The 60,948-nt window shown below is 42.8% G+C and overlaps 1 protein-coding gene, 2 long non-coding RNA genes and 1 pseudogene across 3 annotated transcripts; 2 read left to right on the top strand and 2 right to left on the bottom strand.

Annotated features, from left to right (window-relative positions):
• Positions 1–4,511: 4,511 nt before the first annotated feature.
• On the top strand, positions 4,512–5,566 carry LOC103792955 (small ubiquitin-related modifier 5). Its single transcript, XM_035298963.3, has one exon. It carries the CDS (start codon positions 4,591–4,593, stop codon positions 4,894–4,896), a length of 306 nt encoding a protein of 101 aa, XP_035154854.1. The 5' UTR covers positions 4,512–4,590; the 3' UTR covers positions 4,897–5,566.
• A 1,167-nt stretch (positions 5,567–6,733) lies between these two features.
• Positions 6,734–14,130, top strand: LOC100895230 (uncharacterized). Its single transcript, XR_001911521.5, has 4 exons — positions 6,734–6,903; positions 11,861–12,114; positions 12,474–12,567; positions 13,610–14,130. It is a non-coding gene; the product is annotated as an uncharacterized LOC100895230 (long non-coding RNA).
• LOC128932061 (uncharacterized) lies at positions 12,037–37,794 on the bottom strand. Its single transcript, XR_008481380.2, has 5 exons — positions 37,713–37,794; positions 18,656–18,748; positions 18,302–18,372; positions 15,148–18,179; positions 12,037–13,449 (listed from the first exon to the last, which is right to left on the bottom strand). It is a non-coding gene; the product is annotated as an uncharacterized LOC128932061 (long non-coding RNA).
• An 11,097-nt stretch (positions 37,795–48,891) lies between these two features.
• On the bottom strand, positions 48,892–49,961 carry LOC144582863 (large ribosomal subunit protein uL18 pseudogene; annotated as a pseudogene).
• Between the last annotated feature and the right edge of the window lie 10,987 nt (positions 49,962–60,948).

The raw sequence follows: 60,948 nt of genomic DNA, 5'->3' as shown, positions 1-60,948 counted from the left end.
CTTAAATTTTTTTTAAAAAGACATACAAAGGGCAAACAGGCATATGAAAATGTACTGAACATCTCTGATCATCAGAGAAGTAAAAATCAAAACTGCAATGAGATAGCATCTCAACCCAGTTAAGATAGCTTATATTCAAAAGACAGGCAATAAGAAATGCTGGAGAGGATGTAGAGAAAAAGGACCCCTCATACACTATTGACAAGAATGTACATTAGTACAACCACTGTGGAGAACAGTTTGGAGTTTCCTCAAAAAAAAAAAAAAAAAATAGAGCTACCATATGATCCAGCAATCCCACCACTGGGTATGTAGCCAAAAGAAGCAAATCAGAACATCAAAGAATGATCTGCACTCCTGTTTGTTGCAGCACTGTTCACAATAGCCAAGATTTAGAAGCAACCTAAGTGTCCAGCAGCAGAGGAATGGATCAAGAAAAAATGTGGTACCTATTCACAATGCAGTACGATTCAGCCATAAACAAGAATGAGATCCTGCCGTTTGCAACAATGTGATAGAATTGGAGGTCATCATGTTAACTAAAATAAGCCAGACATAGGAAGACAAACATCACACATTCTCACTTTATTTGTGAGATCTAAAAATCGAAAGAGTTGAACTCATGGAGATAGTAGAAGGATAGTTCCCAGAGGCTGGGAAGTCTGTTGTGGATGGGGGGGATGTGGTAGGGTGGAGGGATGTGGTAGGGTCAGGGGATGTGGTAGGGTGGGGGATGTGGTAGGGTGGGGGAAGGTGGGAATGTGCATATATATATATATATATATATATATATATATATATTTCAAACACACACACTAGTTCCTGGCACGTAGTAGGTTCCTAAGAAATGTGGTTGACACTGTTACATGATTTGTATCCTTGGTGATGATGGTTGGGATCCTTGTGTCACTATGAATATGTCATTCACTCTCATTATTAATGTGTACAAAAAAGTTACAAAGAATCGGTAAGACCTAGTACATGATAGCACAACAGCATGACTGTAGTCAATAATAATTTAACTGTGCATTTCAAAATAACTAGAAAAGTATAATTGGATTGTTTGTAACACAAAGGATAAATGCCTGAGGGGAGAGATGATCCATTTGTCATAATGTGATTATTACACATTGCATGCCTATATCAAAACATCTTATGTACCCCATAAGTATATACACCTACTATGGACCTACAAACATTAAAAATTTTAAATATATTTATATATGTAACAAGCCTCAGTTTACACAGCTGACAAGGTGCAGAGCAGCAGTTCAAACACAGGGGTATCAGACGTTGGAGCTCAGTCACTGTTCTCCTGACCTGCCAGAAAATTCAGTCCCTGGCATCAGATAAACTGACTTTTGGCTGTCACCCAGTTAATGATTATAATAATAACTTATTAGATCTTGCTTTTTGAATTATTCGATCTTGCTTTTCTGAGGACTGCGCCTTTTCCCAAGCCTCGGGTCCTGTATTCACAGGATAACAATACTGCCTGGTGAAGCAATAAAGTGCTTAATAAACCTTGGCTGTTATGATACTTATTCTTCCAGATTTTTTCTGAGAAGTCATGCAAAACAGGAATATAGATTGCAAAAAAGATGCTAAGCAGGAAGGCACTAAAGGAAACCTTTCTCCAAAGGGGATGTTTATTTCCGAGACGCACAGGGGGGAGCTCAACCAGCTGTTTTCCAGGAAATTGTCCATTTAACCCAGGGTTTAATGACTAGCCAGTGTCGAAGGACGGAAAAGAGAAGAAAACAAACAAGGATGATGTAAAAATCCAACCGCACACTGCATAAACTCTGTGGTCTCCAAGATTTAATTAGAATCCTGAGCATTTTCCATTCCTCCAATATGGAGGGAAAGAATCAAAACCATCACCGATATTCTACTGGTAGCTAAAAAAATGAAGTTAAATCAGAGTAAACATCAGAAACCAGAATACTGGAATCAGTAAGATGTAAATGATGGATCCATACCCAGAGGCTGAGGCCTCTGCCTCTGAAGTTTCTTCTGACTTAAATTTTCTCCCCAATCCCCACCTCTGTACCTCTTCCCTGCACCATCACAACCTTCCATCGCAGTTCAAATGTCTCCTCCTCAGAGAAGCCCTTCCAGTTCTCAAATGGAACTACACTTGAGAGTTCTTGACTTTTCCTTGCCAGCAGTACCAAATTTGTGATTAAATTCTATGATTGTTTGATCAGTGGCTTTTCCCCAAGCAGACTGCTAGATTCAGGTGGTCAGAGGTCTCGTCACCACTGTAGATCAGAGATTTCATTCACTACTGTAGATCAGGGTAGATCACATCCAGACTTACAAAAGAAACTCTATATATCTTTATTAATTGAGTGAGTTTGAAGTTTGGTAAATTTCCTTTAATTATCATTTATTCATTCACTGGATGAGGACCTAGATTCATAGTGTATGCTGTTCAACAGTGAATACCATCATTGGTTCATTCAATCAGCAAATGTCTATCAGTGCTTAATACCTGCTGGGCACCGATTTGAACAATGAGGATACCGCAGTGACAAAAAGAGACAAATCCACACCCACATGAAACTTACATTGTAGTGGGAGAAGAGCATCCACAAATAGTAAAAACGACACACATCTGAGGAGTCAGAAATGCTCTGGAGAAAAAGTAAAGGAGAGAGATGGGGAAAACCATGTGTATAAGGGAGCATTTAAAAACAAAACAAAAAAAAAACAGGGTCTTACTCTGTCACCCAGGCTGGAATGCAGTAACACTATAAAAGCTTGCTGCAGTCTCCAACTCCTGGGTTCAAGCAATCCTCCCAACTCAGCTACCAGAATAGCTGGGACCAGAGGTCCACACCACCATGCCTGGCTATGTGTTGTATTTTTTTGTGGAGACAGGGTTTCACCATGTTGCCCAGGCTGGTCTTGAACTCCTGGGCTCAAGTGATCCTTCCACCTAGGCCTCCCAAAGCCCTGGGATTTCAGGCTTGAGCCACAGCTCCTGTCTCAAGGGGGCAATTCTAAAGGGAGACGCTGTAGAGGACCTCACTGAGCAGAGACCACCAGAAGGAAGGGAGGACTGAATGTAGCATCTGGGAGAGGTCCTTCCAGAAAGAGAGTAGCAGGTTCACAGGGCCTTGGGGGCGTGCCCTTAGATACAGTGGCCAGAGTGGAGGAAGCAAGAAAAAGAATGGTGGGTGGGTGACCTGGTCAGAGAGGGCCACTTAGATAGACGTGATTAAATGGCTTTAGATTTCACTCTGAGCTGGCAGTCAGTGGAGAGCTCTGGAAAGAGATGTGACATTGGAAATGATTTTTAAATCACCTCACTCCGGATACGAGATGGAAGGAGGCCACAGGGGGATGCAGAGACAGTACGTGCATCGACCGCAAGAAGCTCCAGGGACCCCTGTAGCTCCCCAGACAGGGTGGAAGCAGGACGCTGTGGTGGTCTCAGGCTCTCTGAAGGTAAAGGCAACTGAAGGTGCGGACAGGATGAGTGGAATGTTAGGGGGAAAGGGGCGCCCCGGAAGCCCCCGATATCGAGGGTCTGAGCCACTGAAGGAATATAGTCACCGTGTGCTGAGAGGGGAAGACCAGGAGAGGATCAGGACAGGAGTGAGGCGGTGATGGTGGAAATAGAAACTTCAGGAATAGGGTTTTAGGCAAGAGACATCTGAAATTGCTTTTAGGCGGGGCGCGGTGGCTCATGCCTACAATCCCAGCACTTTGGGAGGCGAGGCGAGTGGATCATTTGAGGTTACGGTTCGAGACCAACCTGGCCAACATGGTGCAACTCCGTCTCTACTAAAAATATAAAAATTAGCCAGGTGTGGTGGCGAGCACCTGTAATCCTAGCTGCTCGGGAGGCTGAGGCAGGAGAATCACTTGAACCCAGGAGACAGAGGTTGCAGTGAGCCAAGATCACACCACTGCGCTCCAGCCTGAGTGACAGAGTGAGACTCCTCTCAAAAAATAATAAAAAACAAAATAAAATGGAAGTGGAAAATGGATTTGCTGGAGAAGGAGACAAGTGAAGCAGAGGGTAAACCAACTGGGAGTCTCCGGCAGTGGTCCAACGAAAACACCACATGGACTTCGCCAGGTCCATGAAGATGGGGTAAAGCCGGGAGATTTGAGACCTGTTATAGAGGGAGAGACAACAGGCTATCCAGACGGGGTGAGGAGATTAAAGGAGAATCAAAGACGCACTGAAGTTGTTGGAGTGGGGCTGGGAAAAAGATGGCGGGCGGCCCCTGAGAACAGAGAACCCAAGTTCTCTTTGTGTCACGTTGAGTGAAGTTGATGAGGAAGCAAGAACAAGGTATACATATTGCTACTTAAAAAATATATATATGTTAGCTCTTCTCCCTCCCTCCTCCCTTCACCTACCGGAAGTGACACGAGGAATAGCGGAATGATGCAAGGCGCAGTGGAAGTGACGCAAGGCGTAGTGGAAGTGACGCAAGGCGTAGCGGAAGTGACTGCAGCCGCGGTGTCGTGCTGTGGCGAAGGAAAACTCCATTCTAAACGCCGGAGCGAGGTTCGGCCTACCCTGAATTCGCTGCTGTTCAGAGACCGGCGGGTGAAGGCAGCATCACCATGTCTGACCGAGAGGTAAAACCTTCAACTGAGGACTTGGGGGATAAGATAAAAAATGAAGATATTAAACTCAAGGTCATTGGACAGGATAGCAGCGAAATTTACTTCAAAGTGAAAATGACGACACCTCTCGAGAAACTCAAGGAATCGTACTGTGAGAGACAGGGCGTTCCAGTGAATTCCCTCAGGTTCCTCTTTGAAGGTCAGAGAATTGCTGATAATCATACTCCAAAAGAGCTGGGAATGGAGGAAGATGATGTGATTGAAGTTTATTGGGAACAAATGGGGGGTCATTCAGCAGTTTAGACATTTTTTATTTATTGAGCGTTTTTCTTTTTGCTCAATCCTTTTTTATTTTTAAAAATAGTTTTTCTGTAACGTGGTATTCAAAACGGAATTGAAAACAGGCACTGCATCTCTTTAAAACATCTGGTAATTTGAATTCTCATTATTCATTATTGTTTGTTTTCATTATGGTGATTTCTGATAATCAAGCCTCAGTCCTCTTCAGATTGCCCACTCCTTTTATAAAAATTACGTGTGCCCAGAGAGGCCAGCTTTTTCAGAACTGTGCATTTTCAGGTGATAAGATCGACCAATGGAAGTGTTCATAATGACTTTCCAGTTGGCCCTGATGTTCAAGCACGTGGTTGCTTCACTCCTGAACTGTGACTTCTGGTGGGAAATGGAGGTTTTTTTTGGAGAACTGAGCTGTGGAAAAATGACCTTTCCTTAACAACTTGAAGGTACTTTTAAATTTTGAGGGTCTGGACCAAAAGAAAAGGAGCATCACGTTAAGTCAAGATGATGGATAAGGATGAGAGTAACGGTTAACTCCAAAGATGGCTTCCCTGAACAATAAGCATTTGAAGATTTTTTTTTTAATCTTGTCATAAGATCCCAGAAAAGTTCTATTTTTCATTAGCAATTAATAAAGCTATACATGCAGAAATGAATACAACAAAATACTGCTCTTTTTTATTTTTTGTGTACTTTTTGGCCTGGGATATTGGGTTTTAAATGGACATTGTCTGCGCCAGCTTCATTAAAATAAACAATATTTGTAAAAATTGTAAAAGAAAAAAGTAAAATATTACATAAATACAGAATAGTGCAACATCAGGAGTATCCAGCTTGATGGGTCTTCCCAAAGGGGAACCCATCGAAAGTTCCTCTGCACCCCCTTCTATCACGTCCCCACCAAGTGTAACTACTCCCCGAGTCTTAAGCAATAAACAAGGTTTACTGGCGTTTTTAAACCTATGATCCGAGGTGAGGGCATTTGCCCAGATTTTTTCAAAAAATTACCTCAGTTGGCTGGGCGCTGTGGCTCATGCCAGTAATCCCAGGCTGTGGGAGGAGCCCTTGAGGCCAGGAGTTTGAGACCAGCCTGGGCAACTTAGTGAAACCCTGTCTCTACAAAAAAATTTTAAAAATTAGCCAGCCATGCTGGTGCATGTCTGTAGTTTTGGCTACTCGGGAAGCTAAAGGGGGAGAATTGGTTGAGGCTGCAGTGAGCTAGGCGTGCATCACTGCACTCTAACTGGGCAAAAGTGAAATCCTGTCTTAAGAAAAAAAAGGTCAGGGGTGGGGAGAGTGGGAAATACCATAAGGTTTTTTGTTTTTTTGTGTGTTTTTTTTTCCTTTTAGATTGAATAAGAGGATTTTGTTTTGTTGTTTGGCCTGGAGGGGGTGCTTGTTTGTCCTTACCCTCCTGCCCATGGTGAGGCGCTGATGCAGAGTGTGTGGGGTCTCGCCTAGCCCCTTGGCTGGCAGGGAGGGAGCCTCACGTCCCACCTACTTTTTCTTGCCTCGCAGTCACAGGGGCATCACACCACAGCAACAGGTATAACTGCAAACCCTACTCCTCTTAGAAGCAAGTTCCCTCCTGCCCATCCCTTCCCTTTTGAGATTCTTTTTTCTGGTCCAATCCCAACAGAACGCTTTTCTTAAGGAATCATAGTTTCTAGTTTTTGCAGTGTTCATTTTAATGTTTTGATGCAAACACAGCCAACGTCATTCTATTCTGCAAATTCATTTCTCCTTTCTCTCTCAATCTCTCTCTCTCTCTCTCTCTCTCTCTCTCTCTCTCTCTCTCTCTCTCTCTCTCTCTCTCTCTCTCTCTCTCTCTCTCTCTCTCTCTCTCTCTCTCTCCCCTCACCCCCTTCCTCCCTCTGTCTCCCTGTTTCTGTGATTATTTTTTTTGGAAATAATTCCCTTCACTTTATGCCTCCATAAACCTCTGACTCCAGCAGATGGAACAAGGCTGCTATTCCGAGTCAGCGGAATCAATGGGCCAGCTACAAGTGGGAGGTGAGTCTTATACACTGCAGTTTCACCCTAGTAAGTGACGTTGTGGCAACACCCACAGAACAAAAGGTTCACCTTTTTCATCTATTTTTACTTCTCAGGAGGCCCTGGTCCTGCAGTCTTTTAATTAGAGAACTGTTTTCCCCTTCTTGGCTCTGCACACATGTTTTCTATATAATATTAAACAGTAACCTGTGAGTCTCCCACATCCTGGTATGCTCTGGATCACAGACCACATTTTTTAAACACACATAGACACACACATCACAGACCACAGTTTTGAAACACACACACGCGCGCGCGCGCGCGCGAGACCAAAATCTGTACTGGCTGACTACTGGCAAGGGAAAGTAAAACCGCATTAAATTTGGCTCGCTTGCTTACTTGCTTTCTCTTTTTCTTTCTTTTTTCCTTCCTTCCTTTCTTTTCTTTCTTTTTCTTTCTTTTTAACAATTTGATTGAGATATGATTTACATGTCATAATATTCATCCATTTTAAGTGTGCAATTCAGTGTTGTAAATTTTTTTACTGAGTTGTGTATTGGCTATTTCTTCTTGGAAACAGGGCCACTGGAGAAACATCTTGACCCAATCCCACTCTCCCCACTTTGAAAACGGATCAGTAAATAGCAGAGAGCAAATTCTGTTTCACCCCCAAAATAGTTATTATTCATTTCATTGTGCCATTAACAGCTTACCTCCTGTGTTTTGATTCTGAGCTGTTCCGAAGCCACATTGCTTAGTTTTTACACTATCAAGAGATTTCTTTTGTGTTACAGGTGTTTTTTATTTATTTGTTTCTTAGTGGCTTAGTTGGGAGTCTTTAGCTCTTTGCTTTATCTTCTGGGTTAATTGGAGAGATTTGAAATGAACTTTTGTGGCATGATAGACTGTACATAAATATGTGGTGTTCACAGCATTCTTACTTTTGAAACTAGTGGAAAGGAAGATACTTAGAAACATAAGTAGGGCACAGAGGCCTAGAACCTTTTCCTAGTATTAAAATCTTATTATATAATTTGGCTTTAACTCTGTGAGTCTCCATTTTCTCATCGGAAGAACAGGAATTAAAATAACCACTTCAGGAGATTAGCCTGAAGATCCAATTCATGTGAAAGCACCTAGAACAAAATCAACTTTAAAAAAAAAAACTATCAATATTCATTGAATATGAATCTTGACAAACTTTACTAGTGGTATAAGAATTGTTTGTCAGGGTGCATTAGTAAAAGCATAGTGCCTTCTCCTAAATGAGGGTGTACTAGTTTGATTATTCACTCAACAAATCGGTCATTACTTGCTGCCTGCCAGACACTAGGGAGGGAATAGAGGACAGGAAGACAGTCAGGTGGAAGCAATGCTCACAGTATGGTTGTGCACATAAATACCTGGGTGTAAATTATGCAAGGATTATAACAGAAACTTCTGGGGTGTGCGTGTGCATGTGAATCTTTAAAGTAGTTTAAGAGAATCTATTTTGTTGATAAATTTATGCCTATAGGCATAGAAAATTTTTTCTGGAACATCTCATGGGAGGCTTCATTTTTATTAAAGAAACTAGAAAAGCACATAAGGGAACATCTTCCACTTTTTATTCTGTACCTTTCTGTAAAATTTTAAGTTTCAAACTCTAAATTTTTTTTTTTTAGACAGAGTCTCACTCTGTCACCCAGGCTGGAGCGAAGTGACTTGATCTCAGCTCACTACAACCTCTGCCTCCCAGGTTCAAGCAATTCACCTGCCTCAGCTTCCGGAGTAGCTGGGATTATAGGCATGTGCCACCATGCCTGGCAAATTTTCGTATTTTCAGTAGAGACAGGGTTTCACCGTGTTGGCCAGGCTGGTCTGGAGCTCTAAGTGATCCTCCTGCCTTGGCCTCCCAAAGTCCTGGGATTACAGGCGTGCACAGCCGCGGCCTAAACTCATGTTTTTGTTATTTGTTTGTTTGGTTAAGTGTCACTGGGCTTCTCTGATCAGTAGGCTGAAAGGCCATTTTTAAATTTTTCTTCTTAATCTTTTCTCTACTGAAAACAAGACCTGTTACTTAAGATGGATAAATGATTAACTGTTTGAAATATAATTTGTCATGTTAAGCCATTTAAACATTAAACATAACATTATTATACTTAAAAAGACGAAGGTCATTTACAAGAGTGTAAGAATTCATCAGCCTACACCAAACTGTTACTAGCCTACTCTTGCCCAGGTAATACTACCTTTATTCAATAGCTATTTTCTCAGTGCCTGCAGCATACCAGGCATCCTTCTGGGTATTGGTAGATAAAACAAAGCCCTCAGCACGTCACAGCCTAGATTCTAGTTGGACAGTAAAACAAATATACAGTAAGTGCTATGAAGAGTGACCGGGGAGATGGAGGGTGCTTTTTGTTTATTATACAGAATACCTTTTGGAGTTGCATTCACTACAAATGGAACAGTCAGAAGGCCTGTCTGAAGAGACGCCATCTCAGCAGAGGCTTGCATGAAGGAAGGGAAGCGTGAGCCCTGCAAAGGAAAAACGGTTCCTGGCCAGCAGGACCTGGAAAGAGCCTCAAACAGGAGAGCTCAAAACCAGTAAAGCAGAGTGCTGAGCTCAGGACTGTCTGTGATGCTGTTCTTTTCACCTGTACTATTGCTCAAGACAGCTCATAATTCAGAACTTATTTTTTAAAAAGTAAAAATGAAACACTCAGTACTATTAATACCTTTCTGATTGTAGGACTTGGAATATGTGGTTCTGGGCATTGCTTCTTTTTTTCAGATATATAAGAAAATAGTTGATATAAACTATACCTACTAAAGGAACAAAGATGTATTTACATGTCAAAAAGAACTTGTTATAGCCATATTTATTTCCAGTCGCTACAACCATTTTTAATCTATTATCCTCACAAAACCTCATAAAATATGCTCTGTAGACTATTGCAGTACATGCCTGCTTTCATTCCTTGCAAATTATGTAAATAAATGTTCAAGGTCGTAAGGAAGAATACTCAGAGACAAACAAGAAAGGACAGTGAGACACGTTGTTCTCCGCCTACTCTAAGGTGCCCGCCAGTAGGAGGAGCACTGTGGTAGGTGAGTAAAACCGCACACTCTAAAAAGCAAACACAACGCCCAGCCTCGCTTCAGTTCCCGCGGGGGCCCTCACCTGAAAATCAAGGGCTGGCTGTTCAGTGATCGCCAAGTCCCTCGACGCATTTTCTTTCCCTTTCCTTTTGTCTGTGTTCAGTTCTAACTCTATGAATTCTGACTAAAATAACTATTTTGTAACCAGTTGTTTTCATTATAACTGGCTGAGCACTAAACTAACCTCTTCTTTCCTCAAGCAGGAGTCTGTGGGCAGATGGCCGTAAAGTAGTATTTCCCAACCAGAAGCCATATATATATTCTTATATATATATTGTTATTGTTATTCTTATATATATATTGTTATTGTTATTCTTATATATATATTGTTATTCTTGTATATATATTGTTATTCTTAAAAATATATATATATTGTTGTTCTTGTTTTTTGAAACAAGGTCTCACTCTGTTGCCCAGGCTGGAGTGCAGTCATGGCTCACTGCAGCCTTGACCTCCCCAGGTTCAGGTGATCCTCCCACCTCAGCCTCCTGAGTAGCTGAGGCCACAGGCACTCACCACCACCCCCAGCTGATTTTTTTTGTAGAGGTGGGGTTTTGCCATATTGCCCAGGCTGCGTATTTACATATAATAATACACTATATAACATATAGTATATAGTATATGTTATATAATATATAGTATATAATATAAAATGTATATATACTATACTATATATTAAAATAAAATACTATATAATAAATAGTATGATATAGTATGTATTATCTATATCATATAGGATACATAATATATATGATATATTCTATGTATATGGAAATTATATTTGTATCTAAATATATATTTAAATAAGTATGTTTTTATATATATATATATATATATATTTTTTTTTTTTTTTTTTTTTTAAGAGAGAGACCGGATCTTCCTACATTACCCAGGCTTGACTAGAACTCCTGGGCTTAAAGGAACCTCCTGCCTCAGCCGTCTGAGTAGCTGGGGCTACAGGTGCACCCACTCTGCCCAGCTCTCAATTTTCACATTTTTTATTTTCATGACTATAGAGGAAACAGCCACCGTCACCAGATGCTGGTGAGCACCCTACAATGCCCGGGCCAGCCGCCAACAATAAAGAATGCTGTAGTCCAAAGTATCATTAGCACCAAGGATGAGAATCTTGGATATGGAGAAATTGGGACAAATGATGAGGGGCAGAAATGAGTGGAGGACTTGTTTACTGATGATGTCCATGGGGTATTTCCAGAGTAATAAACAGCGCACAATTTTTGCCTCAATTGATGGTGATTCTCTTCTATAGATTGCTCTTTATTTTTTCTGAAAACTTGGGTGTGTGACACAAGTAGCCCCATGGTAGTCCAGGGGCACAATGGGAGAAATGAAAAACGGAAGCAGGTTCAGGCATGCGGCACTGCAAGAGTAACCTTTCTGTTGTAAGACTTGAGAAAGTTTTCAGATCCTTGTGTACTTTATCAGCAGAATGTTCATCTGCATATGGCATTCAGAAGCAAACTAAACTTTTTTTTTTCCTCTGAGTCTTTTGTTTCTGAATCAATGGGAAACAAAGGATATCCCCGCTCCATTCAGGCAGCTTCAATGATTCTCAAATCAACCTGGGAGCAGTCGTGGGCCATTTAAAATATACAGTGATTTTTTTTTAAAGCATACTTATTAACCTTGTAAACATTCTATAAAAGTACAAGAGGAAACTTTATACAGAATAGCCAAGTGTCCTTTTTATAGAATAGCCCTTTGTACTTTGAAATGTTCATGTCTATGAAATAGAATTGGACAGACGAGACTAGGATAATGCAATTTCCATGTCTTCTAGTAATTGTTCTGTTAAAACATTATATTTCAGCGTCTTAACACTCAGAAGATTAAGTTACTTCGCCCCAAGATCAGTTCCACTTTAAAAAAGCACTTTCGACCCATATTTAACCAACCGTCAGAGAGGATTCAAAAGAGGGCTAATTGAGCACTGAGTGTTTGAAGCATTCAAATCATGGCCCAGGTTTCTTCTTGAAAACACCAACAGAGCAGCCTGGCAGGAAGCAGGGATTAGACAAGAGAATCCATTGAAACTTGCCTTCCAAACTGGAAGAAAACCTTTCGGTAAGAAAGCGTGAAGTTTGAAATCACTGCATGTTATATTATTCATCTTTCAGACTGCCTCCACCCTTATTGGATGGCATTTTCTCCTCTTACCCAGCTCTGAGCTACCACCGTAATTCACCAAGAAACGGACTTTAGCAAGAACGACCCACCCTTCAGAGCAAAGTAGCCGCCCTTAGCCTGGTTCTCTTTATCACTCGATTCTGTTCCCACTCTATCTGCACACTATCTCTTCTCTCTGAATGTTTTGTAATTCCCTCTGGTATTCCAAGGCCAATGAAATCACAGCCTCCCGTAAGAGTGCTAAAGCCGAATGCATTCACTGCTAAGCTGCATTTTTAACCCTTTTCACCCACCAGTTTCAATATTCTCAGACCTCAACAGAATCAAGTTATGGGAAGGCAAGCTGGAAAACCTCACAGGGGAGATTTCACGAAGAAGAGAGAAGCCTGGGTATTTATCATTTAGATTCTTGTCCTCATCTCCCTTACCACCCCCAACAATAGAAGCATCAGGAAACTAACAGTGATAATCAATAATCTAATAAGCTCAGCCAGCCTCAAGTTCTGTTGTTGTTTTTTCCCTTAAACAAAACAAAAACAGGCATTCTGCCCAGAGCAGAGAGAGAGAGAGAACCTCTCTCCTAAAATCCCAGAAGTTTGCTGCCAGTGATTCAGAACATACCTGACCAAAAAAAAAAAAAAAAAATGTTGCTTAACTGGTTTGGTTGTTTCAGCTGGCTACTACCAAGAGAAGTAAACAGAACCTTACCCTTTCAGTTAAGTCTGGCTTGAGCATTATTTTCAAGTAAATATTTATAATTTCAGTGCTATTCCATTGCTAGCACTTCTGTCTTTGGATTAGATTGACTGAATCATGTTCTTGGATTAGCCCGACTCCATAGCAACAGGCCAGTAGAGGTTGCACCCTCACCGCCCGTCCTTTCTGTGGCGGAAGAGGAGGTATTTGGTGACACTCGCCACCAGGACTGTGCAGCTCTCTTGCCAGATAGCAGCTGAATTGAGGAACATTTTTCCTTTGCCTTTTGGGCTCCAGTCGATCCGGATTTTTGCTGATCACTTTGCACATCTCAATGAATTTGACACACGGGCATTTTTTTCTCTCTCTCTTCATTCAGGAAGTGGAGAGCCCAGCCCAGAGATTCTCTCCGCTCCGATGATATAAACAAATTGTAGAGGAAGTCAAGTCAAACTTTCCCTTGCTGCTTTTGTTCTCCCAACTAGAAATTCAGAAAACAGAGCCAACTTTTCTTGGATGCCTTTTAAGATTGCTCTTTAACTGGAAAGGAAGAAATCCTCTTGTTTTATTTCGTATCTGTAAAAACAAAGATTCTCCTAAACATATTTTGTTTTCAAAAAAGCAGAAATGCCCTAGAAATTAAAAAAAAAAAAAAATACTGTGTTCTGAGACTTTTCAAACCAAATTGCTCCTTTGTCATTACACAGTTACCTAATTGTTTTTCTTTCTTTCACAGATCTCCAGGCTAAAATACAAACGAGAGCAATACCGATCTTTGCGTGGATAATAGCTAAACCTGAATAGAGGCTTCCAGGACCCTAACACACAGCCAAGGAAAGCTAACAGTCATGATTCAATAAAGTTGCCTGTGTAAGGCATGCGCCAGACAGAAAGGAGACACCATATCTGCAATCTACAGACACTGCTTTAAACATCACATATAATTAAGTCCTTCCCATGGTGGTGGCTACTTGAAGCTTTATCATTAACTTTTAAGATTTCATCTCTGGGTTTCACCGATGGTTCTGAGAATGAACATTTTCAAACACTAGAGGCACCTGCTAATCCAGGAGAATTCTCACCACACCTATTCTCGTCCTCTAGGTGAAAGAAGCTCTATGTTAAAGGACTGAAGGAAAACAGAAGGGGATATATAACAAAGTGTATGCAGGGGCGGCCATGGGTGGCTTCCCATGCTGAGTGTTCTATTACATTAATCCTGGTTCAAAAAATAAAAAGATGCGACAGCCCCTTGGATATCAATGTGCCTGCGTTGTTTGTCCTCCGTTGGCCCTCTCTGTACACAGGTGGGTAGCCAGACTTCAACACAGCCCTATTCTCTCATGAAACGTATCAGTTCAAATACAGGCTCAAACTGTTTGCTGAGTTTCTGTGTTCTCCTCTGTAAATGGGAAATATGGTGGTTGTGTCCTATCGGTTAGAAATAATATGGGTATAGATACAGAGATAGTTCTCATTTAATCCAGTGTGTGGCTCCTGTTAGGTTCTCGATAAAAAAAATTGTGATTATTGGCCGGGCACGGTGGCTCAAGCCTGTAATCCCAGCACTTTGGGAGGCCGAGGCAGGTGGACCACGAGGTCAACAGATCGAGACCATCCTGGTCAACATGGTGAAACCCCGTCTCTACTAAAAATACAAAAAATTAGCTGGGCATGGTGGCGCGCGCCTGTAATCCCAGCTACTCAGGAGGCTGAGGCAGGAGAATTGCCTGAACCCAGGAGGCGAAGATTGCGGTGAGCCGAGATCGCGCCATTGCACTCCAGCCTGGGTAACGAGCGAAACTCCATCTCAAAAAAAAAAAAAAATTGTGATTATTAAAATTCATAACACTCTGTGAGTTCTCCTGGGTCAGGAAAAACTGGCATTGCTAGAAGCTCAGCCTTACAGCATCTGCAGTTATTTCTGTCCGAATACTTTTCCTCAGTCATGATTTTCTCCTCCCTCTTTATCCATAAATACACATATACTGTAGATATTTATAGACTAATAGGTGTATCAAATCCTTTATGCAAGTTGTAATTGACTGTGTAATTATTGAATAAACAGTGGATGAAAAGATAATGGTAGGTTCTGAAAGCCAGCTTTAATTCACATTTTACTTTATATTCATTTATTTGCTTGTCTACATTCTCCTCTCTGTTGATTATTTTCCAGGCATGCATTTCCCTCAAGCAATGATCAGGCTGAGAAAGTTATTTCATTTACATTGCAAGAGACAGTAACAAACAGAAAACCCAGAGGCAGTGACTTACCTGGAGTGCTGCAGAGTGTGTGTCTTGGCAGTAGAAGCTGTGTGCACCTCCACACCCCAGAACTGTTTTTGAAGCTTTGATGTAGAAACACACAATACCTACAGTGACCCTAAATTTCCGTAAAACAAATATAGCATGTACTGATGCAATTGCCATATATTTATAGAATTCAACAATTGTCTTCCACCAGCTTTATCAAATATCTGCTGCGTGAGGGGTGCTAGGATAGAAACAGAAACAGGTCTGATTTGCCCCTTATGCAGACGAAGCACATGCTTCAAGGACCAGAAAAGCAGAGATAACACGGGACTCCTGCCCTACTGGCCAAATGACACAACAAGAAAATTGAGGAAAGTTCATTTAAATTTCAACATACAGATTTTTTTGTATGTTGAAATACATACAAAACCACGCCTGTAATCACAGCACTTTGGGAGGCCAAGGCGGGTGGATCATGAGGTCAGGAGTTCAAGACCAGCCTGGCCAAGATGGTGAAACCCTGTCTCTACTGAAAATACAAAATTTAGCCAGGTGTGGTGGTGGGCACCTGTATTCCCAGCTACTCGGGAGGCTGAGGCAGGAGAATTGCTCAAACCCAGAACAGGGAGATTGCAGTGAGCTGAGAGCGTGCCATTGCACTCCAGCCTGGGCAACAAGAGCGAAACTCTGTCTCAAAAAAAGAAAACATACCTTTACATGTTAGTTTTAATTTTTATTTGGGTACAGGTCTTGAGATAGTTCGGATTTGTGTTCAGGAATTTTTTACTCCTCCCCACTTTGGAGGAATATCCTTCCTTGACTTAAGGATGTTGGACTTGGTCATGTGACTGTTGGCCAGTAAGATGTTGGCAAGCATGATGCCAGCAAAACCACTGTGGATTTGCATGGTGGGCCTGGCTCTCCTGCACTTCCGACATCGCCTTGAGATGCACATGCCTGTGTCCCAGGAAGATGGAAGCCAACTGGAGCAAACTTGGACACAGCCGGTAACTTGAAGCCCAGCCCAGACCCCCTACTCTAGGTCATCCAAACACCAGCTAACTTGCAAATGTTTATGTGAGAATAAATAATTACCATTTTAAGCCACTGAGTCTTGGAGTGATTTTTTGCATTATTGTGGCATTAATGTAGGCCTCATGATATTTATAGGTTTTACTCTGGCCATGGCATACTAACACTATCCTGGGGGAGGGGGGGAATTTAATTTTTTTAAAAGTTCAAACTCTTGCATTACTGATTCAAGTTTGTTTTGTAAATCAAGGTTAATCATTGTCTTTCATGTGCTAAATGAAATTAGAGGCTCGTAATGTTTCAGTACGGCAGCATATGATTAAAGAGAAGAAAGGTGGGAGATATTTATTTATTCATCTAGATAAAACCTTCATTCCACAAATGCTTCATTCAGAAAAAATGCTGCACTGTTAAGGGATACTCATTCAGCTCTTTTGTACAAGACCTTGAAGATAAAGTTTTGAGTATTAATAACTCTTATCAAGTGCTTATGATGAGCAGGTATTGTTCTTACTGATTTGTCTGCATCAACTCATTTAACCTTCAGAACTTAATGCAGTAGTTAATGATTGCATCCATTTTACAGATGAGAAAACTGAGAAGCCAAGAGGTGAAGTGACTTACCCAAGCTTCCATGACTTATAAGTAACAGAGCCAGGATTCAAATCGAGGCCATCTGACTTCAAAGCCCACATTTTTTACCTATCGTGATAAGACATGCGTAGTTTCTATTGACAGGGAGTTTACAGAGTAAAGAGGACAAGAACTTTAAACAAGAAGACTCAATCATTACAAACCATAGGCAGGACTGTCATGGAAAAGAGCAGGAAACTATCGTGAAGAGTAACAGGGAGGGTCAGGCGCAGTGGCTTATGCCTATAATACCAGCACTTTGGGAGGCCAAGGCTGGTGGATCACTTGAGGTCAGGAGTCCAAGACCAGCCTCGTCAACATGGTAAAACCCCATCACTACCAAAAATACAAAAATTATCCCAGCATGACAATGGGTGCCTGTAATCCCAGCTACTCAGGAGGCTGAGGCAGGAGAATCACTGGAACCTGGGAGGCGGAGGTTGCAGTGAGCCAAGATCACGCCACTGCACTCCAGCCGGGGCAATAGATTCTGTCTCAAAAAATAAATAAATAACAGGGAGGACCTGTTTTAGACCGGTGTTCAGAGAAGTATTTTCCCATTAGGTGACATTGTCTGAAGAATAAACGCGATCACACAGAAAAATGGCTAGGAGAGAGAAGAATGTTCCAGGCAGAATAGCAGGGAGGTGAGTTTTGAGACAGCCTACAGGTTGGTATGTACTCAGGACTGAAAACTGGCCATTGCTTCAGTGAGGCTAAGGAGGTGTGTATGTCTTTGAATTATTGTCATAGGGTAGTTGGTCAGCAAATTTTTTGTAAAGAGCCAAATAGCAAATTCTTTAGGTTTTATAGGCCATGTAGCCTCGGTTGCAATTACTGACCTCTAGCATTGTCACACAAAACCTTCCACACAGAATGAGCATAGCTGTGTTCCAATCAAACTGTATATGCAGACCCTGAAATTCACCTTTCAGTGTTGCAGTTCCACAGACAGCAAGCATGTGTGTGACAACACACAGGATGGCCACGGTTAGTGCATTTCCAACAAATCCGGTGGCCTCTGATGATTTTTTAGTTTTGTTTTGTTTTTTTTTTTGAGATGAAGTCTCACTCTGTCCCCCATGCTGGAGTACAGTGGCATGATCTCAGCTCACTGCAACCTCCTTCTCCAGGGTTTAAGCAACTCTCAGCCTTGGCTTCTCAAATAGCTGAGGTTATAGGTATGTGCCACCACACCCGGCTAATTTTCGTATTTTTAGTAGAGATGGGGTTTCACCATGTTGCCCAGGCTGATCTCCAACTTCTGATCTCAGCTGATCTGTCCGCCTCAGCTTCCCAAAGTGCTGGGACTTACAGGCGTGAGCCACTTGCCCAGCCACCTCTCATGATATTTGAAGCACCTTGACCTTCAACTCTCAGTGAATTCTCTGTTGAAACAGAACATATGTCACACCATTAAGAACAAGATAGAATTTTGAATAAAAGTAATGAATAAACTATTGGGTTTCTAATCATCCTATTATCAAAGAGGAGTAAGTGATAGGCTCACCCAGGAAAATGAAGTAAACCTCTTGTTGACATGATGTATTCGAATTGATAATGATAAAACTCAGGCTCCATCTTTACAAAGAGGACAGAAACAATAGGACTGGGTGAATAAGTGTCATCCTTCAAAGAGCATTTAAGATTAACTGTTGCTCAAAAAACTTGAATTGCCCTGAAATCTTAGAGTTCATGTAAGAAAGAAAGGTTTTCTCAAATTTAACACAATAATCCTAAAATTTTACAACACGTGACCAGTAATAAGTTGTGAAGCCAAAAGAAACTTTTCAAAACTGACAATAATAATTTAAAAGAAAAAAAATTTTTTTTGATCAATCATGCCAGGCACAGTGGCTCACACCTGCAATTCCGACAGTTTGGGAGGCTGAGGCAGGAGGATCACTTGAGGCCAGGAGTTTAGGACCAGCATGGGAAATACAGCAAGACCTCGTCTCTACAAAAAGAAAAAAAAAAATTAATTGGTCAGGTGTAGTGGCTGATACTGGTGGTCCCAGCTACTCTAGACGCTGGGGCAGGAAGGTCACCTGAGCCCAGGAATTTAACAATGCAGTTAGCACATGATCGCTCCATGGTCTTCCAGCCTGGGCAAAAGAGTGAGACCCTGTCTCTAGAGTTAAATTAAATTATATTAAGTTTAAAATTCTGATTGCTCATGATGGAGGAAAGACTAAATCCTCTTTTTCATAGTCTCTCTCTATAAAATAATAATTCAGTATTGTTAAAAGGCAATTAAAGAATATGTAGCTAAGACATATGGGACAAAAGTATCATAACGAGTGCTGGTAATCCCAGCTACTCAGGAGGCTGAGGCAGGAGAATGGCTTGAACCCAGGAAGCAGAGGTTACAGTCAGCCGAGATTGCACCACTGCACTCCAGCCTGGGTGACAGAGCAGTTAGTTAATTTTTTTTTTTTTGAGACGGAGTTTCACTCTTGTTACCCAGACTGGAGTACAATGGCGCAATCTTGGCTCACTGCAACCTCCACCTCCTGGGTTCAGGCAATTCTCCTGCCTCAGCCTCCCGAGTAGCTAGGATTACAGGTGTGCACCACCATGCCCAGCTAATTTTTTGTATTTTTAGTAGAGACTGGGTTTCACCTTGTTGACCAGGATGGTCTCAATCTCTTGACCTCGTGATCCACCCGCCTCGGCCTCCCAAAGTGCTGGGATTACAGGTGTGAGCCACCGCGCCCAGCCCTAATATTCGTTAATTTTTAAAAGATGCTATTTTGGGGGATTTTATGATATTATGATATTTTTTCAGCTTTAAAATTTTTACAATTTCTTGTACTATCTTCTTTTATTCTAAATAAACATTAATTTTTCCTAAGTAATTTTGTGTTCTTTTTCTTTCAGGAAGCCCCCAGTTGTAGAAGGTTCAAGACCTATAAACAGGAACTACTTCTGTTAAAGCACCTACTATATGAGCCAAGCATATTTAGATGCTAGAAATCATTGCACAAAACAGATGGAGATGGTTTTAAAATATGTCTACAAATTCTCTGGCACTCCCGACTCCAAAAGGCAGAAGTTATCTCCCTTCCCCTGGAGTGTAGGCTTGATCAGGGACTTCTTTCTAAGGAATAGAAGATTGTGTGGGCAGCACTGGATGATTTCCAAGACTAATCATAAAAGGCACTGGAGTTTGTTCCTTGCTGTTCTTCTCAGGAAGCCAGCTGCTGTGTCATGAGAACTCAAGCCACCCTATAGAAAGGTCTGCATGGTGAGGAACCGAGGCCTCCAACCAACAGCCACGTGAGTGAGCCCGCTCAGAAGCATGTTGTCCAACTGCAGGCAAGCCTTTAGGTGCCTCTAGCTTAGACTAACATCTTGACTGCATCTTAACTATTCACGAGAGGCCCTGAGCCAGAACCATCCATCTAAACTGCTGTAGGATTGCTGACCTCAGAAACAGTGAGATAAGAAATGTTCATTATTTTTCTAGCTGGTCCTGGAGACAATCTTTCATTTTAATAAAGAGAAAAAAAGGAGTTTTAAAAAGTTAATATTTTAAGCAGGTAAATTTAGGGATAATTTGTTACATAGCAACAGATAATTAATATACTGACAAAAGTTCCAGCTCTATGACTCTTATATTCTGAAGTTTATTAAATAGACAATCAATTGTTCGCTTTTAAGAATGGCAAACAATAAAATCTTTAAGAAATGCACCAAACTTGATCCAGCAATCCCACTACTGGGTATCTACCCTGAGGAAAACAAGTCATTATACTAAAAAGATACTTGCACACGCGTGTTTATAGCCACACAATTAGCAATTGCAAAAATGTGGAACTAACCCACTCATTAATTAATGAGTGGATAAAGAAACTGTGGTGTGTGTGTGTGTGTGTGTGTGTATATACACACACACACATATAGTGGAATACTATTCAGTCGTAAAAGGAAATGAAGTAATGGCATTTGCAGCAACCTGGATGGAATTGGAGACTATTATTCTAAGTGAAGTAACTCAGGAATGAAAAACCAAACATTGTATGTTCTCACTCATAAGTGGGAGCTAAGCTATGAGGATGCAAAGGCATAAGAATGACATAATGGATTTTGGACACTCAAGGGGAAAGGGGTGAGGGTTAAAAGACTACAAATTGGGTTCAGTGTATACTGCTCGGGTGACGAGTGCACCAAATCTCACAAACCACCACTAAAGAACTTACTCATGTAACCAAACACCACCTGTTACCCAAAAAAAACCTATGGAAATAAAAAAAAATTTAATGAAATTATCAAATTTTCATTACGTATGAATTCATTTATCAAATATTTATTGAGCAGCACCTTATGTTTATCTACTTTTAGGCACTAAGCTGGGCTAATCGACAAGAAAGACATAAACCTCCCCTCATGGAGCATCCAGTTTGGCAGAAATTCAGGTTTCTGCCCTGCACCTAACACTCATTCCCTGTAAAACACTGGAATCGGAGCTCAGTTCCCCTGTTCCAGTTCCAACATCCCCTGATTATGAAAATGCCAATCATTGTGAGTATGAATGAAGTGCCTGTTACAGTCCGGCACAGTGCCAAGCCCTTTATATGCGTTATCTCCGTTCATCCTCGCGGCAGTTCCCCATTCCTCAGCCACTTCCACTCTGGAGCCTTTCCCAGGCCCCCTTGCGACTTGGCCTTATGGCACAGTTCAGGCCAGGGAAGCCGGAACAGAAGATTGCTGGAAAGTTTCTGAGCAGGTTTGTTTTCTTGCAAATAATAAGATGTCCATGGTTCCACTCGTTTGTCTTTTCCCTGCCATAAAAGTGAACTGGATTAGGCATCCTGCGACCTTAAGAAAAAGCTCAGGGAACCACAAAGCATGGACAATTCTGGAGCTACTGAAGCACAGTAACTGCTACCTCTGCACCCTTTTAAGTGAGGAAAAATTGTAACCTCTTTGTTTCTGTCTCTGCTGGCTTTTTGCTTTGGTGGTTACTCCTTACAGCTGAAGTATTCCCAACTTATCTAATGAAATTGAGGCCGAGAACTATTAGATAATCAATATCACAAAGTCAGTGAATTGAGTGATCAGAAATTAAAACCTGGTCTTACTGACCGCCAAATCTACACTCTCAGTCATGGTATAATATTGTCATTACGGTTTCCACAAGTAAGCAGAAAACACACACACACACCCCAAAAAAAAACTACAGCAAACATATTTATCTAGTTTCCTTGATATAATCCAAATATAGTAACAAGGCTTTTTGATGTTATCTCAAACTATAGGATATTAAATTTTCATTCCAATTTTAACAAGTACTTAATTGGACAGTTCTGGGAAGTCCTGGGAAGCAAGGAAACCCATCAATATTGATGATGTTTTTGGAAACATGGTGACTATGGCTATGTCTTTTAGAAGAGCTCATTAAATAGACATAAATTCTACTCCTTGAGTGTCCTTCCAACAAAGTATTTATGGGGAATCTACAGTGTTCCTGGTTATTTATTTCTCTCATATTACTTAGTCTCTCTATTAGCCAGCAAATTGAGCCCATGCGCCCCATTTGAGAGATGGGAAAACTGCAGCTCAGAGAGGTTAAGTAGCTTTCCCAGGATGGTCCAGCTTATGGTGGAATCAGAATTGAACTCAGTTCACTGCAGTAGTTCAGAGCCTGGACTACTGCGTGTTATAGGGAGAGAGTTGTAAAATATTCCCATATATGATACAAATATGTGACAGTAGAATAAGTGATATTAGATATGACAACAGCTATGACAGTTTACACATGAGTGAATAAAGTTTGGGTAATGCTCTGGTGACAGTTATTGGAGTAAAACAAATACGAATCAGTTCCTGCTCCAGCACTGCCTAGCTGTGACCTCACTTAGGCAAGTTTCATAATCACCCTGAGCCTCAATTTCTTCTTCTGTAAAATGGGGACAATACTAATATCAATCTCACAGGGTTATTCCGAGCATTCAATGGGACAAGGCTGTCCAACCCTTTGAAAATATTAATGGTTATCCATTTAATATTTTCCCACACTTCAAAACCACCTTTGCAAACTATCTCAGTGAAAGAGATCTGACCTACCTGACTCCATCTTGCTTCTAACCTCCAAGCTGTCCTTGGCGTAGGCCAAACTAACTTTGGGAGGAACTTAGTCAATAGTTTAACTTTGAAAGAAACACTGTAACAGCCCTTTCCTAATACAAACCCTCTTCCTAACTGGGGACTACACAGCCTTTGCAGGGCTAAGAAATTAGCCACAAAATTAGAAATTATGGTTTAGAAGTCATGCAGCTGGAGGGTGCAAGATTCTGAACCTCCCCAGATTGCTCCTAGGGATAACATTGCTATTGTAAAAACCAAAGATCGGTGCTTGAGATATTTTGCAGACCCTGTACTCATTGAATGAGTTAGCACCACCCAGATTGATGAACTGGCTCATCTGGTCTTATGGCTCCTACTCAGAAACTGACTCACCACAAAAGAACCGCTTCGACTCCCTATGATTTCATCTCCAGCCTGACCAATCAGCACTCTTGACTCAGTTACCCGCTACCCACCAAATTATCCTTAAAAAACCCAATCCCAGGCTGTAATCCCAGCACTTTGGGAGGCCGAGGCAGGCAGATCACAAGGCCAAGAGATTGAGACCATCCTGGCCAACATGGTGAAAACCCATCTCTACTAAAAATACAAAAAATTAGTTAGGCATTGAGGCACACACCTATAGTCCCAGTTACTTGGGAGGCTGAGGCAGGAGAATTGCTTGAACCAGGGAGGCGGAAGTTGCTGTGAGCCAAGATCGCGCCACTGCATTCCAGCCTGGCGACAGAGCTAGACTTCATCTCACACACACACACACAAAATCCCCTATCACTGAGTTTTTGGGGCGACTGATTTGAGTTACAACAAAACTCCAGTCTCCTGTACAGCCAACTCTAAGCAAATTAAACTATTTCTGTATTTCGAGTCCCTTGTTTTGATAAATCAGCTCTGCCTAGACAACGGGCAAGGAGAACCCACTGGGCAGTTACAACTTCCTATGAGCAAAGGAATCAGTGTTCTTTGTTTTGATCTGGGTATTCTCCCTGGACAACTACATACACTTTCAGTAGCAGAAGAAGAAATACATTCTAATCAAAGAGCAAATAATCTCTGCAAAAGCCATGTTCTGAACTTTGCTAAGGAACAATCTGTCGGTTTTTCACACCTGTGGCAAGGACAAAATGTAAGAGAACACAGGCCAAGTGCAATGGCTCATGCCTGTAATCCCAGGACTTTGGAAGGCCATGGCAGGTAGATCAGTCGAGGTCAGGAGTTTGAGAGAAGGCTGGTCAACATGGCGAAACTCTGTCTCTACTAAAAATACAAAAATTAGCTGGGCGTGGTAGCGTGCGCCTGTAATCCCAGATACTCGGAAGGCTGAGACATGAGAATCGCTTGAACCTGGGAGGCAGAGGTTGCAGTGAGCTGAGATCAGGCCACTGCACTCCCCAGCCTAGGTGGCAGAGTAAGACTCCATCTCCAAAAAATAAAAAGAAAAGACAGTAAGGTCACCTGAAAAGGAGAACAGAGGGTTTCTCTGTCCTGGCTTGGAGCTTCCTTCTGCTCCCCTCATACGATCCCCTGCTATTTTTTTTTCCTTCTTGCTTTCACTGATCTCCCTTTCCCATCTCTCTCTACAGTTATACCAGCACTTGTTTCTGTCTTAATAGACCCCTGACCTCTACCCTAAAAAGTAGTTTCCTGGTTTAGAAGAGAAGGATCAAGCACAATTAAAGATTTTCCGTTTTAAAAAAAAAAAGAAAGAAAAAGTCCTTGTGGTAGGCAGAATTCTAGCCCGGCTCCCGTGGTCCCTACCCTGGACCCCATGTCCCTATAGTGCTGGCCCTTGAGTGTGGGCTGGACCTAGTGCCTTCCTAACAAATAGAATAGGATACAGCAAAGGGAATGCGATGTCATTTCCAGGATTGGGTTGCAAAAGATTGTGACTTTCATCTTGCTAGCAGACTCTCTCTATGGCCTTCTCAGCTTGCACACTTTGATGAAGCAGGTTGCCATGCTGGAATGCCCCATGTGACAAGGAATGGAGAGCGGCCTCTGACCAATAGTGAGCAAAGATCTGAGGTCCTCAATCTAATGGCCCTCAGGGAGCTGAATCCTACCAATAACCACATGAGCCTGGACACAGCTTCTTCCCATGTAGAGTCTTTAGATGAAATCCCAGCCTAGGCTGACATCTCGAACGTCACTTCATATGAGGCCCTGAACCATGGGCTCAACCAAGCAGGGCTCAGATCCTGACCCACAGAAACTATGAGACAATAAATACGTCTTGTTATAAGATGCTAAATATTTCAAAAACCTGTGACACAGCAAATACAAACCCAGACAGTCAATCAATCATGAATAGAGAGGAAGAAAGGAAAGAGGCGGATCCGGAGGTGGAAACTTTGGATTCCAGGCACACTTTGAGCCTTCTCTTCAGATGATCTTAGAAAAGCACTTCCTTTCCCTGCCTCGATATCTTCTTCTGACAAATAACAGAGTTGAACTAAAAAGTGTAAAATTTTTGTAGTCTTTCTCTTTAAAAATCTAGTGACATTCAACCGTGGGCTCACATTTCATCTGATAACAGTCTGTTAGAACTAGGTAGAAGCTGTCTTCATAAAATAGGGCATGGAATTTTCATTTCACCTGGGTCCTCACCTGACCCTGTTTGCTCATGTTCCTTACTTGCCAGGCACGGCATTTGAGACGGTGACTCCTATGGCAGGGGATCTTCTGAATTTTTTTGGTTCCTTTGAGGTGCAGACTATCAGACTGCAAAGCAGGTTTGCGGGGAAGAAAGCATGCATGACATTTCCTGGGAGAAACAAGTGGAGGGAGAAGGGGAAGCAGTTTCACCACCATGCTGGCCTAACCCCTGCTGAGGAAGAAGGGAAGAAAGGATGGGTTGGTAGGGAAAGTCTGAGAGGGTGGTGCAGTTCTGAGAAAGTTCTGACAAAGCCAAAGTCATGCATCAGAGGAGTCTCATGTCCCCCAGGAAAAAGGCCTGTCTTTTTTTTTTTTTTTTTTTGAGGCGGAGTTTCACTCTTGTTGCCCAGGCTGGAGTGCAATGGCGCAATCTCAGCTCAACACAACCTCTGCCTCCTGAGTTCAAATGATTCTCAGCATCCCGAGTAGGTGGGATTAGAGGCATGGGCCACCACGTCTGGCTAATTTTGTATTTTTAGTAGAGACAAGGTTTCTCCATGTTGGTCGGGCTGGTCTCGAACTCCTGACAGTGATCCGCCCGCCTCAGCCTCCCAAAGTGCTGCGCCATACTTCATTTTTGCAGCAGCTGCTATTTTGCACAGGAGAAAATGGAGGTTCAGAGATCCATTAATTCACCCAAAGTCACAAGAGGATGAGCACTGGTCAGCTCAGGCTGCAAATTCAAGACAGACTGGCTAACCATGGCAATAAGCCATCACTGAACGTCAGTGTATCACTTCCCTCAAAGTGGGGAGGAGCACAGAAAACAGAGATTTTAAAAGAGGAAGGAAGAATCTTTGTGCTTGAAATAAGTTTATTCTCCCAAACACAATAGAATGGCCCTGTTGCTGAGTATTATATAGGCCTTTTTCTTTTTCTTTTCTTTTTTTTTTGAGACGCAGTTTTGTTCTTGTTGCCCAGGCTGGAGTGCAATGGCAGGATCTCGGCTCCCTGCAACCTCCACCTCCCGGGTTCAAGTGATTCCCCTGCCTCAGCCCCCTGAGTAGCTGGAATTACAGGCGCCTACCACCACACCCTGCTAATTTTTGTATTTTAGTAGAGACGGGGTTTCCCCTTGTTGGTCAGGCTAGTCCCGAACTCCTGATCTCAGGTGATTCCCCCCGCCTCAGCCTCCCAAAGTGCTGGGATTACAGGCATGAGCCACTATGCCTGGCAAATAGTTTCTTTTATCCTTGTAGAATTAAGTAAATACTCCATCAGTTTCTTTCCATACTTAAGGAAAGAAAATGTTGTACTTCTGTAATGTCCTGTGATGTTTCTTTATCACATGTGCAGTAACTGGGAATATGCCTTCTGTAATGCTCTATATACAAATTTCCTCTAATCCTCACCGCAACTTCCGGTTACTGGCTCAATATCTAGTTCCAAGATTTAAAAAGGGAAGCTCAGAGTAGTGAAGTGACTTGCCTGGGGGCCCAAAGCTGGGTATTGACAGAAGAACAATTCATACCCACTTTCTGCTGGCACCAGGATTCACATGCTTTTCAATAACACCATTTTCCCATGCGTGGCCAACAAGCATATCGGTCAAAACTATCCTCTTTCAGGCATCTTTAAAACTTCTACCAAAAGCCCAGATTTTACATTTAGAATCCAACCAAATGACCAAATGCCAAAAAAAAAAAAAAAAAGAAAGAAAGAAAGAAAAAGAGAAGAAAAGAAGTCCCTTTACCTGATATTTTCAGTTCATCACTTTTTCAGTTCTTAAAACTGGCAGGTGGACTTCCAATTTCCAGTCCAGCAAACAGGAGGCTTGGAAGTTACCACTTCATCCTAACAAGGAGAAGGCTAAACAAACTAAATAACAAACAGTTCTTTTAGATTCCTATGAGTAGGGAGATCATGAGGCAAACCATTACTCTGCAAATTGGAGAGACCAACAGACAAATATCCAGAATCACAACTTACCAGCAGAAAGCTCCATGGGCACCAGTATCTGGGTGGGCACACCTGAAGTGTAATGGATTCACGGCTGGAAGCTCAGCATGGACAAGTCAGAGAGTTAAAAACTCCATGGGCTCCATCAAAGACAACAAAACAATGAGAAGATAAGCCACAGACTGACAGAAAATATTTACAAAAGACACAACTGACAAAGAACTATTATCTAAAATATACAAAGAACTCCTAAAACTCAACAAGAAGACAACCAATGAAGTTTTTAAAAGGGCCAAAGAACTTAACAGGCCTTCACTAAAGCAGACATACAGATCATAGACAAACCGTGAAAAGATGCTCCACATCTTATGTCATCTGGGCAATGCCAAGTATACAACAAGGAAATACCATGACACGCTTATCAGAATGGCCAAGATTCAGAACAACAACACTACCAAATGCCAGTGAGGATGTACAGCAGGAAGAACTCCCATTCACTGTTGGTGAAAACGCAAAATGGTCCAGGCACTTTGGAAGACAGTTTGGCAGCTTCTTACAAAGCTAAACATAATTTAACCATATGATCCAGCAATTGTACTCCTTGGTATTTACCCAAAGAGTTGAAAACTTATGTCTCTACAAAAATCTGCACATGAATGTTTATAGCAGCTTTATTTATAATTGCCAAAACATGGAAGTAATCAAGATGTCCTTTGGGAGGTGAATGGATAAACAAGCTGTAGTATATCCAGACAATAGAATATTATTCAGGATTTTTTTTTTGAGACAGAGTCTCACTTTGTCACCAGGCGCCAGGCTACAGTGCAGTCGCACAATCTCGGCTCACTGCAACCTCCGCCTCCCGGGTTCAAGCAATTCTCCTGCCTCAGCCTCCAGTGTAGCTGGGACTATAGGCATGTGCCACCACGCCCAGCTAATTTTTGTATTTTTAGTAGAGATGGGGTTTCACCATGTTAGCCAGGATGGTCTCGATCTCTTGACCTCGTGATCCACCCGCCTCGGCCTCCCAAAGTGCTGGGATTACAGGCTTGAGCCACCGCGCCCGGCTATTATTCAGGATTTTTAAAAATGTCTATCAAACCATGAAAAGACCTGGAGGAAATGTAAGTGCACATCACTGAGTGAACGTAGCCAATCTGAAAAGGCTACATTCTGCCTGTAATCCCAGCACTTTGGGAGACTGAGGCGGGTGGATCACGAGGTCAAGAGATCGAGACCATCGTGGTCAACATGGTGAAACCCCGTCTCTTCTAAAAATACAAAAAAATTAGCTGGGCATGGTGACGCGTGCCTGTAATCCTAGCTACTCAGGAGGCTGAGGCAGGAGATTTGCCTGAACCCAGGAGGCGGAGGTTGTGGTGAGCCGAGATTGCGTCATTGCACTCCAGCCTGGGTAACAAAAAGCGAAACTCCATCTCAAAAATAAATAAATAAATATAAATATAAATATAAAAATTAGCTGGGCATGGCAGCATGCACCTGTATTCCCAGCTACTTGGGAGGCTGAGGCAGAAGAATCACTTGAACCCTGGAGGCCGAGGTTGCAGTGAGCTGAGATCCCACCACTGCACTCCTGAGTGATAGAGGGAGACTCTGTTTCAAAAACAAACAAAACAAAACAAACAAACACAACCCCACAAATGTATGCCATTCTGGAAAAACTATGGAGACAATAGCAAGTGGCTTCCAGAGGTTAGGGAGAGGAGGAAGGAATGAATAGGAAGGAATGAGGATTTTTAGAACAGTGAAACTATTCTATATAATACTGTAATGGATACATGTGTCCAGTGGTGGATACATTTGTCCAAACCCATAGAATATACAACATCAAGAGTGAATTCATAGAAACTTTGGGTGATAATGAAGTGTCATTGTGGGTTCACTCATTGTAACAAATGTACCGCTGGTGTCAGATGTTGAGAGTGAGGCTGTGTGTGTGTGGGTGGAGGAGTTATGTGAGAACTCTGTGTACTTCTGCTCAATTTTGCTATGAACCTAAAACTGCTCTAAAAAATAAAGTCTTTTTTAAAAACCCTAACAGGCACACAAATATTTGGACACTTCATACACACATACTCATGCACACACAAATAGGACACAGCCATGTCAGCCAGGTGCGGTAGCTAATGCCTATAATCCCAGCATTTTGGGAGGCCAAGGCAGGCGGATCACCTGAGGTCAGGAGTTCGAGACCAGCCTGGCCTACCGCCCCAGCCATGGCTAAATAATTTGACCCTGTGAGGTGCAGTAAGAATCTACGCAGAAGGCTAAGAAAATATATCCACACATAAATGATTTTTCCCTAGACATATTTTCAAGGCTATCATCTTTCAAAAATAAATAATGAGCATGGCTCACACCTGTAATCCCAGCACTTAAGGAGGCCAAGCCGGGAGGATCATGAAGTCAGGAGTTCGAGATCAGCCTGGCCAATATGGTGATCTCTACTAAAAACACAAAAAGTAGTCTGACATGGAGGCGGGCATGTATATTCCCAGCTACTCGGGAGGCTTAGGGAGAAGAATCGCTTGAACCCGGGAGACAGAGGTTGCAGTCAGCTGAGACTGCGCCACTGTATTCCAACCTGGGTGACAAAGTGAGACTCCATCTCAAAAGAAAAGAAGAGAAAAGAGGAGAGAGGGAGAGGAGAGGATAGGGAAGGGGAGGGGAGAGGAGAGGAGAGGAGGAGAGATAATGAGTAAGTTAACTCAGGGCACAATAATTAACAAAGGTTTTGAGCTGATCAGTTATGAACAGAGAACATAGATGTCTACTTCAATGCAGTAAATATCACCAAAGAACCCAGAGAGATATGTGACTTTTTAATTGATGGTGCTTAATTATTCCAAAATGTTATAGAAAAAATATGCATGTGGCCCGCATGAAATCTGTTTCCTTTGTGATGGGTTCTATACACAGCTGAAGGAAAATGAAAGTTGATAAATGCACATATATACTTAAAGTCTGATCTGCCAGGCTTCACCATTTTCTTGCTGTTTAACCATTAATGCTAGACAGATGGCAGTCCTCCCTCCAAGCCGCAGCTTCTCATCAGTAATTAGAGATAATCACAGTCCCCACATTGCATAACTATCAGAAGGATTGTGTGAGCTAATGCAGGCTGACACGAAGTCTTTGGTTAAAGTTAGCTGTTACTAGTAGTAGTAGTATTTTTAGGTGGAGTCTCATTCTGTCACCCAGGCTAGAGTACAATGGCACCATCTTGGCTCACGGCAGCCTCCACCTCCCAGGTTCAAGGGATTCTCTCGCCTCAGCCTCCCAAGTAGCTGGGATTACAGGCAAGCACCACCATGCCTGGTTAATTTTTGGTATTTCAGTAAAGACGGGGTTTGACTATTTGGCCAGGATGGTCTCGAACTTCTGACTTCAGTTGATCCACCCACCTTGGCCTCACAAATTTTTGAAATTACAGGCATGAGCCACCACACCAGGCCTAAAATTAGCTATTATCAATGGGAATTGAAGGCAGTTTCATTAATGGAACCATGGATAGAGTTAATAAGGACTATGAAAACCTAAACATTTCGCGCAAGGGGAGAGTTTGACAGTCCTTCAATCCCCCTCTCTCTAGTTTTCTCTTTTGTTTTCCAGAGGCTGCCCCTTTTGAGAAGAGGTAGCAAGGAAGAAGTGGGAGATAAAAAGAAAATGTTTGTGAAGGAGCCTCCAAAAGTTAAAAAATATATATTTATGTCTAAAGGTCAAGTAGTTGGTGGCCACACCTGGGTGAAAAGCAGAGCCAATTCTAGCCCTGAGGTTTCTGGGAGGTGGGTGTGGGGACATCGGCTCCCACCCAGCCCACTGGCTGCACCGCCGGGGATGCACCATCCTGGCCAGGGTGAGGAGGAGCAGGACGCAGGCTGGACATACTGAGCTGCAGCAGGTGCGCCCTCTTGGGCCTCCTGACAGGAAGGAGACGATATTTTTGCTTCCTCCTGTGGCCGCACCTAGCAGCTGTGGCCTCACATTTTGGTCGCGCTGTGGGGATGCCCCACAGTCACAACCTCAGTGACTGCCTCACTTTCTGGGACCTTTTGCAAAATTCTTGTGGCTTGCCATTTACAAACCTGTTGGCTTCGATGCGTGTAGCCTCTTAAAGCCATATTGCAAACAGGAAAACTACAGGTGAACCACACCTGTCTTCCCAGTGACTAGTACAGTGCCTGGCTACGTTTCATGAAGGAAAAGGAAGTTTCCTTTTATTATTATTTTTAAGATGGAGTCTCCCTCTGTTGCCCAGGCTGGAGTGCAGTGGTGTGACCTCAGCTCACTGCAACCTTTGCCTCCCGGGTTCAAATGATACTCCTGCCTTGGCCTCCTGAGTAGCTGGGATTACAGGTGCCCGCCACCACACCTGGCTAATTTGTGTATGTGTGTGTGTGTGTGTGTTTCTAGTAGAGATGGGATTTCGCCATGCTGATGAGGTTGGTCTCAAACTCCTGACTTCAGGTGATCCACCTGCCTCAGCCTCCTAAAGTGCTGGGATTACAGGCATGAGCCACCATGCCCAGCAATTTCTTTTTTTCTTTTTTCTTTTTTAGTATTTTTAGTAGAGATCAGTTTCACCATGTTGGCCAGGCTGCTCTCAAACTTCTGTCCTCAGGTCATCTGCTCACCTCAGCTTCCCAAAGTGCTGGGAAAAGAGTTTCTTGGAAGTTAAGATGAAACTCTCCGGAAAAGCTGGCCGTGAAGTGTAAGGTAGAGTAAGGATCAAAGGTCACTCTTTTACAGCTTCAGCGCTTATAAAATGTGTGTGTTCATGTGCGCATGTGTTGTGTAGGCAGCAGGTTAATTAGGTGGAGCCTCTTAAGCCAAACGGACTTCAAATCCCAGGTCTCCCACTTGCTGGCTTTATGTTCTAAGCCAAAGCAAATGCCTTCAGGAAGCCTGATTCCTCATCCATAAAATGTGAATAACAGCTTGAACCTGGGAGGAGGCTGCAGAGAGCCAAGATCACACCATGCACTCCAGCATAGGTGACAGAGAGAGACTCTGGCTCAAAAATAAATAAATAAATAAATAAATTTTAAATTTTAAATAAAATTAAATTTTAAAAGAAACAAACTGGGCTGGGCACTCTGGCTCACACCTGTAATCCCAACACTTCGAAAGGTTGAGGCTAGTGGATCACTTGAGGCCAGGAGACAGAAACCATCCTGGCCGACATGGTGAAACCCCATCTCTACTAAAAATAGAAAAATTAGCTGGGTATGGTGGCATATGCCTGTAATCCCAGCTACTGGGGAGGCTGAGTCAGGAGAATCACTTGAACCAGGAAGTAAAAGGTTGCAGTGAGCTGAGATGGCACCACTGCACTCCAGCCTGGAGACAGAGCAAGACTCCATCTCAAAAACAAACCAACAAACAAACTGAAAACACTTCAGTCTGGAAAGATGAAGTCTGTGGGTGCAACATACACTATTTGCATGATGGCTGCACTGAAAGCCCAGACTCAACCATGAACAACATGACTATGTAACAAAACTGCACTTGTCCTGCCTGCATGTATAAAAATTAAAAATCCATGGGGATTATGGGAGCTACAATTCAAGGTGAGATTTGGGTGAGGACACAGCCAAACCGTATCAGTACCTCGCGGTGTTGGAGGCACTGATTTATATTTTTGGAGGCCAAAGCAGCCCTGTCTTGGAAGCTAATCTGCCATGTTGGCTTCTGATTAACCCTAGTTCCCCAGAAGACCTCTAAGATTGCCAGTTTATTTACTGTTCCCGTGTAAGAGCAGGTAGTTACTGTCAATTCTGCTCTCAGGTCAAACAATCTAGATGTTACTGCACCTCAATTGTCCTAAACAACCCTCTGGAGTCATCTTTCCCTGTGGCATAGAAGTTCTGGGTCTGGGAGATAACGATACAAGGATCCACCATCTTGTCTCGCCACCTCCTAAGACACAAACATGTTTTCCATTTGTAAGTCCCTAAATGTTTCTTTCTAGGAAAATCAATGTGTCGGCTACTTTCTTTGGCCTTTCAACTTCTTAGGACTTTTGCGGTAGGTTTGTGTAGATCTGCTCACCACAGAACACAAATGTATAATTTATTCCTCACAACAACACTATGAGGTACTGATATGGTTTGGCTGTATCCCCACCCAAATCTTATCTTGAATTGTAGCTCCCATAATCCCCATGTGTCATGGGAGGGACTTGGTGGGAGGTAATTAAATCGGGGAGTGGGTTTTTCCCATGCTGTTCTCGTGATAGTAAGTCTCACAAGATCTGATGGTTTTATAAAGGGCAGTTCCCATGCACAGGTCTCTTGTCTGTTGCCATGTAAAATGTGCCTTTGCCTTCCTTTGCCCTCCACCATGATTGTGAGGCCTCCCCAGCCACATGAAGGTTGTGAGTCCATTAAAGCTCTTTTTCTTTTTCTTTTTGGAGACAGAGTTTTTGTTATTGTTGCCCAGGCTAGAGTGCAATGGCACGATCTCAGCTCACTGCAACCTCCACTTCCCTGGTTCAAGTGATTCTTCCACCTCAGCCTCCTGAGGAGCTGGGATTACAAGCGCCTTTCACCATGCCTGATCAATTTTTTGTATTTTCAGTACAGATTTTTAGTTGGGGTTTCACCATGTTGGCCAGGCTGGTCTCAATCTCCAGACCTCAGGTGATCCACCCACCTCCGCCTCCCAAAGTGCTGGCATTACAGGCGTGAGCCACAACACTCGGCCCTAAACCTCTTTTTCTTTATAAATTACCCAGTCTCTGTTATTTCTTCATAGCAGTATAAAAATAAACTAATACATGTACATACTATTATTATCTCCATTTTACAGATGGAAAAACTAAGGCCTAGAGATATACTGTGACAGGCTCAAGCCCATATAGCTGTAAGTGGCAGCACCAGGATTTGAACCTCCATTGTCCACCACCAGAGCTCATGTCTATACCACCAGCCTCTCCTGATCCTCATCATAATGACTGACTTTCTCCCCACTGGACTGAGGGAGAGGGCTGGGGTCTAAGCTACCCTAAGGTATATCTGTAGTTCCTACTTCAATAGAATCTGGCACAAAGAAGGTGCCAAATGCATTTTTGTTTATTGGACTGATGAAAGGAAGGAGGAGCTGGCAAAATATCAAGGGATGCCTGATCTTTTAAAAAATGTTTTGAACCATTGCTAATTAAGCAGCTCAAGAATTGATTAAAGGGATGGAGCATAGAGCCAAGAGGAAAAAAAGATTCAAGAATGGAACTTTAATGAATCCATTCAGAGGAGTGTGTGGGCAGAGAGTCACCACAGGATATGGTATCTGGCTTTTCCCAAAAAAACTAGTTCAATGACAAAATAAATTATCATAGTGACATTCCATGCATTTTGATATTCTTAGAGCGGTGAGCAAGAGGGAAACATCAGGAAAAGGAGAAAACTAGAGTCATTGCCACATGCTGGAAGGCATCGAATACACAGACCTTTGGCTAAATAGTTGTGGTCTTTAGAATTTTAACATTCATTTGCTACTTTGCTGACTATTTGCTGTGTCTTTAGTGCGTGTGCGTCAGTGCTCTAGTGAACAAAACAAAGTAGCTGACGACCTGGAGCTTGCAGATGAGAGCCACGCAGGCCAGCATGGGAGCCACAGGCCTCGAGGGGCCACTGGGCACCTGAAATGGGGCTGGTCGGGACTGAAATGTGCTGTAAAACACACACTGGATTTCAAAAACTTGGTGCGAAAAATGAATATAAATGAATGAAATAAATGGATAAAAATGAATATCTCATTAACAATTATTTTGCCAGGCGCGGTGGCTCACACGTGTAATCCCAGCACTTTGGAAGGCTGAGGCAGGTGGATCGTGAGATCAGGTATTCAAGCACAGTCTGACCAACATGGTGAAACCCCGTCTCTACTAAAAATACAAAAATTAGCTGGGCCTGGTGGCAAGTGCCTGTAATCCAGCTACTCAGGAGGCTGAGGCAGGAGAATCACTTGAACTTGGGAGGCAGAAGTTGCAGTAAGCCAAGATTGTGTCACTGCACTCCAGCCTGGGCAACAGAGCAAGACTCTGTCTCAAAAAATTAAAAAATTAATTATTTTATGTTGATTACATGTTAAAGGGATAATATTATGGACATACTACGTTTAATGAAATGAACTATTATACTGAATATAATAACATTCATTTTCTTTTTACCTTCTTTTTTTGAGACGAAGTCTCACTCTATCACCCAGGCTGGAGTGCAGTGGTATGATCACAGCTCATTGCAGCCTTGACCTCCCTGAGATCAAGCAATCCTCCCACCTTAGCCTCCTGAGTAGCTGGGACTACAAGTGTGTACCACCATGCCCAGCTGTTATCACTCTGGCATTTTTAGTAGAGATGGAGTTTCACCATGTTGCCCAGGCTGGTCTCGAACTCCTGAGCTCAAGCAATCTGCCTGCCTCGGCCTCCCAAAGTACTGGGATCACAGGCACGAGTCACCACACCCTGCCTCTTTTTACCTTCTTAATATGACTCCTAGAAAATGTTAAATTTCCTATGTGACTTGCATTATATTTCTATTGGGTAGCACTGTCCCAGAGGTATATAAGCTAGTAAATAGTACACATATTAATATAATACTTCATAGTGATTAATGCTTTGAAGAAAGTGAACAGGACAAGAAAATGGAGCTATATGGGAGGTGAGGGCTCTGGCAGTATTTCATAGGGGGTTTTTGTGGAAGTCATTTCTGAAGAGCTAGTATTTGATTATCCAAAGATGCAAGACTGGGTGCGAGGGCTCACGACTGTAATCCCAGCACTTTGGGAGGCCAAGACAAGCAGATCACCTGAGGTCAGGAGTTCAAGACCAGGCTGCCAAACATGGCAAAACCCTGTCTCTACTAAAATACAAAAACTAGCCGAGCATGGTGGCATGTGCCTGTAATCCCAGCTACTCGGGAGACTGAGGCAGGAGAATCGCTTGAACCTGTGAGGTGGAGGTTGCAGTGAGCCGAGATCACGCCACTACACTCCAGCCTGGGCGACAGAGTGAGACACTGCCTCAAAAAAATAAACAAATAAAAAATTTAAAAACGTAGATAAATTTTGATTCCTAGAAAAATACTTTAAACTCTGTTTCCGAATTGTATCATCAGTTAAAATAGTCAATGAATAATCATAGAGAAACTGATGGAATAAAAATATGTGGAAATAGTTTGTACCCTCTTCTGTGATGGCCTGCCAGACTTACAAGCCAGAAATAATTATTTTCTCTTGTAAACAGTCAGCAAATGTTCAGAGAACTATTTTATTTCGGCACAAGTAATAAAAATCTTGCAGATAGATTTTTCCTTCCCTATAGCTATTTGTAGCTACATTATCCACTTTTATTTAATTCTGATGACACAACACCCATATCTGATGACGGGGGCGGGGGTTGGGGAAACCATAAGCAGAACTCCATGTTCCTCAAGGGTCTAGCTTAATTCCAAACAATAATTGTGTTTCCTGTCTCAGCAGGATAAATGTACAACAGAGGAAATTCTGGATAGAGTGGGCAGAGGCACTTTTCAAATTTCCCATATGAAGAGGACGCTGTTATTGGAGTAGGTAATTTGAGCACCTCTCACAAGTACAGTATAAAAACTTAAGCCCAGATTAGAGAGTTCTGCCCAGGGGAAACGAAAGTAAACAAAAATCGAAGCAGTGAACTGTTGAAACTTTAAATGCCGTTGAACTTTGAGCTTGAAGAAGCCTTCCAAACATCAGGTGCACACAATCCGAGAGCTGTTGTTAACTCTGATTCTATCATATACAGGTGCCACATGTTCGTGACATGTTAATTACGCTTGGCAATCAACTCAGCATTTGTTTAATATTAGAACAATGAGATTTTATACATGACTCAAGGGCTATATTTAGTAAAGTCAAATGCAATAAAATAAATTATTTCAATGTTTCTACATTCACATTTAGGGAACCCTAAGTATATCACAGATCATATCATGCTGTTAACACCAAACCTCCCACACCAAAACCTTGAAATAGACCAGATAACCTAAACTGTGGGAATTAGGACTGTTCTTACCACTTAGGAAAGAGTTCTCCTGCGTTAGCTCTATTTCCAGAACTTGGCTTTACATGAATCAAACACATGTAATCTCTTCCCCCTTTCTACTCTCCCTCCCCAAATGAAAAGAAAATGAAAGAAAGGCCAAACAGTATTTTCTTTACTTTCTAAAATTATTTCCAATTTTTCCTAGTGACTCTTAAAAATAGAAATGTGGCCAGTGGCTTACGGGTCGGATCCTGAGCCGATGAGTCACAGCCGAGACATTATTTAGTGAGACATTCTCTCAGGGAATCCAGGGAAAGAATTCTGTCCTGGTCACTCACATGTTATGCTTTTAAAAATGAGGTGTGGCCAGATTTCTCAGATATCCTTGAAAAGAAAGTGATTTGGTTTGTTCTTTCTGTTCGCTGGCACTTTAAAACTTAAAAACAGTTGAGATAATTCTCCTCACCGTGTGTGGATAGCATGGTGCGTTTGAAGACAAGCTGGGAAGAACACAGAAAGTGTCTCTTTCTCTCCCCGGCACCACACACTCAAATATATCTCCCCTCTCTACCTCACTCACTATTCAGGCATCTGCAAAAGTTCACAGATATCAGATCGGCTCTCCAATCATAATAACAATACCAGTAAAGGAAACCTCAAACGGTCCAGAAACAAACATTCAAACAACAGGGTCCTATGAAAATATCATTAGAGAGGAAATCGGTCCTTACAGCAGAGCAAAACAGAAACTCCAAAGGAAGATGACAAAGAATACGATGAACGTGCTTAGCTAGAACGGTATTCAACAGCTTCCTTGCTTCCCTAATTTCCAGCTGTAGGAATATGCCAAAGGTAGAAAAAAAATCTTAGTCCTACTAAATGTAGCAAGAGTGTTATTTTGACTCCAAAGCTGAGCTGTAGATGGCGGTGAGTGGGAGGGAAGGGAATGTGAGCTCTCCCTAACAGCAACAGAAAACCTTCTGCTAGTATCCGTTCCCAGACTATAAACACTCAGCCTCCTCGCCCAGCACATAATAAAAATTTCACCCCCCACTCTCTCTATGGTTTCCTGTAGTTTGTACTATTCTAATGTAAATTGTGATGAATATCAGCGTGGACTCTCCAACTTAAAGAGCGCAGATTTTTTTTTTCTGCGAAGTATCCAGAGCTTCCCACTAAAGAGAAGAAAGCATCTTTTAGGAGATATTTAACTGGTTGAGAAACATGTGTTTATTTCAGCGATTTTTTAGAATTGACACAAGAATATGAAAAATAATCCACTGACAGCGATCACCCTAAGGGATGTCACACCCAAATGCCTATTTTTACAAACAGAAAAGGAACAAATACAGCATTCTTTACTAAAAGCTCTAAAGGAGATCTTGCATAATAAATCACAGACCTAATCTAAGAGGCAAGCAACGTTTACTCTACAAGGTGACATTCCAAAATTTTCCTACAACTGGATTCGATGGAAGAGCCCATTTTCTTTCCTTCACTTGGGAAGTAAGCCCTACCATAACTCTCTTTTAAGAGATGAATCATAAAGCCCCCACATCTGACAGTGGATTAGGTCATTTGTTTTGTTTCTGGGGTATAGTCTACCCTTCACTACAACTGGAATCTACACTATGTTGTAACATTTTCTGGCAATTTCTAATTTGTTCAGACAAAGACCAGAAGCTTAAATCCCACTGAATTAACTGGTTGGATTATTACCAAGGTGGAACCCAGCCAGAAGGTTGAGAACATACGTGTGCTCTCGGGACATAGTATCTGCCTTGGTAAGGATGGTATCATTCCTCGGCCTCTCACCCACCAGTTAGCTCAATTAACTGGAAATGTTTTTCTTTCTTTTCCTTTTTTTTTTTTTTAAATTTTTAACAGCACAATAAACTGGTAATAAATCAAGCAAGCAATTTTCTTTTTTTTTTTTTTTTTTGCTTCTTGAAACATACTAGAAAATAAAAGCAACTTCTTTGTTGCAACACTGGCATCTCTACATTGACCAACAAGCCAAAAAGAAAAGGAAAGAAAAAATTAAGAAAAGAAGAGCCAAAGAGGGAGGAGGGTGGGGAGAAAAAAGAAGGAGGGAGGGAGGAAGGGACAGAGGGAAGGAGGGAAGAAGGAAGGAAAGGTGGAAATTTTCTGATTCTAAAAAAATCAGAACTCATCCAAGTAGCTTTCATATTCAACTGATTGAAGAATATGTTTAAATAATACTCCATTTGCCAACACTTCACAGTTTCACATACATCAGCAATTGGATGCCTGACGTCATGAGTCATCTTTTATATTAGAGGAAACCAATGATTTAAAAGATTCAATAATTTAAGAATGGTCATGTACCTAGTACAATATTGAGCCAAAACTTGGTGTTTAGTCTGCTCTGGGTTGAATGTTTGTCACCTCCAAAACTCTTGTTGAAACTTAATCCCCAGTGTGGCAGTATTGAGGGGTTGGACCTTTAAGAGGTGATTGGGTCACAAGTGCTCTGTCCGCATTAATAAATTAATTCTTTCATGGATTAATGGGTTATTATGAGAGTGGAATTGGTGTCTTTATAAGAAGAGGAGAGACCTGAGCGGCAATGCTCAGCCCTCATGTCATGTGATCGTGTGATGCCCTGTGCAGCCTCACAGCTCTGCAGAGGCCCCATCAGCAAGAAGGCTCTCACCAGATGACTCTCCTCAACCAGCTTCCAGAACTGTAGCAAAACTACATTTTGCTTCTTATAAATCGCCCAGTTTCAAGGATTGTGTTATGAAATAACACAATCAGAATAATATAGCAGAAAACAAATCAGACACGGTCTTAGTTAATAGTTTTCATCATGACACCAGGAGTATTCATTTATTCCAGTTCTGCTATGACACTTATATGAATCTCACATTTTCACAGGTAATTCCCAGTTTTTATGAATCCTCCCTCAAAATTATTTTGTGAAATTAAAGCACTGCGCTAAGTTACTGCCACTGAAATTGTTCATCATACAGTAACAAATTGCATCTGTAGGTCCACCTCCTTCTGTTTCACTCAGAAAACACATTGACTTTGATGTTGGGCCTGTATTCCTACCCAGTATCTCTTTTTTTCCTTTTCTTTTCTTTTCTTTTTTTCTTGAGACAGGGTCTCACTCTGTTGCTCAGGCTGGAGTGCAGCGGTACTGTCATAGCACACGGCAGCCTCCATCTCTCGGGCTCAAGCAATCCTCCTGCCTCAGCCTCCCAAGTAGCTGGTCTGTAGGCATGCACCAACACACCTGACTATTTTTTTTCTTTTTTTTTTTTTTTTAGTAGGCACCAAGGTCTCATCATGTTGCCCCAGGCTGGTCTTCAACTCTTGAACTCAAGTGATCCCCCTGCCTCAGCCTTCCAAAGTGTTGGTAATCTAGGCGTGAGCCACCCCACCCTGCCTTGCCCAGCATCTCTACCCAAGGAAAGGTACTCTTGCTTCATAGAAGTGCTTCTTAATGGGGGCAATTTTGCCCACCAGAAGACATTTGGCAACATCTAGAGACATTTTTTATTGTCACAACTATAGGGAAAGGAGAGAGGAACTACTGGTACCTCAGTGGGTAGAGACCAGGGAGGTTGTTAAGCATCCTGTAATGCACAGGACAGCCCCACAGCAAAGAATCATCCATCCCAGAGTAGCAGTGTTGCCAAGGATGAAAAGCCCCACTCCACAGGAATCCTGCTGAAATCACATGACCCTGTGGGCCTACCCTTTTCTGACCCCACACCAAGGAGGAGCATGGCACCCAAACCTAGCCACCTGAGATTCCCCTCTCCAGGACTTTGCCAGAGATATCAGATTAAGTATTCTTTTATTTATTTATTTGGAGATCAAAACCTTAAGGCTGGCATAAATCTGGTCCCACCAGTCGGAAAATGAAGATAGGGAGAAGGAAGCAGAATTTACAGGAAAGGAGAGAGAGATCTGAAGACTGAATCAGGCCCTTCCTCTTAGGCTTTTCAGCTAAACAGCCTCTCAATTTCCTTTCTGTAGAGGGATTTGTTGTGAAAGTTTTTCTTAAACTACTCTCAGTTGACTTCCATGATTTTCCAGCAAGAGTTCTGGCTAACACAGAAGCTGATGAGTGAGTGTTACTATTAAAAGGACGCACTAACTACATGGAACTAATATTTTGAAAAGCCTACCATTCATCAATGTCAGTACTTCAGCTACTATTAGCAACAAATAACAATGCAGCTCAGAGGGCACAGTAAAATCTCTTAGGTGGTACATGTACTTTTTAAACAAGGAATTATCAGAATCACCTATTTATTTATTTCGTATTTATTTTTAGCTAGCAAAGTTTTGTGGCTCCAAGACCCAGTACTTGAAATAATGTGAGGAGTTACAGATGCCAATTTGATCCCAATATCAGATCCCAGATGAAAAGGCAATTCACTGATAGACAACCTGCCCATTCCATAGGAGATTTGCCTCAGTCTTTGACTCACCTTGGACAACTGAAGTCCAGGATTTTTTTTTTCAATGGTTTTTGGGGCACGAGTGGCATTTGGTTACATGTATAAGTTCTTCAGTGGTGATTTCTGAAATTTTGGTACATCCATCACCCAAGCAGTGTATACTATACCCAATGTGTCCTTTTTTTTCTCTTTTTTTTTTTTCTGAGACAGAGTCTTGCTCCATTGCCAAGGCTGGAGTAAAGTGGTGCAATCTCTGGTCACTGCAACCTCCACCTCCCGAGTTCAAGCAATTCTCCTGTCTCAGTCTCCCAAGTAGCACTCACCACCACACCCAGCTAATTTTTGTATTTTTAGTAGAGACGGGGTTTCACGTTGTTGGTCAGGCTGGTCTTGAACTCCTGATCTCAGGTGATCCGCCTACTTTGGCCTCCCAAAGTGCTGGGATTACAGGCGTGAGCCACCGTGCCCAGACCCAATGTGTCTTTTATCCCTCATCCCCCTCCCATCCTTCCCCATGAATCCCCAAAGTCCATCGCATCATTCTTATGCCTTTGCGTCCTCATAGCTTATCTCCCACTTATAAGTGAGGACACACAATGTTTAGTTTCCACTTTCTGAGTTATGAATTCCAAGAGTTTGTCTATAAGGGAACTCTTCCAGACAGCATTTCAAGGAATCTCTACTAGTATGGTAAGAGGCACCTTGAACTCAGCATGCCCAGGAGGGACAGGACAGGCTCTCTCTGAGTTGAGGAGATGAAGCTGAGAGGCTGGGGAGACTGAGGCACTGAAGGAGTTCAGGTGGACAGCGTGCCGGAGAGCAAAATGCAGCAGAGAGAGCTCCAGAGATCTACAAAGGGCCCTCCAGAGGACTTCAGCTGAGCGCCCATCAGTACACACTAGCAACACCTGCCTGAGGTTGTGCAAAGAACTGGATCCAGCTCTTTTTTTCCAGTTATTTATTGTTTAACAAATTTCTATTATTTCTCATGAGTCTGTGGGCTTCCTGGGCAATTCTGCTTCACAAGAATGGACTCAGTCATATTTTCTTGGATTAGAGCATTGGATGAGAGGAGAGCGTATTAGAGCTCATGCAGCCAACCTGGACAGTCTCACAGTTCATAAGGCACTAGGCGGAGTCCTCAGAAGAATCTCACCTCAGCAGCGGAGACTAATTAGCTCTGGACTAAACAGTGCTCTGATCCCACCTAACACATCTTAGACCCTAAAAGGATCAAACTGTTTCCAAGGAACTTAACTGAATCCCAGAACAGAGCTTGAGATAATTCATAAAAAGTAAAATGTGGGCTGGGCGCAATGGCTCATGCCTGTAATCCCAGCACTTTGGGAGGCCGAGGCGGGTGGATCACGAGGTCAAGAGATCGAGACCATCCTGGTCAACATGGTGAAACCCTGTCTCTGCTAAAAATACAAAAAATTAGCTGGGCATGGTGGTGCGTGCCTGTAATCCCAGCTACTTAGGAGGCTGAGGCAGGAGAATTGCCTGAACCCTGGAGGCGAAGGTTACGGTGAGCCGAGATCGCGCCATTGCACTCCAGCCTGGGTAACAAGAGCGAAACTCCGTCTCAAAAGAAAAAAAAGTAAAATACATGCCTGGCACACAATTTTTTATTAAAAATTATAATGTTTTTAATAGACACGGGGTCTAGCTATGTTGCTCAGGCTGTTCTCAAACTCCTAGACTCAAGCCTCCTAAAGTGCCGGGATTACAGGCATGAGCCACTGTGCCTGGCTGGCAAACAGTTTTTTTAAATTACTAGGCAAGCAAAGAAGGGAGACGATGTGACCAAGCCAATACTTATGAAGCACAGAAATGCCAGAAGCTTCCAGAATCATGAGAAATAATAACCATTGATGTTTTAAGCCACAAGTTTTGAAGTAGTTTGTTAAACAACAATAAATATCAGAAGAAGAAGCATCTTTGGCTGGACATGGTGGTTCACGCCTGTAATCCCAGCACTTTGGGAGGCCGAGGCGGGTGGATCATCTGAAGTTCAGGGGTTCGACCAGTCTGGCCAACATGGTGAAACCTCGTCTCTATTAAAAATACAAAAAAGTCAGCTGGATGTGGTGGTGCACGCCTGTAGTCCCGGCTGCTTAGGAGACTGAAGCAGGAGAATCGCTTGAACCCAGGAGGCAGAGATTACAGTGAGCTAAGATGACACCACTGCACTCCAGCCTAGGCGACAGAGTGAGACTCTGTCTCAAAAAAGAAAAAAAAAGTTAAAATAATATAAAATGTTTTCCTAACTACTTGTAACTTAAAAAGAACATAGACTGTGTGTGATCAGTGTTTTCAAATGGAGAATGATGCTGTTGCAATTGACCAGGCATCACTGACCATTCCATCTGATCTCTCCCATAAGCATCTGTCATATGCTCATATGCTCAGTGCTGTGCTGGGGCCAGCACACCTCAAAGCAGGAATTAAGGAGCTATTTTCACCTTCAGAGCACTTACTATTGGGTCAGGGCAAAACGAGTAACATAGTCAAATGAGCCAATCACGATGGAAATAACAAGAAAGTAACTGTGAATTTTCACAAAGCTTTTTCCCAAGTACTATTTCATTTGGTAAACAGATATGTTTAAATGACAAATTGAACTATAATAAATAGTGGAAAATTGAAAATAGCCTAAATGACGTCCAACAAAGGAATGACATCTTATAGCCCCCCATAAAATGGAATGCTGGATAGTCCTAAGAATTGCAGTAAAGAATATGTAATGAAAGGTGCTCATAATGTCTTTGACTAAAACACAGGGAAAATGATTTTTTTTTTTTTTTGAGACGGAGTTTCACACTTGTCACCCAGGCTGGAGTGCAGTGGTGTGATCATGGCTCACTGCAACCTCTGCCTCCTGGGTTCAAGCGATTCTCCTGCCTCAGTCTCTCAAGTAGCTTACAGGTGCATGCCACCATGCCCGACTAATTTTGTATTTTCAGTAGAGATGGGGTTTCACCATGTTGGCCAGGCTGGTCTTGAACTTCTGACCTCAAGTGATATGCCCACCTCAGCCTCCCCATGTGCTTGGATTATAGGCATGAGCCACTGCACCCAGCCAAATCGTTCTTATAATATGATCTTGTATTCAGTCATCCCTCAGTATCCGTGGAGATTGGTTCCAGGAGCCCCCAAGGATACCAGAATCCATGGATGCTCAATTATCTTATATAAAATGGTGTGGTATTTGCATGTAACCTACACACATCCTCCTATACTTTAAGTAATCTCTAGGGAGACCTGGGGTGGAGCAAGAAGGAGGAATAGAACGCTACACTGATCATTCCCGCACAGGGCACCAATTTAACAACTATCTGCGCAAAAGAAAATCACCTTCATAAGAACCAAAAATCAGGTACCAGCTCAGCCATGGTGGTGTAGAGCACCAAGCAGGCTGTTGGGGTCCGATTCCAGATCTTGGCTCTTGAGCAATATTTCTGTACCCACCCCGGGTGATGAGAGGGGAGCCCACTGCCTTGAAAGGCGAGTCCCTGGCCAGGCAGCATTTATCGCAAGCTGACTGAAGAGCCCTTGGTTCTTAAGGGAACATCAGTAGTAGTCTGGCAGTACTCCACATGGGCCTGTGTAGGTGGTGGCCATGTGAAAAGGCTCCTCTGCCTTTGGAAAGAAGAGGGAAAATCGGAAGGAGTGCATCTCATTAAGTGCCAGCCCAGCTGCAGTATAACAGAATGGCAGGTAGACTTCTAAGGGTTTCAACTCTAGTCCCTGGCTCCCGAATAGCACCTCTGGACATGTTCGGGGCCTGGGGCAACTCACCACACTGAAGGGAAGGACAGAAGCCTGACTGGCTTTGCCATCTGCTGATTATTGAGCCCCAGGGCCTTGAGTGGAACATAGGCTTTAGCCAGGGAGTTGTTAACAGCATGTCTTGAGCAAGATCCAGTGCTATGCTGGCTTCAGGCCTGGCCCAGTGCATCCTAGCCCAGTGCAGTCCTAGTGGTGGTGGCCACAGGCATGTTTGTGTCACTCTATCCACAGCTCCAGGTGACTCAGGACAGAGAGAAAGTTTCCATTTGTTTGGGAGAAGGTAAGAGAAGAGAATGAGTCTCTGCCTAGTAATCCTGAGAATTCCTCTGCACCTTGTCCAAGACCATCAAGATAATACCTCTACAAATCTGCAAGAACCACAGCATTACTGGGCTTTGGGTACCACATAAAGCAGACACAGCCTACATCACAAGACCCAGGTCCTTTTGAATATCTAGAAAGCTTTCCCAAGGACAGGTACAAAAAAGCCCAGTCAATAAGGTCTACAATAAATATCTAACTCTTCAATGCCCAGACACCAAACAACATCTATAAGCATCAACACCATCCAGAAAAACATGGCCTGACAAAATGAACTAAATTCCAATCCTACTCAAGCTATTCCAAAAAATAAAAAGGTAGGGAATACTTCCACTTTCATTCTATGAGTTCACTATTACCCTGAAACCAAAACCAGACAAAGACATACCAAAAAAAAAAAAAAAAAAGAACTACAGGCCACTATCTCTGATAAATATTGAGGCCAAAATTCTCAACAAAATACTAGTGAACTAAATTCAACAAAATATTTAAAAGATCATTCATCATAACCAAGTGGAATTTATCCCTGGTATGCAAGGATGGCTCAACATATGCAAATCTAATGTGACACATCATGTCAACAGAATGAAGGACAAAAGCTATATGATCGTTTTAATCAATCATGAAAAAGTATTTGACAAAATTCACCATCCCTTCATGATAAAAAAAAAACTCCAAAAAAAGACAGATAGAAAGAACATACCTTAACATAATAAAAAGCCATATATGAGAGACACACAGCTAGTATCATACTGAGTGGGGAAAAGTGGAAAGCCTTTCCTCTAAAATCTAAATCATAACCGGGATGTTCACTTTCACCACTGTTAACGCAACATAGTCCTGGAAGTCTTAGCTAGAACAATCAGACCATAAGATGTATGTAACATACATCCTAAGTTTTAGCACTAACATGAGGTGAAATTTGGCTCTTTACATCAAAAGCTAAACTAAAGGGCATGACAGTTTGTACCCAGCCTCTACAGCTGGCTGAAACTGGCTAAAAATCTGTAGTAATTTATCAGAGAAGAATGTCTGTAAGGTCTCTGTTCAATCAGAGCTGTAGTCATCTGGGTTGTAAATCAAAGTTAGGAGGGATCTGGTAATGCCTACTGTTAGGAACTTCAGCGATCGTGGTTTCTCTTGCAGCCATAGGAGTTTAGAAATATGCCATGCCAGCCAGGTCCTGAGCCCTTGTAGGTAACTTTGTTTCTTTAATCTTAGAGTTCATCTTAGTTAATAGAGGGGTGTCTATTTTGGTCTCTCAGATCACACCTCTTTTCTGGAGAAAAAGCACATTCTCAACCACTTCAAATGGCTCTGCTTATTCTCACCCACGCAGTCCCATACATGCACACACAAACCTTCCTGCACATCTACAAACACTCTCTTAATGTTCTCCACCTATTGATTTTATGGGTGTTAATTTCAGTGTCCCACTGCACATCAAATATCTGCAAAACAAAACAAGACACCTGTCTGCATGCCTTTTAAATAAAAGTAGTAATGGGAACTGCAGAAGAAATATCTGTGCAACACAGTGTGGTTGAAACTTTGGTTTCTGTGCACCAGCCACTGGGTGCAACACTTGTAGAATCTGGGTATCCTATAGAGAGTCTAAGCACAATAGTCACGAGTAATATTATTCCTGTTTCTCTAGCTCTTTGCTGGAATGAACTCCAGATGTTTGTCATTGCATGATTCTTGAAAGACTGCAAAGCCCCCGATCTAGGTTCTAAGGTATCCCAGTGAAGGAACGTGTTCCTGGTTCAGTCCATTACTCTCCCACCCTAACCTGTCTCAAGGAACATAAAGACACATACGTCCCACACTTAGATTCTTTATTAAGTAAAAATCACATGGATTTGCTCATCAATTCAGTGAGTGCATATTGAGCACATCGTGCCAAGCTCTTATGCTAGACATCGAGGCTCTATTTTTGGTTCACTTTAACATGGCTGGCTGCCTTCATGTAGTTCACAGACCCGTGGTGGAAACTGACAGATTATGTCTTAGTTTTGTGTTGCTATAACAAATACAACAGAGGAGGTAATTTATAAAGAAAAGAAATTTATTTGGCTCTTGGCTCTGGAACCAAGATGAAGGCTCTCTGGCAAGAGCCCTCTTGCTGTGTCATCTCATAGTGGAAGCCAGAAAGACAAAAGAGCATGAGCCAGCAAGAGGGGGCCAAACTCATTTGCTAACTAACCCACTCCCACAATTACACCATTAATCCATTCATGAGGGCAGAGCCTTCATTTGACCTAATCATCTCGTTTAGGCCCTGCCTCTCAATACTATTGCATTGGGGATTAAGTTTCCAACATATGAACTTTGGGGGACATATTCAATCCATAGCAGGTGTTAACCATTCAGTATAATGAAGTGTGATCAGATGATGATGGGGTTGGGGTGCAGAGACAGATGCCCAGAAAAGGGGCCCCAGCCCCGGTGTAAAGAAATTAGATTCCCACAGTGTCTACTGGGGTTCAGCAAGGAAAGCAGGTTACGCTGTTCAAAGACCTGATGAGCAGAAAGAAAATCGAGGAGAAGGCCAGAAGGGAAAACCTTTCAGAGCGTGTGGACCTTGTATTTCAGTTAAAGAGAGCAAGGGTCATAAGCTGCCCAAAAACTGGATTCCAAAGCGTGAGGTGGTCAGACAATGGAGAATGACCTGGAGGGAGAAAAAAAAAAAACAGCCCCCAGCAGAATGTGCAAGAAGACAGAACATTGGGGACTTTTAATAGTATATAAATACAAATGTGCATCAACATAAATGTCAAAATGTTAACAGTACTGTAGACTGCATTGCAGTTCATTTTCATCCTTGTCTTTTTATTTTTTTATTGTTTTTTTCTTTTAATTGCTGTCCATAAGTTTATTGTCTTTATCTGAAAAATCCTTATAGAAAACTGTTTGGTTTAGCTCTCAGCAGCCCGCTCCTGAGCTCTGAGGAAGCTTGCCTTCTTTTGAGCTACCAGATCTTTCTTCTGAGCAAGGGACATTTTGGGGCGGTTCCACCTCTTCTCCTAAACTTCTTTCTTGGGCTTCTTTTCATAGACTGGATTCTCTCGTATAGCAGCATGAGCTTTCTTACACATCTCCTCCATGTCTGGAGTTATGCTGTTCTTTATGTATTGAGAGAACTGTTTCTTGTAAGCATCTTCATCATCTTCCATTAAGTAGCGCATGTAATCTGCGACATTCTGGCCCATGATGTGCTTCCGGTGTACTTCTGCATTAAATTCCTTGCTTTCAGAATCATAACCAGGGAATCACTTGGTACTATGAGGGATAGACAAGCCTCCATCCACAGCTCTCTTCAGGGCACCAAAAACTTTATTGCCAGTGGTAGTTCTGGCAAGGCCTGCATCCAAATAGCAGGTAAAGGCACCTGGCTGATCATCAATGCTTTCCACATTGTATTCATCAGCAGTCACCTCCACTTGGCCTTCATAGATCTAGAATAGGTCCATGCCAAACCTATTGAGAAGCCTGCGGGCCAGCAGCAGGCCAGTACAATACGCTGCAGTGTAATTTGTCAGGCCAACCTTCACACCATATTTTGGCAGTTCGTGTACATATGCTGCGCAGACTATCATATCCCTCTCTATACGGGCATAAACAATCTGACAAATGATATCTCTGTTTGTTACAGGAACTATCATCCTGTATTTGGGTGTGTTGTATTTATTTTTATCCTGTATCACCAAGCGTTTCTGAGCATAGTAATCAGTTTTACCCTCTCGTCGTCTTCTAAATTTCACTTGGTATCTCTTAAAGTAGGCCTTATTCTTAACAACTTTAACAAACCCCATCCTGCGGAACAGAGACCCATATCCGCGGCTCGACAGAGACCTGCAGGCCCAGAAGCACTAGGTGGGGGGAAAGGACCCATCCTTGTCTTTTTAAATTTAATCATATGTTTCCGATCTTTTTTTTTTTTTTATGAGACAGAGTCTCTGTCATCCAGACTGGAGTGTAGTCACGTGATCTTGGCTCACTGCAACCTCTGCTTCCTGGATTCAAGCGATTCTCATGCTTCTGCCTCCCAAGTAGCTGGGACTACAGGTGTGCGCCACCACTCCCAGCTAATTTTTTGTATTTTTGTGTAGAGATGGGGATTTCACCGTGTTGCCCAGGCTGGTCTCAAACTTCTGGCCTCAAGTAATCTGCCCACCTCAGCCTCCCAAAGTGCTGCAATTACAGCTGTGAGGCACTGTGCCCAACCTTTGATTTTTTAATGGTAAATAATTATTCATGGGATTGGGAAATGTTTTTGGACGAATTTTAATGTGGTTGCAGCAGGACTGTTGCTTGGTTATATATTATAGAACTATGCTGCCAAGAGTTTAAGCTGGGCCAGGTGCGGTAGCTCAAGTCTGTAATCCCAACAATTCAGAAGCCAAGGCAGGCAGATCACCAGGTCAGCAGTTCAAGACCAGCCTGGCCAACATAGTGAAACTGTCTTTATTCAAAATACAAAAATTAGCTGGGCATGGTGGTGGACACCTGTAGTCCCATCTACTCAGGAGGCTGAGACAGGAGAATTGCTTGAACCCAGGAGGCAGAGGTTTCAGTGAGCCAAGATTATGCCACTGCACTCCAACCTATGAGACGGAGCAAGACTCCGTCTTGAAAAAAAAAAAAAGAGTTTAAGACGTTCTTGCCGGGCACCGTGGCTGACAGCTGTAATCCCAGCACTTTGGGAGACCCAGGCAGGCAGATCACCTGAGGTCAGGAGTTCAAGATCAGCCTGACTAACATGGTGAAACCCTGTTTCTACTAAAAACACACAAAAAAATTAGCCGGCCTGGTGGTGGGCACCTGTAATCCCAGCTACTCAGAAAATAGAGACAGGAGAATCGCTTGAACCGGGGAGGTAGAGGTTGCAGTGAGCCGAGATCATGCCATTGCATTCCAGCTGGGGCAGCAAGAGCAAAACTCCATCTCAAAGAAAAAAAAAAAAGATGTTCTTGGCATTGCACAGAGAACTTAGCAGTAACTGTGAATTGTCCTACCAGACATCAGGCATTTTACATGGATTAACTCAATTCTGTTCAACACTTCTATTGGAGTGGATAATAATTCCCATTTTACTGATTAAAAAAAAATGTGAGGCCTGAAAAGGCCCAGGTTGTGTAGCCAATTGATATAAATGCCATTCACTGTGACACAAATTGCTGTTGACAGTGACCTGATATTAATCTTGTTCTTTTCTCTTTTCGCCATCTTTGGTTTTCATCCCAGCTCCTTGTGTCCATCTACATCCAAGTGTGTCTTTGCACATGTATGCAGGTGTGCTTATGGACGCTTTGATGGGGAGACTGTGGGCCTCCTTCCTGATCTTCACATGTCAATAAGATTTGATTTTTTTTTTTTTTTTTGAGACAGAGTCTTGCTCTGTTGCCCAGGCTGGAGTACAATGGTGTGATCTTGGCTCACTGTAACCTCTGCCTCTCAGGTTCAAGCAATTCTCCTGCTTCGGCCTCCCAAATAGCTGGGATTACAGATGCCTGCACCATGCCCGGCTAATATTTTGTATTTTTAATAGAGATTGAGTTTTGCCATGTTGGCCAGGCTGGTCTCGAACTCCTGACCTCAGGTGATACACCCACCTCAGCCTCCCAAAGTTCTGGGATTACAGCAGTGAGCCACCGCGCCCAGCTCAACAAGATTTAGAAAGCCAGTAGAATGGTGGTTTCAGGGCCCTGTGGAAATGAGTTCGAATTGTGACACCTCTGATTTGCTGTGTGAACCTTGACAGGTCATTTACCTCTGAGTCTCAGATTCCCCGTCTGTAAAACGAGGTTGATAAAGTGCCTGTCGCGTAGCCCTCTTAGGAAAATTACGGGACATCAAGTATAAAAAGCCTTTAGTATGTTGCTTTGCTCTCATAAATGCTATCTATTACTATTACTGTTTTATTTTTATAAAAAAAAAAAAAACAGACTCCAAGGGAAAGTTTGATAATAGACTTACTGAGACTAAAAGAGTTTATACCATTTAACCCAAGAATTCTAGGGTTAGAAACTTGTGAATATACTCAAATACAGCAGCATTCAAGTGCTATGACCAGGAAGACAGTGGTTAAAATATAGGACGGTTTCCACACTGATTGGTCAACAGCCGCCCTTCAACGCCTGTATCTGGAATCATCTAGGGCTTCCTAGGATCCAGCAACTAACTAAAGGGTTAATGGGAAGATTTACAGGCCTCCCTACTCCTGCTTCTTGGACCACATCTAACTATTTTGGAAGCTGCCTCCCACCCCCATCTCCTTCACAAGTGCCGGGAACTCATTTGTGTGGTTTCATGCCCTTTTTTGTTTGTTTGTTGACTTGTTTGTTTTTGAGACAGGGTCTCACTCTGCTTCCCAAACTGAAGTGCAGTGGCACGATCTGAGCTCACTGCAATCTTGACCTCCCAAGCTCAAGCGATCCTCCCAAGCTCAAGCGATCCTCCCAACTCAGCCTCCCTAGTAGCTAAGATTATAGGCGCACCCCACCATGCCCAACTAATTTGTGGGATTTTTTGGATTTTTGTAGAGACAGCGTTTCACCATGTTGCCCAGTTTGTTTCAAACTACTGGGCTCAAGCAATCCACTAAACGCAGCCTCTCAAAGCACTGGAGTTATGTGTTCTTTTTATGGCATAAATCTGTATGCAATCTAAATGCTTCATAATAGGAGATCAGTTAAATAAATTATGACATGTTCCTTCTGTTGAATACCACACAGCCTTATAAAAAATAATATCACGAATATGTAGGCATTAAAGACAGACAGGATATATCATTTAGCAACAAAGGCAAGTCACAAAAACCTATGTATTGTATAATCTCATTGTGTGAAGTAAATTGAATAGACATTTATGGGTGTATATATCTACATAAAACACAACTGTACATAGTTTTTGACTTATTATTTAGAGATACTAAACATTAGCAGAACAAAGACTTTATACATATAGCTTGCTTGTGTGTAGGACATTTCTGGCTACATTTGATAGATACTGTTACTTTAGGGGTATGGAGCTAGAATGTAGGTGATGAATGTTCAGACCTTTTTTTTTCTTTTTTCAACTTTTATTTTAGAGTCAGGGGGTACGTGTGCAGGTTTGGACAACTTGTGTGTGTGTGTGACCCAGTCTCACTGTGTCGCCAGGCTGGAGTGCAGTGGTGCGATCTTGGCTCACTGAAATCTCCGCCTCCTGGTTTCAGGTGATTCTCCTCTCTCAGCCTCCCAAGTACAAGAATATGGGATTAAAAGAACATGATACCACATCCAGCTAATTTTTTGTATTTTTAGTAAAGATGGGGTTTCACCATGTTGGCCAGGATGGTCTCAATCTCCTGACTTTGTGATCTGCCCCTCTCAGCCTCCCAAATTGCTGGGATTACAGGCGTGAGCCACAGCGTCCGGTCAGTTCAGATAACTTTTATGTCTCACTTTATACTTCCGTCCTGTTGAAAATGTTTCGCCATGAGTATATGCTGCTAATATTACTATGATGCTGTTGTTAGTTTGTAGTGGACAGACTCTGAAAAGACTGTCGAACATTCTGGCCATTGAAAGGGAACAACTTGGAGGAGTGGTCACCCAGAGCCTGGATGTAAGGCCTGGAGCCTACCTCCCTAGTCCTGGGACGCTGAGGTAGGCTGTAATGTGCATGGCAGATGCAGGGTTAATACCCCTTCCCGGGCAGCCTGCTGCCATGGCCTGCAATCCTGTAATTAGGCTAATTACACAGTAGTTTCACAAGTAAGGTGGAAATGTAATTGGCAGCAGGCACCTGAGCTCTCAAAGGTAGAACCTAGAAGGCAGCAGCCTCTGGAGGAGGTGGAGGAGGCAGATGAGGAGAGGAGCTAATTGTGGGGCTCTATCTAAAAGGATTCTCTTTCCAGACTTCAGAGACTATTCCAAGCAAAGTGGCCTGTGCATTCAAAGGACTGCAGTGAATGAATCAGTGCAGAGAAGGGGTGAAAAACCAAGTGGGGGCTCTGCAATCAGTGCGTTTTTACAAAAGGGGGTTTCTCCATTCCTTGAGCAAAACAGGGGCTTCTAGTTATTGAATAAATATTACAGGGTTCTTTCACTGTGGGAAGCCCTTCGACCAGCCTTGGGGATCAAAGGAAGCACTGTCAGGAACCTACAGGCTGGTAGATATTAGTCTGTTGAATTGTGGACCTGGTCCTAGCTATTTTATAGTAACATCTAACCTTTACTGAGCACCTATGTACCAGGCACTGAATCTACTATGTGCCTGGTCCTAGCTATTTTATAATAACATCTAATATCTACTGAGCACCTATAATGTACAGGACACCTACTATGTGCCAGGCTTTAGTTGGTTTTTTTTTTTTTGAGATAGAGTCTCGCTCTGTCTCCCAGGCTGGAGTGCAGTGGTGCAGTCTCTGCTCACTACAACCTCTGCCTCCTGGGTTCAAGCAATTCTCCTACCTCAGCCTCCTGAGTAGCTGGGATCACAGGCACACACCACCACACCCAACTAATTTTTCTATTTTTAGTAGAGATGAGGTTTTGCCGTGTTAGCCAGGCTGGCCTCAAACTCCTGATAGGTGAGCTGCCCACCTCAGCCTCCCAAAGTGCTGGGATTACAACCATGAGCCACCGCCCCTGGCCCAGGCTTTTCTTGCATTCATTCATTCAACCTACACCTCTTAATGAGACATTCACTAGTATTTCACTGGGTCTAGAACATACTTTTTTTTTTTTTTTTTTTTTGAGACAGAATTTCGCTCTTGTTGCCCAGTGCAATGGCATGATCTCGGCTCACCGCAACCTCCACCTCCTGGGTTAAAGCAATTCTCCTGCCTCAGCCTCCCGAGTAGCTGGGACTACAGGTGCGCGCCACCATGCCCAGCTAATTTTTGTATTTTTAGTAGAGACAGGGTTTCACCATGTTGACCAGGATGGTCTCGATCTTTTGACCTCGTGATCCACCCACCTCAGCTCCCAAAGTGCTGGGATTATAGGCCTGAGCCACCACCGCGCCCGACATTTGTTTATCTTTTAACTAGGTTTGCCAGAGTTAACAAACAAAATACAGGACTCAAATCACATTTGAAATTAAGATGAATAGGCCAGGCGTGGTTGCTCATGCCTGTAATCCCAGCACTTTGGGAGGCCGAGGCAGTTGGATCATAAGGTCAGGAGTTTGAGACCAGCCTGACCAAAATTATGAAATCCTGTTTCTATTAAAAACACAAAAATTAGCTGGACGTGGTGGCACATGCCTGTAATCCCAGCTACTCAGGAGGCTGAGGCAGGAGAATCACTTGAACCTGGGAGGCGGAGGTTGCAGTGAGCCAAGATTGTGCCACTGCACTCCAGCCTGGGCGACAGAGCAAGACTCCCTCTCAAAAAAAATATTATTATTATTATTATTATTATTATTAGCATTAGCCCAGCATTGGTGGCATGCACCTGTAGTCCCAGTTACTTGGGAGACTGAGGTAGGAGGCTCACTTGAGCCCTAGAGTTCAAGGCTGCTGTGAGCCATGATCCCACAACTTCACTTCAGCCTGGGCGACAAGGTGAGACCCTGTCTCAAAAAACAAAATCTCCAGAGCAAATAATTTGGAGCTGGAGGGAGCGTGTATTAATGAACTTGAATTTGCAACCCAGAGTGAATTAATCAGTATTTAAAGCATCCTAATCAGGAACCCACCCTGCAGTGGTAGTTGCTTAAGCATTTTAGATGTTGTTACCAGACCCTGCACCAGAGGGTTTGCTGGAAAGGATACTAGAAATAATTTTCACTGCTGAAATGAGTGGTGTTCAAGATACAATTGATTAGAATGTGTGGGAGACTGGGCGTGGTGGCTTATGCCTGTAATACCAGTAATTTGGGAAGACAGTGCAGGAGGATTGCTTGAGGCCAGGAGTTTGAGACCAGCCCTAGCAACAAAGTGAGACCACATCTCTACAAAAAGTGTAAAAGTTAGCTGGACATGATGGCATGCACCTGTAGTCCCAGCTACTCAGGGGAGTGTCCTGAGAGGAGTGCTTGATTCCAGAAGTTCAAGGCTGCAGTGAGCTAAGACTGAGTCACTGCACTCCAGCCTGGGCAACAGAGTAAGACCCTGTCTCTGAAAAAAAAGTAAGGAAAGAAGAAAGGAAAGGAGGGAAGGAGGGAGGGAGTCCATTATCTTCGCATGGTATAAGAATACATCAGTCTCCACCGATTAAGACCTCTAGAGCCGTGCTAGAGATATTTTGTTTGTCTGTTTTTAATATAATGTATTTAATTGTAAGTTTATATAACATTTTTTTTTTTTAAACAGAGTCTTGCTCTGTCACCCAAACTAGAGTGTGGTGGCACAGTCTTGGCTCACTGCAACCTCTACCTCCCAGGTTCAAGCGATTCTCCTGCCTCAGCTTCCTGAGTAGCTAGGACTATAGGTCTGCGCCACCATGCCCAACTAATTTTTGTTTTTTTAGTAGAGACAGGGTTTCACCATGTTGGCCAGGATGGTCTCGATCTCCTGACCTTGTGATCTGCCTGCCTTGGCCTCCCAAAGTGCTGGGATTACAGGCATGAGCCTTATAACAATTTTAATAATGGCTGTGTTTAACAATCAGATCACAAAATTCCTGAAAATGTAATACTTGGCTCTGGTGAGCCTGAGAGAGCCAGCTCCAGCTCCCTGCTGCTGGGCCTGGGCTGCTCTGCCTAACCCTCTCTGCCTTGTTGGCACTCAGTCCTTCTTCAGATCTTAGACAAGCAGTGCTTGGTTAAAGAATTCCCAGTGCATTCTGCCACAGCTTGTCACGCTTGGGTTAGCTAATTCTATGTGTGATTATTGTTTGATTGTTGCCTTGACTTCCTATAATGTCAGCTCCATGAAAGCTGGGACTTCCATCTCTGTTTGTCCCATCCCCTCCTGTATGGCTTATGCCACTCACAAGGCCTGGTACACAGGAAGTGCCCAATTAATGTCCATTTAAGAAATAAATGGACTGAGCACAGGAGCTCATACCTATAATCTCATCATTTTGGGAGGCTGAGGTCAGGAGTTCAGCCAGCCTGGCCAACATGGTAAAAACCCTGTCTCTACTAAAAATATAAAAATCTGCCGGGCTTGGTGGCATGTGCCTGTTGTCCTAGCTACTCGGGCCGCTGAGACAGGAGAACTGCTTGAGCCCAGGAGGCAGAGGTTGCAGTGAGCTGAGATGGCGCCACTGCACTCCAGCCTGGGCAACAGAGACTCTGTCTCAAAAAAAAGAAAAGAAAAGAAATAATGAATGAGAAATTTCCATTAAGGCTTTCTTTACTTACACGTGCAGGTTTTGGTGATGTTATGGAGAAATTATATGAAATTTTGCACATAAGGAGGGAATTATGGCCAGACACAGTGGCTCACGCCTATAATCCCAGAACTTTGGGAGGCCAAGGCAGGTGGCCTTGCCTTAGGTCAGGAGTTCGAGACCAGCTTGGTCAACCTAGTGAAACCCTGTCTCTACTAAAAATACAAAAAATTGGCTGACGTGGTGGTCGGCACTTGTAATCCCAGCTACTCGGGAGGCTGAGGCAAGAGAAGAGCTTGAACCCGGGAGGTGGAGGCTGCAGTGAGCCAAGACTGCCCCATTGCGCTCCAGCTTGGGCAACAAGAGTGAAACTCCGTCTAAAAAAAATAAATAAATAAACAAGTGGCCTATTCCTCAAGTCTTTGCAGTAGTTCCATCATTTTGTACCATGGACCCTGTTGGCATCTGAGGAAGCCTGTGGCTCTGCTCTCAGGACAATGGTTTCACACATGTAGAAAACGCACAGGCTTGCCAAAAAATCCAGTTACATTAAAATGAAGTTCCCCTAAACATGTTAAATCAAATATATAATATGGTAATATTTGTGCATTTTTATTAACACATTAAGTGACAAGATGCAGTGGGGATTCATTTTGCAATAGCAATAACTATCAATGATATTTCCTATTATTTGCAACTCTGGTGTAATATGAAACTATCTGGTTTCCATTGGTGACACAGTCTCAAGGACTGCTAATTCTGCTGTGGTTTGCCTATATTCCAAAGGAGGAAAATGGGCTGGGCACCTGTAATCCCAGCATTTTGGGAGGCTGAGGGGGGCAATCCCTTGAGGTCAGGAGTTCAAAACCAGCCTGGCCAAAAGGCATAACCCTACTTAAACTACAAAAATCAGCTGGGTGTGGTGGCACATGCCTATAGTTTCAGCTACTCAGGAGGCTGAGACACAAGAATCGCTTGAGCTTGGGAGGCAGAGGGATCTCGACACTGCACTCCAGCCTGAGTGATAGAACAAGACCGTGTCTCAAAAAAGAAATAAATAAAAGAAAGGAGAAAAATGAGAAAATGCAGATTAGAGCGTGTATGTGTTTTTGTGTGTCTGTATGTTAATCAATGTATCATAAATTCTATTCAAGGATTGCTTGGGGGTCTGTGGACACCTGGCTAAGGATTCCTGTGGAGAGATCAATTAACCCCAGGGTTCCAGAGGGGGCAGATCAAAGACCTCCACACAAGAAAAAGACTACACAGATAAAGAGCCAGGACATACTGTCAGACCTCCCCAGATTCAGATTCTCACGCCTGCGCCTTAGAGGCTATGTGACCTCACACAAGTTCCTTATTTACTCTGAGCCTGAGTGTCACCCGTAAAATGGGTCTGACAACAACCACCTCCAGGGAAGATCATGATGCCGAAATGACTCTGAACAGTGCCTGGTGTGGAACAGCTGCTGAGAAAATAATAACTACTATCTCTATATCAGTTATGCCAGTTCTTTCTGACCTAAGAAATTCCAGTGCCTTTAATACAATCAAACGGGGTTGTTGGTGACTTACAGAGGAGACCTGAGGCAGGTAGCTATTGAAGCTTGAAAACTGTAACAATGGACACAGAGTAGAGAACACATTCATCTCAACTGGATTATTCTCAGCAGACTTCGAATGTCTTATCAGAAAAACACTTTGATGAGAGCACCTAGAGTTTAACAGCCTAAGAGCAACTCAAACATGTGCCAGAGGCTTGCTGAGGAGGCCGGCCCTCCGGATCCTGCAAATAGATACACTGGGGTGAGCCTGCAGCTCCATTTGCCAAGGACCGTCCTGGTTAATGCTTGCAGTCCCCATGTAGTTATTAATAGTATCTGTGTTATCTGTACGAGCGCCCCAATTTAGATGATTCTATAGATGGTCAGTGTTGATAAGGACCACCGCTGGCTTCTCCCTTAGCTGCCAAGCTCTTTACAGGATATTGTTTCTCCTTGGCCGAATTCAGAAAGTAAGTTTGGACCTCCTGGAATTCCAGTCCTTTTCTTCTAGGTTTTGGGCATCTTTATTGCATCTGAGCTTTGAGGGTCAAGTAACCTAGAATTGGGATAACCAGGCATCCTGGTTTCTTTGACTTTGGATTTTATTTTAAGTAGGAGGGGAGGTACTGAAGGGGTGATTGTATATCACTTCACTTAATCCTTATATTCATATATTAATAGTCCAGGCTTGGTGGCTCACACTTGTAATCCCAGAAATTTGGGAGGCCAAGGTAGAAGAATCACTTGAGCTTAAGAGTTTGAGACCATTCTGGGCAACATAGTAAGATCCCCATGTCTACCAAATATGTAAAAAAAATTAGTCAGGGCCAGGCATCGTGGCTCACAACTGTAATCCCTCACTTTCGGAGGCCAGGGTGGGCGGATCACCTGAGGTCGGGAGTTCGAGACCAGCCTGACCAACATGAAGAAACCCCATTTCTACTAAAAATACAAAATTAGCCAGGTGTAGTGGCGCATGCCTGTAATCCCAGCTACTCAGGAGGCTGAGGCAAGAGAATCACTTCAACCTGGAAGGTGGAGTTTGTGGTGAGCCGAATCTCGCCATTGTACTCCAGCCTGGAAAACAAAAACAAAATTTGGTCTCATTAAAAAAAAAAATGCACATTGTATGCATGTCAAACAAACTCCACAACCACCAGACTTTTCAAGTTTCAACAATTTCCAAAGCTCTTCATCTGCCCAGTGCTATGCTAGGTTCTAGGAGAAGAAGAGGGATGTTACTCATTCATCTGCTATGCATCATCCACTGTGTTCCAGGGTGGGAGAGGTGTACCGGGGTGAGCAGCTCCAACCTTCAGGCCACATACGTTCCCCAGGTGGAGATGATAAACAGGCAAATGGGCAGACTCTGGTTGTTGAAGATGTAGAGCAATTAGACTCCTCCTGTACCACCTGTGGTCCTGTAAAATGGTATGGCCGCTTCGGAGAACATTCTGGCAGTTCCCTGTTAGGTGAAATATAGAATTACCATATCACCCAGCAATTCCACTCCTAGGTATTTTACCCAAGAGAAATAAAAACCTATGTTGACACAAAGATTTGCACATGAATGTTTATAGCAGCAATATTCCCAATAGACAGAAAGTGGAAACAACCCAAATGTCCATCACAGAATGAAGGATAAACAAAATGTGGCACATGCATACGATTTCGATTGCTCATCCATAAAAAGAACTGAGGTTCTGACACATGCTGTAATGTAGATGAACCTTGAACATTGCAGTAAGTGAAAGAAGCCAGTCACAAAAGACCACATATTATATAATTCTACTTACATGAGATGTCCAGAATAGGTCAATCGTTAGAGACAGAAAGTACCTAGTGGTTGTTTAGGGGTGGGAGGTTGTGAAGGAAGAGGGTAATAACTGAAGGGTTTGAGCTTTTTTGAAGTGATGAAAAAGTTCTGAGGTAGATGGTGGTGGTGGTGGTTGTACAACTCTGTGAATGTACTAAAAACCATTGGATTGGCCAGGCACAGTGGCTCATGCCGGTAATCCCAGCACTTTGGGAGGCCAAGGCAGATGGATCACCTGAGGTCAGGAGTTCGAGTCCAGCCTGGTCAACAAAGTGAAACCCCATCTCTTTTTTTT

Source organism: Callithrix jacchus, chromosome 5 (assembly GCF_049354715.1).
Source record: "Callithrix jacchus isolate 240 chromosome 5, calJac240_pri, whole genome shotgun sequence".
Taxonomy (NCBI): domain Eukaryota; kingdom Metazoa; phylum Chordata; class Mammalia; order Primates; family Cebidae; genus Callithrix; species Callithrix jacchus.
Note: the sequence above shows the minus strand (reverse complement) of the source record. Positions and strands in the feature narration are given on the sequence as shown.

Coding starts and splice junctions, on each gene's coding strand:
- LOC103792955 (XM_035298963.3), top strand. CDS start 4,591: ATGTCTGACCGAGAGGTAAAACCTTCAACTGAGGACTTGGGGGATAAG.